General features: G+C 37.6%; 1 protein-coding gene across 1 annotated transcript; it reads right to left on the bottom strand.

Annotated features, from left to right (window-relative positions):
* Positions 1-36,870: 36,870 nt before the first annotated feature.
* On the bottom strand, positions 36,871-64,135 carry LOC109248739 (rho GTPase-activating protein 20-like). Its single transcript, XM_019418695.2, has 14 exons — positions 63,856-64,135; positions 62,774-62,941; positions 61,010-61,159; positions 58,518-58,559; positions 57,586-57,670; positions 53,354-53,431; positions 50,814-50,880; positions 48,055-48,243; positions 44,465-44,640; positions 42,943-43,104; positions 40,914-41,023; positions 40,199-40,388; positions 38,613-38,724; positions 36,871-37,300 (listed from the first exon to the last, which is right to left on the bottom strand). The coding sequence occupies exons 1-14, from the start codon at positions 63,918-63,920 to the stop codon at positions 37,155-37,157; spliced, it is 1,740 nt and encodes a 579-aa protein (XP_019274240.2). The 5' UTR covers positions 63,921-64,135; the 3' UTR covers positions 36,871-37,154.
* Between the last annotated feature and the right edge of the window lie 7,954 nt (positions 64,136-72,089).

The following is a 72,089-nucleotide window of genomic DNA, read 5'->3' as shown; positions in this document are numbered from 1 at the left end:
ACTTTGAGACAGTATGTATTTTCAAGGTGTGGGTGTAGTATTCCATACATGGCAATTAGATTAAATTGGTTGAGGGGCACCTTGGTGGCTCTGTCGGTTGAGCATCTGACCTCGGCTCAGGTCATGATCTCTCGGTCCATGGGTTCGAGCCCCATGGTGGGCTCTGTGCTGACAGCTCAGAGCCTGGAGCCTGCTTCACATTCTGTGTCTCCCTCTCTCTCTGCCTCTCCCCCGCTTGCTCTCTCTCTCTCTCTCTCTCTTTCTCTCAAAAATAAATAAACATTAAAAATTTTTTAGATTAAATTAGTTGATAATGTCGTTAAATTCTTCTATATTCTTTGTGATTTTTCAGTTTACTTATTCTATCAGTTAGTGAGCCAGAAGTGTTATGATATCTAACTATAATTGTGGATTTGTCAGTGTTTCCCTTTAATTTTGTCAATTTTTCTTCATGTAGTTTGAAACTCTGTTACTAGGTATATATAAAAGAGCATTATGATTTCTTGATGATTGACCCTTTACTCTTTTGATTTGTACATCTTTATCTCTTCATTTATTTATAATAACTCTTTTAAAGACCTTATTTTCCCAATTTCAAAATCGAGACCCTCTGTGAGATTGTATCTTTCATCTGGTGTTTTCATAGTTAGATTGTTATATTTTCTTGGGTCATCACACATCTAGTATTTTTTTATTGTCTGCAGGGAATTGTGGATGCCATGCTATTGAGAATCTAGATTTCTTGTCTTCCTGTAAAGATCATTGAGTTTTGTAGTACTGGGTAGTTAGTTTACTAGAGGATCAGCTTGATCCTATTGAGGCTTGGTTTAAGACTCTATTTAGTTGGGGGTGTCTGGGTGGCTCAGTTAAGTGTCTGACTTCTGTTCAGGTCATTATCTCACAGTTTGTGGGCTGGAGTCCTGCGTCAGGCTCTGTGCTGATAGCTCAGAGCCTGGAGCCTATTTCGGATTCTATGTCTCCCTCTCTTTGCACCGCCTCTCCTCAGAAATAAATAAACATTGAAAAAAAAAAAAGACTCTACTTAGTTGTATTGGAACAGTGTTAGTGTAACCTTCCTGAAGTATATCCTTCTAGGCTCTCGGCTGAATGCCCGAGATGTTCAGCAAGTTCTTTCCACTGTGAATAGTTGAAACTCCAGTTTCTCCCAGCGCCATGTTATCTCCAGAATCATTCCACTCACAGTCACCCAGTAACTGTTATGCTCTAGTCCTTGTAAAATGTTGCTCCATTTATACCATAAAATAGTATTTGGCCCAAACTGTCTCTAGTGGCTCTCTATGAAGATTTCTGATGTTCCTTCTCTGAACATATTTCTCCTCTCTGGTACCTTCCCAGAAAATTCCAGTTACCTTGGCAGCCCCAAACACTGATTTCTGCTTTCTTCATGATTGCTGCTTTCTTGTTGTACTCTGCTTCCCTCCACTTCATTTTGGGAATAGGACTTCCCAGGAGAGAATCAGAGTGAATGTGTAGCTTACTTCATGCTTTCTCTTCTCTGAAGGATTATTTCCAGTGTTTTTCTGTTGTCTAATGCCTGAAAACAATTGCTTTACATAGTTTTTCCAGTTCCACAGTTGTTTATGGCATTATTCTATCATGACCAGAACTTAAAATGCAGATAAACTTTAAAATGTTTTCCCCAGCACAAGTCTTAAGTCTTTTATCAAACATGTGGAGGGACTATCATAGAAAATTTTTTGGAGATGGTTTGTCAAAATAATGTACATCTATTAACTTTCCTGTAACATATCAAGTGTGAAATGTTTTACTTTAAAAAGCAAGCAACAAGTAACAACAAAAATCTCTTTAGGGGCTCCAGGTGGCTCAGTTGGTTATGCATCCAACTCTTGGTTTTGGCTCAGGTCATGATCTCATGGCTTCGTGGGTTCAAGACTCACATTGGGCTCTATGCTGACAGTGAAGAGCTGGCTTAGGATTCTGTCTCTCCCTCTTTCTTCCCCTCCCTACTCGTGCTCTGTCTCTGTCTCTCTCTCTCTCAAAATAAATAAATAAAAACTTAAAACAAAACATTTAAAGAAATCTAATGCATACGTAATTTACCATTTCTTATCATCAAATAATAGTTATCATTATCTTTCTCTCTCCCTCTTAATTTCTTTCCCAGAATTTTTAACTTGTTTATCATTCTACCTCTCAATTATTTTCTCAGGGTTTGTCCTATTTGTTTCTGTCCACACCCACTCAAAGACATTAACCCCTCCCTAAGGATTTGTATCATTAGGAGCCCTTTGCCATTATTTGCAAACTCTAACTTGCTTTTGAATTATTCTGGTCTAAATGGTCTAAATGATAAGTTTGTACATTATATCCAAAGTGAACATAATTGTATGGAAAATTAAGTTACTTTCATTGACTCTAAAAAGAGTCAATCTAAGACATACCAATATTTCATGTCACAATGAAAACAGTTTTTTCCAAAGCCTATATTAGAATGGGTAGATTGTCTTAAATAGTATTACAGTATGTTTATCCTGGATAAATATGGAAATCTTCAGTTATATGAAAGGATTCACAGTGAATATTAATAGTCAAAATAAATAGTAAAAATAATTTTTACTCAATAAAAATTAAGTAGAATTAATTTACTATTAACAAATTAATAGTAAAATAGTAAAAATACAAAAAATAAAATAAATTTTTTTATTTTAAAAATAAAAAATAAATTAATAGTAAAGATAAACCAAAAAAATTTAAATTGACATTAAAGACAGCACACAGCAAAACTACAAAATTTGAACGGAGAAATTCTAATTTGATAGAGATTTATTGCTGCAAAAACACATTCAAAAAGTCAAAAGCTATAAAGTGTAAAAGTGAGTATGAAAAACAAATCGATTAATCAAAGAAAAGCTTCATGTAAAATGTTTATAGAAAGTAATTTATACCTGAAGAATATTTTCTAACAAAATTCCAATGCAGATATAATTCTTGTTTAAATATTTACATCCATAAACACACTATCAAAGCATCTCTAGCATTAAAACAATGGTAAAAAAAAAAGGGGGGACAGGCAAAGCATCTCATGCATGTGCAAAATATACCTAAAGCAAGTTACATTTTTTATAGAATAGTGATAGTTTCTAACATTTTTATTATCAATAATCACTCAATCTTTAAAAAAACTTTTTTAATGTTTATTTATTTTTTGAGAGAGAGAGAGAGAGAGACAGAGTGCAAGAGGGGTAGGGGCAGGGAGAGAAGGAGACACAGAATCTGAAGCAGAATCTGTCAGCACAGAGCCCGACGCGGGGCTCAAACCCATGAACCACAAGATCATGACCTGAGCCAAAGTTGGATGCTCAACGGATTGAGCCACCCAGGAGCCCCAATAGTTACTCAATCTTCTTGGAAAGGTAAAAGCCATAGCTATTAAGATAAATTCTGTTAAAGTTGAAAAAGATGAAACCAACGTACAAACGTTATGGTAGTTATATCAAAATGTATTTCATCTCCTGCTGAAAAATTCCCTCCATATCTGGTATAACTTTACATTTTATGGAATCATTTACATTTGCAAATATTCACTTGCAAAATGTATTCGACTCCAAATCAAATTGACCTGATAGGTCCTCAACAGAGAAAATTGAGGTCACTTCATACAAGTAAGTTCCCAAGACTGGTAAGTTTCAAGATGCAGGTGAGCTTGAATCCAGTTTCGGAAAAGATGTTTGCCACTTCTCCTATCCCCTTCCCCATTCTACTACAGAGAATGTAAAGTAATTTTCTATGAAATTAACATCACATGCATACAAAGTACCAACATTCTCAAATTCAGATAAAAGTTAACCTGATGTAAGCATTTAGTGGGAGAGACATGGCGTGACTGGGATGGTGCTGACAGAAATGTGTAAGTATTTGTGTGTCTTAGAGTTAAGCTCTTTTAGAAGAGAAACCATATGTTGCATATGTATAACAACAGGACCATGAAACTAGAAAGACTCTAAAGGATATGATGTACAATTACTTCTTAATGTATATGTTGAAAAAGTAATTTAGTTCTGCCTTCAGTTTTTTTGTTTTTTTTTTATGTATTAAGAATTTATTACACCCACACTGTATTTGCATAGATTTGAAAACAGCAAAATAGCACCGTGTAAATCACATACAATATGGGTTTTGAAAACCTGGACAAAATGAAAACATTCAACTGTGAAATTTTAAATAGTAGGCCTGGACTTTGATGAGTCTTTTACTTCAAATGTACACAGTTGTTCTCTGCTGTAACTGCCCAAATTATGTTTTCTACTTGTTGGTATACCAACCAGTGTTTTAACCTTCATGTCAGCTGTGAGTTCATACAAAGAAGCAGTCACTCCAAATATACCAGGTGCTTCTGTGTGTCATCGAAATGATCGGTGTGATGATATTCTGTACTGATGTGGCTTTCTTCTGATCAGAGTGTGAGTAAGGATTATGCCTCTGCTGAACAAATTACATTTTTTTTTATTTTTATTTTTTAATGTATTTATTTTTTTAATATATGAAATTTACTGCCAAATTGGTTTCCATACAACACCCAGTGCTCATCCCAAAAGGTGCTGCCTTCAGTTTTGTACTCTCCTCTTAAAGCTAATAAGCAATAATGAGATGTTTGTTTGTTTATTTATTTATTTTTTTAATATATGAAATTTATTGTGGTTTCCATACAACACCCAGTGCTCATCCCAAAAGGTGCCCTCCTCAATACCCATCCGCCACCCTCCCCTCCCTCCCACCCCCCATCAACCCTCAGTTTGTTCTCAGGTTTTAATAGTCTCTTATGCTTTGGCTCTCTCCCACTCTAACCTCTTTTTTTTTTTTTTTTTTTCCTTTCCCTCCCCCATGGGTTTCTGTTAAGTTTCTCAGGATCCACATAACAGTGAAACCATATGGTATCTGTCTTTCTCTGTATGGCTTATTTCACTTAGCATCACACTCTCCAGTTCCATCCACGTTGCTACAAAAGGCCATATTTCATTCTTTCTCATTGCCACGTAGTATTCCATTGTGTATATAAACCACAATTTCTTTATCCATTCATCAGTTGATGGACATTTAGGCTCTTTCCATAATTTGGCTATTGTTGAGAGTGCTGCTATAAACATTGGGGTACAAGTGCCCCTATGTATCAGTACTCCTGTATCCCTTGGATAAATTCCTAGCAGTGCTATTGCTGGGTCATAGGGTAGGTCTATTTTTAATTTTCTGAGGAACCTCCACACTGCTTTCCAGAGCGGCTGCACCAATTTGCATTCCCACCAACAGTGCAAGAGGGTTCCTGTTTCTCCACATCCTCGCCAGCATCTATAGTCTCCTGATTTGTTCATTTTAGCCACTCGACTGGTGTGAGTGGTTTTGATTTGTATTTCCCTGATAAGGAGCGACGTTGAACATCTTTTCATGTGCCTGTTGGCCATGAGATGTTTGCTTAAAAAGGTATTTGTGGTCCCATCGACAGGATCACCTCAATGGAGTAATTAAATGGCTCATACCCCAGTGAACCAGAAGATAAATAAAATCGTGTCAGTACATTGAATAAAGTGTGCTTAATCTTTCTAAATTTCTAGTGCCAACTCTCTCATAAACAAATGAAATAAAAATTTTATTTAAAAGTTCTGTCAAAAAACAGCACGTTTTTAAAAAGATCAAATAAATCATTTTATTGTTACACTGACCTGCAGAAACTATTGACAGAGAAATAAACAAAATGTATATATGAAACTTTATGCCTATCAAAAAGAAAAAAAAGGGCATGAAAAGTGTGCAGAAGTCTTCTTTACAAGTGGGAACAATAAAATAGCCCATATAAAATTTGCACAATATTATCTTTGATGAGGGTATATAAGAGAAAATGGAACATAATATTTTGTTCAGTCCATTTACCATTTCACAATATGGGCTAACCCATTTGTGCTGTTAATATTTGAAATTTCTGTAGTTACTTTTTATACTTTTTATGTGTTTGTTCCCTATATCATAAATGATTATTTCTCCAAGAATAAAACTTTCTATGTTTAATTTGGTTTGTATCACTCTTACATTAGTAAAGAGCCTGATTTTGATTAGTTTGTCTACACTCCATGTTGTAGGAGGAAAATTACACCCTTTTTTAAATGCTCTGTAGATACAGTAAAAACTGTGTTTCTCAGCAACTACTGAGAAATAGCAGCTGAGAGGTCCTGAAAGTAAATCGAGTGAAATTAAAGCACCTGTGCGTCATTTGGCACAGGTAGGCAATTATTACATTGGCTTTTGCTTTCTTAGGTAATGGTGTTAGTTTCATAATGCTTTATAATTCCAAATGGAGAACTTTTTGGTCTTCTGAAATCTAAACTTACAAGATTTAAGACAGTGATGAAAGGCCAATGTAACTTGGCTGACTTCTTAGCTTTTCAGTGTAATGTATGGTGTTTTGTGATGAGATGAGAACACACTATTACAGAACTTTTATCAAGATTGGCTTTAACTGTTGGTGCCATTGGAAGATGTGAGATGGAGAGATGAGGGCCCAAGCTCCACATTTAGTGACACTCAGGTTCCTTTAGTGTATGTGGGATTAGGAAGTACTGGGATGAGCAAAGTACTGTTTATTTTACTTTTGGAATTTTTGCAAGTGAGGCCACTTGCTTCAGCCTCCAGTTTTATGAGAAGTCATAAAAAATGTCAATAATTGCTATTAAATATTATAAAATTAAGCCTGAAGCAAGGAATTAATAAAAACAATGGTGAGCACCCAAAGTGGCTGAAGGGTGATTCACTTGGTAAGAAGATATGGGATTTAATATTAATTTTTACTCTTTGAAAATTGGAGAATTTTATTCTCCTTTTCTGAATCAGGAAATTCTCATTGTTGTGACTGTTACTACTAAAATATGAAACAATGGAGAGTCAGTCTTCTGTGGAGGCTGAACATTCTTCATGGCTAAACATGGCCTATCATTACAGATTAGGAGTGGGGATAATTATAAAGGATAAAGGATAAAGGATAGTATTATGAAATCCTAAACACCTGCACCCCCAAAGTAAGCATTTATTCTGGGCTACACTCAGCCCATTTCCCAGACTCCTGAGCAGAAAATGGCATCACTGGTCTAAAGGAAATAAATATTCATTTGACCAGTACAGGAGCAGAACAAGACCAGGAGCACATACGATCCAATAGAAGTTCATGCAAAGACAACTTCTGCAAAATCTTTTGAAAACTTTAGATGAGAAGCTGAAACTTTTTGCACTGGATTCATGCTAAGTTCATTTAGTCTTGGGGCACAAATATTTGCACGTGTGCCATCATTCCCATGTCCTACAGACACGGCAGATACTGCGGTGCAGACTTTATCCACACAACTCTTCAGGTAGCCAACTCCAACACATTGTGTAAATTAAAATCTCCTGCCTTTTTCTGATCCAGTCCAATGAATTTGTTGAAATTGGATGACCATAGGATCAACTTAATGTAAACTTGAGTGTTTAATTATCAAAATACTTTGTAGGGTTACATGGGATCCCAATGAGGCATAAAAGACAGTGTATGCCCTCGAGGAACTTTCAATCTAGGAGAGACAAGATACAGACTATCATTCTGAGATGTAAGTGACATTTGGACAAGATGCCCAAGAAGATTTAATAGGGAATCTGGTTGGGAGAAGAGAGTTTTATGTAAAAAGTTTAAGGAGACAAAGAGTAACCTTCAGGAAACTTGGCTGAAGTGAGGGAGGAGTAAAGAAGCCCAGATGCAGAGTGGAAGGGGTCAGAGAATTGCTAGGAAGGGCTCCCGGGCTAGTGAGTGCTAATCCTGAAGAGCAGGTGTTTACTTTCCACTCCACCTTACATTGTCTACTGGATATAGGTATCTACTGGTCCATGGTGATTGCCTCCAGTTAGAAAGCAGGATTGTTGAACCCACGGATGCTTCAGTGACTCTGTAATGCCTAATAATATAAAGAACATGTTTGGATTATTTCCAACTATCTGTGTTTCCTGTTTTTATGAATAACAAACAGTGAGATCAAACCCACTCTTGAATATTAAATTTTATAAGATTGCAGGACAGTAAGGCATCTTTATAATATTGAATTAGATACTGGACATAAAAATGTACCTCTGTAAACTATGCCTTATAATTAATTCAATATTTAATGGATAGCCTTTGTGTGAGTATGTCTTTCACAGCTTAAACCAACTAAATATTCTTACTGTATATTTATGAGAGGAGACTAATAGTTCTTTCTATAATTTGTAGAAATGACTTTTGCCATGGAACGCTTCATGAAGTCATCTTCTAATTTTGTTCTATAGCACATCCTGCTTGTGTTAGATGTATATTTAATAATGCAGCATAGACAGCCTTATTTCAGCTCTGGGACTAAATTTATTAAAAGTAACTCTGATGGGACACCTGGGTGGCTCAGTCAGTTAAGCCTCTGACTTCAGCTCAGGTCATGATCTCATGGTTTGTGGGTTTGAACGCCACATCAGGCTCTGTGCTGACAGCTCAGAGCCTGGAGCCTGCTTCAGATTCTGTGTCTCCCTCTCTCTGCCCTTCCCCCACTTATGCTCTCTCTCTCTTTCTCTCTCTCAAAAATAAATGAACCTTAATTTTTGTTTAATTTACTGAAGTAACTATGTTAACTTATGTTAATTCTAAAGAATTATAATTGTCTAATATTATATCCAAAATTGTATTAATTCTAGGAATGTACCAAAGTCAACTTCTATATTTATTGAACATAACTTTTTATAATCCCTATTTATGGATTGATATCTTCAACTAACTTCATATTTTTCCAGAAATCACAATGTCAAATTGTATGCATTTGGATATAATCTTCGCAAGTGCTTTCTTGGATCATTCTGCTTGAAAAGGAAATTTCTCCCAGTATAACCAAAGTTTCCTTTTTATTTACTTTTAAAATATTTGAAAACATAAAGCACTGGATGACCTGAGGAAGCACATTTGGACAGATTTCCTACTGGGATCTCATAGCTTAAATACTGTTACCAGGATTGCAGATGGTTAGTCTATGTGACAAAGCCTATCAAATTACTGATTTCTTCTACAGACAGATGGCAAAGAGGCCTAACAGAAGCTCAGTTTTCAAGTTGTGGATGTGTGTGTGTGTGTGTGTGTGTGTGTGTGTGTGTGTTTCTGCTGAAGAACAAAGGTCTTTTACTCTGAAAGCCAAAAATAATTGTATATTGGGGCGCCTGGGTGGCTCAGTCGGTTAAGCGTCCGACTTCAGCTCAGGTCACGATCTCACGGTCTGTGAGTCCGTGAGTTCGAGCCCCGTGTCGGGCTCTGGGCTGATGGCTCAGAGCCTGGAGCCTGCTTCCGATTCTGTGTCTCCCTCTCTCTCTGCCCCTCCCCCGTTCATGCTCTGTCTCTCTCTGTCTCAAAAATAAATAAACGTTAAAAAAAAATTTAAAAAAAAAAAAAAAAAAAAAAAAAAAAAAAAAATAATTGTATATGTTACCTAAGCCGTATTTGTCAGTACAGTACTGAAGACTAATTCTTGAGTTTTAAGGAAAGAATACTTTACCTAACCAAAGCAAAACAAAACAAAAAATTGTAAGCTATTGCTTACCTAAAGTGTTGCCTAAATTTTCCTGTGAAAACCAAACATAAAAAATGATGAACACCTAAAATAGCTGAAGGGTAATTCAATTGATAAGTAAATTTGGAATTTACTATTAATGTTTACTCTTTGAAAATTGGAGAACTTTATATATCATTAGTAAAAGGATAGTTTAAAATTAAAAAGTAATTATTTACATATTTCCATTCATTAATAAGAATCTAAAATATTCCTTTTTATAATCTCTCATTATATCTTAAAAAATACAATTATTTATTCAACTTGAGATTATCATTTCTGAGAAATAAATGGAAGACTTTGAAGGAATTGTTGGCTGCAGAGCAGAACTTGAATTCATTGTGCTCCTTTGGTGTATCTGTGCAGGACACAATCATTTCATTAGTTCCTGGAGCTAGTGAACCTTCTGGAAAGCCTCCATGTCAAAAATAACTGTTTAACTTTTAAAATTATTCTGTCATCTGATATATCTCAATCATTTATCAAGATGAGGTATTTTTCCTATGTTTCTTCTGACCTCAGATGTGGTGAGTAAGCAAGCAAATTTCCAGCCTAATTTCTGATGGAACCTGTCCCAGGGAACAAGATATTTTGGGAAGAAAATGAGTTGGCTCTGACCTGGAGGTTAGATGTGGGTAAACCATCCATCTCCTCCAGAGATGGAAGACAGTCACACATTTGGCAGGGAATGCTCAGTCAACTGACAGATCAGGCAATTGACAAAACAAGAAAAGTGCATCTGGTGCATTATTAAGTATCAAGATGGTGAACAGAGGTCATAATTAAGCTTGTCCTTAACAGCTCATTGACTTGAGTAATAAGAACAATGACTTTATAAAAGCACCCTCCTATCTTTTCTCTCATTGTTCTCACAAAGAAGTTTAACAATGTCTATGTTGTCATAGCCAGTAAAATATATCAGACTTCTCCTTAATTAAAACCTTCCCTCTCGTCTTCATATTAAAATGTTTATGTTTTCCATTTTAAAAAATTACTTCAATTGCTCTTTGGAGATAAATCAGTGTATAAATCCCCACATACAAATAAATAAGTCAGCCCAATTACATGTTGCAAGGCAGTTACTTCATTTTGTATATGTCTGTTCATAGGGAGCAAAAAAATTATTAGAGAAACTTTACATGAATGCTGTATTTTGATGGATGCAAACAATAAGATGAATTTTGCAATAGAAACAACATATAGAGTATTCTATATGTGTATCATCACATATCTTTACATAAAGATTGAGTTATTATATGATTCACTTGTCAGATGAAGGAAGGGAGAGGAATGTACTAGCAGATAATCAGAAATAATATTTTTACAAACTAGTGTGTTCTAATTTATATTAAAAAAAGTAAGGCTTGAGTTAAGGTTAAATATTGAGTTAGAATTTCATATTCAAGGAAAATGAAATGTATAAGTTTGATTAAATAAGAAACCAGCGTACATTTTTTTTAAAAGTAGCTGACAGAGGGTGATTTTAATATAGCAATTAGTCCCTGACCAAATGGACAATAAAAAACTGGGTTCTGTGAATCTCATTGTATATAAATTTCAGATGGATTTTCAGGGAAGAGTTTTTGATCTATATATACCATAGACCAAGCATTGGACAACAGACACATCAGAGCTGTGGACCTCACATTTCTGGACAAGTTAGTAAGCAAATAACTCCATAGTTGTTAATATTACTAATTTTTGCTATTATTATTGTTATTATTTAGTTGAAATCCCATTATAACTGTTCCTTCTATAGTCAAGTAATTTATTTGCTCTGGAACAATGCCAGTCTAGTGAAGCATGTGATGCAGCTTGAGTTGGATCTCCTTCCCTGATCATCCTTAGTTCTCATACAGTGGGAGCAGGTGTTGGAAAGAGCACTAGTTTTACTGGCTCAGGGTCTCTTTCTTTTACCCAAGATTCAAGAGAGCTGTAAAAAGAAATGCGTTTGCCTAGACATGGAAGGGGGATGGGGGAAACTATTCTCTATCATGCTCTTTTATTAAAAAAAATCACCATTGTAGGGAAAGGTTTCTAGTAGGTAAAAGAATCCCCAGAAGACCCCCACAGATCTAAAATGGAAGATTTTTTAAGTATAATGGTCTTGGATGAACATGTGAGTGAAAGGTGGAAGCTATAATATTCTTCTGTCTCTCATAGTTTATACTGGTCTCCTCTTTCTATCCACAGCATACTCTTGCCTATGCATATGATAAAGGTTAAGAGCAAGGACTTAGGAAAAAGTTCTGGATTTGAATATTGGCCCTTACCATAATGGGCCAAGTGGCTGTGGGTGGATTAGTTATATTTTCTGGGCTTCAGTTACCTCATGTGTAAAAAAAAAATAGGGTCATGACCATACCTACTTTATAGGTATATTGAGATGAATAAATGAAATAATATATGTAAGGAATCTAATATAGTCTGACATATGTAAACACTAGTAAGTGATAATTATTATGCTTGGGTAACATGAAAAGAGTTTCTCATTACCAAGAAAAGGAAAATTATTTTTTTTTACAAAATCATTTACTCTGCCAAGTAACAAGGTGTTTGAAAAAGATAAGGTATTAATAATGGATCCTCCTGGACAAATGATAGGAAAAAGAACTGCTTTTTTGGTACTCCTAGAAACAATGTTTGTCACTCAGTCAAATATGCAGCTATGGGAACACTTATCCCAGCTTTGAGGACACACTGGCCAACCCAGATATTTTGGAAATTCCGCTCCTATTAAGCTGGTCCTTAATCTACTATGAAAACTTAAAGCTGTCCTGTAAGCCAGGAGAAGAGAACTGAGTTCAAGATTCTTCTTCTTTGGGACTGGGCTCTTCATGTCTTGGCCTCTTTATGGCTAGAATGGACCATTCTAGGTCTATATTCAAAATGCATTTTTAATATAATTACTTTTCATCATCTACTCAGCTGACACTCTGGCTCAGTTCATAATCATTTTTTATTTAGACTACCTAACTTGTCTCCCTGTTTCTACTCTTGGTTTTTCTGCAGTATGTTCTCCACATAACAGCCTGGATGATGTTATTAAAATTTATATTGCATCATGTTACTCCTTTGTTTAAATCTTGCTTAGTAAAATTAGAATACAATTCTAATTTCTTACCATGGTAAACAGGGCCCTATATGATCTCATCCTTACCTCCTTAATGAACTTAACCTGCTACTTACTCCTTTTTGTTACTCTGCCTCAGCCATAACAGATTTCTTGCTCTTCCCTCAACGTGTTGCTGCTTCAGAGATATTTGCTATTCCTTCTGCTTAGAATATACTTTGCCCAGGTCTTCACATAGAATATCATCTCTCATTCTTTAAATATGTATTCAAAAGTTGCCTCCTCAGAAGGTTTTGCTTAATGAGACCAGGAGCTGGTTTTTTTGTTTGTTTGTTCGTTTGTTTTTAAAGATCAACAAAATTGATAAACATTTAGCCATCAAAACCTGAGGGGACTGAATGAGAAAAAAAATGGAAATTTTGAATAGACTGATTATCATGAAATGGAATCAGTAATCAAAAAACTCCCAACAAACAAAAGTCCAAGGCCAGATGGCTTTCACAGGCGAATTCTACCAAACATTTAAAGAGTTCATACCTATTCTTCTCAAACTATTCCAAAAAATAGAAGAGGAAGAAAAATTCCAAATTCATTGTATGAGACCAGTATTACCCTGATACCAAAACCAGATAAAGAAACTACAAAAAAAAAAAAAAAAAAAAGAGAGAGAGAGAGAGAGAGAGAGAGAGAGAAAGAAAAGAAAAGAAAAAAAAAGAGACAGAGAGAGAACTACTACAGGCCAATATCTCTGAGGAACATAGATGCAAAAATCCTCAACAAAATATTAGCAAACAGAATCCAACAATACATTTTAAAAAATCATTCACCACAATCAAGTAGGATTTATTCCTGGGATGCAATGGTGGTTTAATATTTGCAAATCAATCAATGTCATACATGACAAAAATAAAAGAAAGGATAAAATCCATATAATAATTTTAATAGATTCAGAAAAAGCATTTGACAAAGTATATCCGTTCATGATAAATATCGCCAACAAAGTAGGTCTAGAGGGAACATATCTCCTCTCTCTCATAGTTTGCTGGCTTTCTTTAGTGATATAATTGGATTCCTTTCTCTTTATTTTTTGCATATCTATTACCAGTTTTTTGATTTATGGTTACTATTACGTTTACCTATAACATCTTATACATATAGCAGTCTCTATTAAATTGATGGTCCCCTTAAGTTTGAACCCATTCTTTTTTAAATTTTTTTTTTTTTTTAACGTTTATTTATTTTTGAGACAGAGAGAGACAGAGCATGAACGGGGGAGGGGCAGAGAGAGAGGGAGACACAGAATCGGAAACAGGCTCCAGGCTCTGAGCCATCAGCCCAGAGCCTGACGCGGGGCTCGAACTCACGGACTGTGAGATCGTGACCTGAGCCGAGGTCGGACGCTTAACCGACTGAGCCACCCAGGCGCCCCGAGTTTGAACCCATTCTAAAAGTGCTAAATTTTTCTCCTCTCTCCCCCCACATTTAAGGTATATGGTGACATACTTAGCATCTTTTTATTTTGTGAATCCCTTGAGTGGTTTTTGTAGATATACTTGATTTTACTGCTTTTGTGCTTTCTACTTTTCTTGCTCCTGCTTATGGTTTTTCCTTTTCACTCAACGAATCCCCTTTAACATTTCTTATAAGGCAGGTTTAGTTGTGATAAATTCTTTAACTTTTGTTTGTCTGGCAAACTCTTTATCTTTCCTTTTATTCTGAATGATAGCCTTGCTGGATAGAGTATTCTTGGTCGCAGGTTTCTTTCTTTCAGTACTTTGAATATACATCATGCCACTCCCTTCTGGCCTGCAAAGTTTTTGCTGACCATCAGCTTATAGTTTAGGGGTTTTCCCTTGTATGTAACTGTCTTTCTTTTCTCTTACTGCTTTTAAAATTCTCTTTATCACTATTTTTTTGCCATCTTAATTGTTGTGTGTCTTGGTGTAGACCTCCTTGGGTTGATTTTGTTGGGGATTCTCTTATGCCTCTTAAATCTGGATTTCAGATTTGGGAGCTTTTCAGTTATTATTTCTTCAAATGCACTTTCTTCCCCTTTTTCTCTCTTTTCTTCTTTTGGGATCCCTATTTTGCAAATGTTATTACAGTTGATGGTGTGTTATTGAGCTACCTAAGTCTATTTTAATTTTGTGTTATTATTTTTCCTCTCACCTATTCAGCTTGATTGTCTTCTCTTACTCTGTCCTTCAGGTCACTGATCCATTCCTCTGCCTCCTCTAGTTTACTATTTATTTCATCTAGTGTATTTTTTTTTAATTTTTTTTTTTTAACGTTTATTTATTTTTGAGACAGAGAGAGACAGAGCATGAATGGGGGAGGGTCAGAGAGAGAGGGAGACACAGAATCTGAAACAGGCTCCAGGCTCTGAGCTGTCAGCACAGAGCCTGACGCGGGGCTCGAACTCACGGACCGCGAGATCATGACCTGAGCCGAAGTCGGACGCTTAACCGACCGAGCCACCCAGGCGCCCCATCATCTAGTGTATTTTTTAAAAGTTTATTTATGAGAGAGAAAGAGAGAAAGAGAGAGAGAGAGAGAGGAAAATGTGGGGAAGGGACAGAGAGAGAGAGAGGGAGAGAGAGAGAATCCCAAGCCAACTCTATCCACACTGGCAGCACAGAGCCCAACGCAGTGCTTGATCCCATGAACTGTGAGATCATGACCTGAGCCGAAACCAAGAGTTGGATGCTTAACCGACTGAGCCACCCAGGCACCCCTCATCTAGTGTAATTTTAATTTCAGTTATTGAGTTCTTTATCTTGGATTAGTTCTTTTTTATTTTCTATCTGTTGAGGGTCTCACGGAGTTCTTCCACACTTTCCTCAAGTTTAGTAAGTATCTGTATGAACATTACTATAAATTCTCTATCAGGCATATTAGTTATCCTCATTTCATTTAGCTCTCTTGGTGTGATTTTGTACTATCATTTGGGGCATATTCCTCTATCTCTTCATTTTGTCTAATTCTCTGTGTCTACTTCTACGTGTTAGGAATGTCAGCTACATCTCTTGCTCTTGAAAGTAGTGGTCTTTTAGGCTCTTTCCATAATTTGGCTATTGTTGAGAGTGCTGCTATAAACATTGGGGTACAAGTGCCCCTATGCATCAGTTGATGAATGGATAAAGAAATTGTGGTTTATATACATAATGGAATACTACATGGCAATGAGAAAGAATGAAATATGGCCCTTTGTAGCAACGTGGATGGAACTGGAGAGTGTGATGCTAAGTGAAATAAGCCATACAGAGAAAGACAGATACCATATGGTTTCACTCTTATGTGGATCCTGAGAAACTTAACAGAAACCCATGGGGGAGGGGAAGGAAAAAAAAAAAAAGAGGTTAGAGTGGGAGAGAGCCAAAGCATAAGAGACTGTTAAAAACTGAGAACAAACTGAGGGTTGATGGGGGGTGGGAGGGAGGGGAGGGTGGGTGATGGGTATTGAGGAGGGCACCTTTTGGGATGAGCACTGGGTGTTGTATGGAAACCAATTTGACAATAAATTTCATATATTGGAAAAAATAAATAAATAAATAAATAAATAAATAAATAAATAAATAAAGTAGTGGTCTTATGAAGAAAAGTTTCTGTAGTGCCCTGTAGTCATTATCCCCTATTCATCAGAACCTGATGCTTCAGAGGTGTCTTCTCTGTGTGTTGTATGTGCCCTACTGTTGTGGCTGAGCCATGTTTGCCTTTAGTCCAGTCATCTGCAGTGGCTCTCTCTGCCTGTTTTGGGCAGGTTTTGGTCCCTGTGTTGTTAATGGGCCACCATAGGCTTAAGTTTACTCAGACCAACAGTGTGCCAGAACTTAGTCTCATGAAATTCAAGGGACTTTCCTTGTGTTGTCCCGAGAAGCTTTCATTGGTGGAGGGGACCTGCACTCAGACCAGATGTCCACCCCCAGTCTGCTGTTGGGGCCATAGTCAAACTGGTGTGTGTGGTTTTCTTCTCCTCTCCCCCGGAACAAGAGTCATTTTGGAGTGGTGCTGGCCCCTGTTGGGGCTGCTTGCATGCTGCCAGACTTGTGACACAGCTTTGGATTGACCTCTGCTGAGGGTATGTTGAAGCAGGCAGGTCTGCAAGAGAATGTGGGGGTGGGGTGATCATGCCATGCTAGCAAGCTAAGTAGAAAGTATTCGTGCTGCATCCTGCAGGTGTCCAAGTTTCTAGGCTGTGGCGGGGGGTGGGGGTAGCGATGAGGGGACGGAAATTGCACTTTTGTTCTTTTGTTCTTGGAGAAGCTCTTTTGTTCTTGGAGAAGTCTCCTAAAGATCCTACACCCCCAGCACAAGTTGGGAGATCAGGAAATCAATCTCTTTCCAGGTGTCTTTTTGAACTGCTGCTTTTGTGCTGTATTATGAGTCCATTTTGTGAAGCATCATTAGAGTTCCTGGTACAATCCCTTTCATGAGGCTCTGAAAATGTTCTACCTTGTAGAGGACTCAAAGTCTGGCCTCTGCCTCATGTCAGAGCTTTTGGACAAACAGGAAAGGAAGTCAGAATTATAAGTTAAGGATAAGGATGAATGACTGTGTTTAATTATATCAGTAACCAACAATATCAGAATGGAGGAAAGTAAAATCCTCTTCTTGGTTATAATATACACATGTTACATAAGGATTAAATCAGTTTCTGTTTTGGGTACTAAGATATTATGTATGATATGTGAGTACTTTCCTAAAAAGTATATGATCTTTGGAATATATTTAGAATAATAACATTTTTACCAGAATGTGACAACCAATACAGGTGAAATGACTCTGATTTCACAATTCTTCCCTTGCAGCTTTTATGATGGTATTGAGCTAATTATGAAATATGGAATATTCTTAAAAAATTACTTTCAGTAGTGTTTCCTTTGTAAGGCAAGGAAAAAAAGAAAACAAAATGGTTTAAAAAGACATCTTGAATTTGTTTATTAATTTACCTTTGATTTTGCTGAATTTTGTGGCTGACTTTGAGATGACAAATTCAAAAGCATTAGCAGAGGAGATTGGTCACTTGATTTTTTAAAAAAAAATTTTAATGTTTATTTATTTTTTGAGAGAGAGAGAGACAGAGTGTGAGTGGGGAAGGGGCAGAGAGAGGGAGGGAGACACAGAATCCAAAGCAGGCTCCAGGCTCCAGGTTCCAGGCTCTGAGCTGTCAGCACAGCGCCCGATGCGGGGCTGGAACTCACAAGCTGTGAGATCATGACCTGAGCCTAAGTCAGATGCTTCACTAACTGAGCCACGCAGGCACCCTGGTCATTTGATTTTTAACTTGGATGCATAGGTACCTGAGAACAATGAACAGTCGTAGCTTGGTTTCTTGCTAATTGAAATGACAGCACAATATTTATAAATGAACATAAGCAGAAGTTAGGATAACTGTAAACAATCTTAGCTCTCTCAGAAGTAAGGAACTTCTGGGGTTTTTTTTTTGTTGTTGTTGTTGTTTGTTTTAAGCAATCAGGGCATAACACAGTAGCATAAGCAAAATTAATCTGGTGAGAAAAAAAATCTCACCTATCTGGGCAGATTACACAGATGGTAACAAATAACTTTTACTAATTCTTTTTTTTTCTTAAAAAGACTTCTTTTTTTAATGTTAATTTTATTTTATTTTATTTAAAATTTTTTAAAAAATTTATGTTGAGAGAGAGAGAGAGAGGAGAGCATGAGCAGAGGAGGGGCAGAGAGAGAGTGAGAGAGAGAATCTGAAGTAGGCTCTGTGCTCTCAGCACAGAGCCCAATGATGGGCTCAAACCCACCAACCGTGAGATCATGACCTGGTCTGAGATGGAGAGTCAGATGCTTAACCAACTGAGCCACCTAGGTAGGCTTACTACCTTACTACCTATTTTTAAGATCAGACTGAATACTCTTATGCCAGTTTGTTATCTTAACAAAGAAAAACTATGTCTAGTGTTCTATTAATGTAATATTTTTGCAGTAAAGAATTCATGAGTTTTTTTTTAATTTTATAAATTAAGAAAGCTGAGCCTACTTTGCCAACATTTTCATGGCTTTCATTTCTTCTCTTCAGACTCATTATATGCTGTTATTATAAACTAAGACAAAATTTATTTTCTGCAACTCTTCTAAACTTTCTCTGTCTATACATGTTTTTTTCTTCCACCGTCTCCTTTAACTTTCTGTACAGAATCTTTGCTTTAAGACAAAACTATCTTCTTTTCTTACTGATAAATAAGAACACAGTCCGTTGCTTTGCATACACATTTAGTCTTTTTTTGAAACCATTGTTTCCAGGGTAGCATCAACACTCACCTTTAATCAAAATATCAACTTACTTTTCAGAGAAAATCGAGAGGTAAGTGAGAACTGTTTCCCACATAGTCATGTTTACATACCAGCAAATTTCATGAGTACACATAAAATGACAACCGATATCTATACACACCATTTACCCTTTAATAAAGTGGTAAAAATGTAAATGTTCAATAATATAATCCAAAAGAAAATCATTTCATAATATATGTAAATAATAAGCAAAAATTAGTGATCAATATTTCAGTATTCTATTTTATGTGGAAATTATCCAAATAGTCAAAAATTATGCATTAATTAATCTAATATAATATTAGTACCAGGTCCTAAGGTTATAATATATATCAATTATACATTATACATGTATGTTATATAATAAATTGTATATAAATATATATAAAATGTATAGTCTTCTATTTTTCACATATATAAGCCTAATATGTATTTATGTGTGTATTAGATATATATCATTAGATCTAAAACTTCTTATATATTATATACTTATATAATCAATATACATATATTAGATGCATATTATACATAATAAGTTTTATGATATATTTTGTTATTATATACTATACATGTGTAGTATATGTATACGATATGTCTTTATATACTATATTATATGATATATATCATAGGTGATATATAATATATATCATAGATATCATATAAATACATAATGTGTATAATAATATTGTGTCATATAATATATAGTATATATCTTGTAAAACATATTATATAACATAAATATAATTATATTAATACTGTAACATATTACATGACATATAATATATGTCATATAATATATATTATATATAACATTATATATTATAGCATACCTTATATATTATATACATATAATATATAGTATATTATATACATGTAAGTTATGTATGACATACATTATATAATATATATTATATGACATATATAAAATTATAGTTATACTGATTATATAAATAATTATATATAATATATATGTAAATATATAATGCAGATAATATTATATGTCATATAATATATAATATATAACATTATATATGTTACATAATATTGTATATTAGATTATATATGATATATATCATATATTAGATATATATTATATATTCATATATTAAATATATATCACTAGGTCTTAAACTTCATCAGAAAATAATTCTACCTTAAGATATATTTTGCCTGATATTAATATAGCCAATATTAATATACTAATTATATAATATATTAATATACACAATACAGAAAAAGTAGATATTAATAAGAATATATAAAAGATTGATACTATATAATAAGAATGCTATTAATATACTAAGATATACATCTAATGGTATATAATATATAAATATATGTATACATATATACATATGCACACATGTATATATACAAATACAGAAAGTATTAAATCTGTATGAACCTAAGCATTCAGTATAAGAAATTAGAAAAAAGCAAGAGTGTACACAAAGAAAGTAGAATGAAGAAGATGATCAAATTAAGAACAGAAATGAATTAATATAATCCAGCTTCACTTATACATATTAGAAACACAATGCTAAATAAGATGTCAAATCAAATTAAGCAATATGTGTGTGTGTGTGTGTATGTGTGTGTGTATGTAAATATAATATGAAAACACTAAATGTTGGTAAGGTATGGAACAACTGGAACTCTCATACACTTGCTTAAAATAGAAATCGATAAAACTACTTTGAAAAACTCTTAGCAAACCTTAATAAAATCATAAATTGAAAAAAATACATTGAAACCATAAAGGGCCCTAATACTGTATTTAAGAACATTTTAATAACTCTCACCCCCATTACTCTAGGACCACCTGAAATTTTCCTCACATTTTTCTGAACTGAAATTTCTTGTTTACAATAACAAACATGTATTAAATGTCAGTTATCAATGAGAAATGGTCCAATGTGCTAGCAAAACACAATTATGAACAAGATCAAGTTTGTTGCTATAAAGGGATTCACAGGTAACTTGGGGTGACAGACCTGAAATTACTAATAAAGCAGCAGATCATAAAACACTGGATGTTTTTACACAGTGATATGATAAAAAATAAATGGAAGTAAAAAATTGGTTCTGCCCAAAGAGGTATAGACAGAAAGCTCACAGAGAATGCTTGCCACAGGTGGTGATGTTTAAATAGGGCCCTGAAGGATAAATACAAGTTTTCCTTGCAAATTAGCTTTGAGGGGAGACGTGGAGATAGAATTTTAAATAGCATCAACATCATAGAAAAAGTGCAGAGATAAGAAAGTGTGTGGTATGTTAGAAGGGTACGTGTAAAAGTCGAAGAAGAATCTGAGGAAGTATAGTGGGAATGAATTTCCTAACATCTATATTACAAAAAGAAGTAAAACAGCTACTGTGACTTCCTAGTAAAACTTTGCTTAAAATCTGCTGCCAAAATAAATGATACACATTTGCAAAAGTACATCGTATCACCACTTAAAATTCTAGCGCTAACATATATTACTAATATCACAAGAATATTGAATATTGAGTATGATAAGAAACTCCTCTTAAAAACTGAGAACAAACTGAGGGTTGATGGGGGGTGGGAGGGAGGGGAGGGTGGGTGATGGGTATTGAGGAGGGCACCTATTGGGATGAGCACTGGGTGTTGTATGGAAACCAATTTGACAATAAATTTCATATATTGAAAAAAAAAGAATTCCTGAAAAAGAAAAAAAAAGAAACTCCTATTATTTTAATTCAAAAGATTAAGGTCATTTTAATAAGAAGATAATTGTGGTGAGGCTATAATGAAAACATCTGAAATGCCGTGTGTGTGTGTTTTATAGGTCTCATTACTTTGAGAAATTTACTGAATAAGAGAGTTTTTCTTTACTGATATTTTTAGAGGTAGTTAACTTTACCTGTTGGCTGTTGAAACAAGTAGTGAGTTTTATAGTAAAAAAAAAAAAATATGTACTAAGTCATACAAAACTCTAATATATTGCTGACAAGCTTAATTAATATCCTTAAAATTTTTTTAATTTCAGTTTTAAATTTGGATTTTTTGGGTTATATGTAGCAGATCTCCACTTGTGCTTGCTTAAGCCAAAAGAGGTAATTTATAATAAGGGTACTGCGGTGTGTTGAGAATCCAAGGAGATTTGAACAATCGAGCCTCAGGATAAGTAAACGCCAAGGTAACGAGTAAGAGTTCTGTGGTCTCTCAGTTCCAGTTGGCTCTCAGGAAGCCAATTGGCTGTTGAATCAGTCAGCTTCAGCCAGACTGGCAGGGCCACAGAAAAGAACATTCATACTCAGCATACACAACTGTGAATGAAAACATAACATTTGGGAATGATTCTTCCTCTGAATAGATAATCTAAAGAATTAAAACATTTTGTCCTATACATAGGTGAATGAGTCCAAGGGCCTTATATACTCTATCTCACTGAACTCATACATCAGCTTTATCATAGCACTTGACTATGAAGAAATGGTATGCAAAAATAGCACAGGCTGAGTTCAAACATTTTCTTTATGTTTTGTTTGGGCAAATGTTTGTCAGAAACAAAATGTAAAAGTTTCCAGGGAGCAGCAATTAGTGGCTATAAAAAGATTAGGACAAGCTTATTAAATGTTACTCTTAGCCAGCTGAAGAAAAGAATGGCAAATGAGAAGGATGTTCGGGACTGACTGCAGAAGACATGGTGAAGGTCACCTCTCTGGAGAAATCAAAAAGTCCCTGTTTTGAGTTTTAACACAGGCTTTCTCTTTGGTTGTAGAGCAGAAGGAAAGAGATTTGAGTCACTGAGGGAAGTAGCGCTTCAAGATTCACTCTTCTGGCAAGGGAGGCAGAGGGGGGAGAGAGAGAGAGAGAGAGAACTTGTAGGAGCTGAGGAAACAGCCCAAAATCACGCGTGGGAAGCTTGCCTGAAGCCCTGAAGTAGGTACAAGCACAAGACAGTAAGATTAAAAGGCTCATGTTTGCTGGAGGGCTCTGGAAAGCCCAGAGGAAACATTGTATACTTCCTAACACAGGCTGATAGTAGTTGATGGTAATTGAGGTCTTATGTGCCAGATACCCGGCTGAATATTCTTTTGCTTTATTTCATTTCATTTTCAAAATCACCTAATGAGATTCTTTCACCCAATTTGCAGGTGGAGAAATTGAGGCCTAGAGAAATGAAGCCACTTGCTTAAATAAATGGGAAAAATCAGAATTGGAATGTTGTGTCTGTGCTGTCAGGTCCTGGTTCTCCACGTTACCAGATAGCCTCTTCTGAAGAAGAGAGCAGCAGATGTCCTGTGAAGCTTATACATTTGAAAGCTGTTTGCAGAAAGTAGCAAGCAACTGACAGGTGGCCTCCCAGAAAGCCCAAGCTTTTGAAACACGTGAATTTACTCTAATACTCCCAATAAACAGATGTCAGCATAAAGAATATAAGAGGAAAACCAGTCCCTTCATTGTTAAAGGTTTATGTGAGATCATATTCAGTGATGACAGTTTCTTGAGCAGCACCCTATCTTAATGAAGCACAAACGTGGTGCCATATTAAAGACGTGGAAGATTTACCAGGGTTATGAGTTTGATTACTTTTAAATGGCTAGCAATTTAGCAGGTCGTGTTTGCCAAACCCACTGAGGCTTTTCTTGAAATAATAAGACAGAGTGCCCAGCAATTTTGAAAGTGGGAATATTTCTTATTTGTATACCCATCTAAAATGAGATTACAAGCTATCAGTTCTTATTTCTCTTTTTATATATTAGAATCGGCAAGGATATTCATTATTATTCTGAGCACACACATTATTAAGTAAATTAATTTATAATATTTATATAAGATATATTATAACTTTAAACAAAATGTATAATTAATATAACTCTTAACTATAATGAACAAATTTAATGATAACGGGAGGTCATCAACACTGTAGAACTATGATTTCTCACATCACCTGTGTTTTTTTCTTCTTTTGGACATTATTTCCTAACTTGTATTCTGATTACTTTCATATGTCTACCACCGTATTTTTGGCACCAGTAGTCAGGGGCTATAACTTAATTGTACACCCAGCAATTATATGTGATATTTTCCCCAGTTATGTCAAGTTAGTTTTTTGTATTTTAAGCACATCACTTTTTTTTAATGTTTATTATTATTATTATTATTATTTTTGAGAGAGAGAGACAGAGCATGAGCAGGGGAGGGGCAGAGAGAGAGGGAGACACAGAATCCAAAGCAGGCTCCAGGCTCCCAGCGGTCAGCACAGAGTCCAACACGGGGCTCGAGCCCACGAACCATGAGGTCAAGACCTGAGCCGAAGTCGGGCGCTTAACGGACTGAGCCACCCAGGCGCCCCTAAGCGCATCACTTTTAAAAACATTTTGGAGATAATTATGTTATGTGTCTTGAGTTTCTCTATCACAGCAATGCTTTCTATTGCTAGTTTCTATTTCAGGGCCTTGTAAATTTGCTTTAGAGCAGGGTTTTCTAAACCAGACATCGTGTGCCACCTCCACAATTTTTGCCAAATATATCGCCTGTGCTGTTAAAATATTACTGAATATTTTCCTTAAATAAATTCAGGATTCTTATCTAAAATTTTATTGATGAAGGCACTATATAACTATTGCAAATGGGCAAGGAGAACCACTTGCCTTAAATAAGTTGTGAAAACATTGATACACTGCAAATGACACTCTGCTTTATATTCTTACCTGCCCTTCAGTGAAATAAAGAGGGAGAGTAACAATTACTGAGAAACCATTAAATACGTCACTGGCACCAATCTGAGATTTTGCCCTTAATGTAATAAAATTATTGCAAAGAAGTTTTAAAGGGACTAATTTTTATGGTCTAATGCTATTGTTACTTAATGCCACTTTGTTTACTTCCCATAATCATTTTGCTTACAGCCAAGGCCCACTTTGGGAAACATTCCTTAGAACATGGTCCCTAAACCATGAACACATATCAGACCTAAATTCGTAACTGTTTGATTTTTGACGTGTTACTTGATTCCTCCTTGTGCAAGAGGGATAACGATATTTACCTTTCAAGATGACTTTGAGAACTATAGGAGGTAATGTCCACAGTGTGTCTAGTTTAGGCCTGGAGTTTATTAAAAAACATAAACACCTACTGTGTGCCAAGCACACCTCTTGGTGCTCAGGATCTAGAAGAGCAAATGACAGAGAAGGTCTTTGCTTTCATGGAACTTACATTCTGTTCAGGGAAAATCAACCATGAACAACTCAACAAAAGAGCAAGGTCATTCCAGGCAATATTGATAGAAGCTCTGAAATAAATAAAATGTGGCACTATAAAAGAAAGTGACTGGTGTTCAGGGAATGCTAATTTCCTTCCTGATTTTCACCTGTATATGGTTGGTATTTCATATATGTAGAAAAAGATGAAGACTATTGAGAATATGCTTGTCAGCTGAGATAAGCAAAGGGTGAAAGACCGAGAATGAGTAACAATTGCAATTTAAAGCACAATTAAATACATGGCCCAAATTTTAAACGTCTGTACTGCTCTAAGTAGTAGAGACTCCTCTAAGATTTGCCTTCTTGTTACGTTCCATAGAACTTATGATCCTCTCAGAAACAGAGACTGTTTCATGGTTCATGTCATGGAAATTAAATACAGTTGAGGCTTTATCACTTACTTTTGTCATGGTTGTGCTTTTTTTAAAAAAATTTTAAATATTTATTTATTTTTGAGAGAGAGAGAGAGAGAGAGAGAGGGAGCATGAGCAGGAAGGAGCAGAGAGAGAGGGAGACACAGCATCCGAAGCAGGCTCCAAACTCCGAGCTGTCAGTACAGAGCCCGATGCAGGGCTCAAACCTACAAACTGCAATCTCATAACCTGGGCCGAAGTCAGACACTTAACTGGCTGAGCCACGCAGGCGCACCATGGTTTTTCTTTCTTTTAAAAAAGTTTATGAATTTTGGGAGAGAGAGAGCGTGCATGTGAGGGAGGGGCAGAGAGAGAAGGAGGAAGAAAATCCCAAGTAGGCTGCATGCTCAGTGAGCAGAGCCTGACCCAGGGCTCTATCTCATGACTGTGAGATTGTAACCTGAGCCAAATCAAGAGTCGGATGGATATTCAACATACTGAGCCACCCAGACACCCCAGTTGTGCTTTTTTATAAAAGAATAAAAGCCAACAACTTTAGAAGTTACTGTATTATGCATGAGTTTGATTTTGGGAAAGTTAAGAATATTTTCCACACAATTCAGGCTCTTAAATATATTTTCAATCAGCAAATTTCCTGAGCTGGGCAGGGCCCAGAAGTCACAGTGCTGCTGATGACAGAATGGGAATAATTAGGTTTTGTGCCTAAAATGAAGGATGGATTTATATGGAGAGAACAAGTTCTGAAATTTCTGAGACCTATTGTCTGGCCTGTGAAGGATAAATGAACTCATGTGAGGCATTGCAGATTAACCTTGGAGGGTCAGGAAAAAAGTTGCCTCTTTTACAGTTCCTTCGTCAATTCTGATTCCTCTTTGCCACTGTAGTCATTTGCAGTGACTTTGAATCCTGTTGCTCTTATTGGACTCTGTTAACATCCTTCCGATGTCTGAATAGCTTAATTATTGGAATTAAGATTTTGAAGAATCAATTAAAATAATATCTAGTTGGAGACAGGATACCCAATTAGGAAGTATTGAAAAGGCAGCTACTTTGTTTCCAGCGTCCTTCTCATGTGTAATTGAATTCTGCTTTTCCTTCTCAAGTAACAATAAATCTTTTGATCTCTGTGGAAGAAGGAAAGATCAAACTGGTCCTCAGAATCCACAAATGAATCTCCTCCTTCCTCCACTTCTTCAAAGATCCAGTTAAATTCGAATTGCAGGTTTTTTTTGTTGTTGTTGTTGTTTTCCAGTGTAATTAAGAGGCACAAAAGAAAATTACTTCCCTTATTATCATAACTAGAAAACACCATTTCTTTTTACTTCCAGTTTTTTTAAATGTTACATTTTAAATCAACGATATTCATGTAAATTTAACTTTTTTCTCTGACATTTCACAGTGAGAGGCTTTCATAGTAATGCTTCAAATAGTTGCTTTTTTTTTCTGTAAGAACCCCTACCTCTAAAACAAGTAGTCAGTGCTGTTGGTTCATAATTTACTCTAGAAACATAATAATTTTTATTTCCCAGAACAGCAATTAAGAATGCTTAACAGACTCGATGATGTAGTGGAAAAAGCTGTGATCTAGTTCTGACCCCAGTATTTATTATTTATCCTTCATGTCCTTCATGTGTGTGGAACAACAATATTTTGGCCATAGTGCTATTGGGAGGGAGAATCAAATGTGGAAATGCATGCATGCTGCTTTTAAACCACCAAGAACTCTATAAATAAGTTTTATTATTACCATGGTGCTAGAAGAAAAACATGCAAGCGCTCATAAGGCAGAGCACTGGTTAATCTCATTTTTTAGCGCTTACTGTATACAGCCATTTGCGCTCATTTGAATGCATTCAAATGTCATTTCGAAAGCTTGAAATGTGCTGTATACCCCAGTTCTGCTGTAAACAAATCTGGGAGATGACCAATGCAATTCCAAATGTAGGATTAAAGAGCAGTTCAGATCCACCCTTACTTTCCCACACCCCATCAGTCTTGACATAACGTATCTGGCCAAAGGACTGCTTTAAAGACTTCACGAAAATTTACTTCTGGCAATAATGACACAAATGGTACACCATCCATAATGTCAACTCATTGACAAATCTGTATTAACATTTTGAGATCAACCTGCCTCACAGATTCCACTTCTCTCACTCATTGTGTCTTCTACCAAACCTACCATGCAGGAAAGCCTCCGACACACAAAGATGCTGGCGATTTGGTGTTTGTGGTTGTGTTATCTAGAGAGCTCTCCGAAGTCTTGATTAGTTCAGGGATTTCAGGTCTGCACCAAACTGTAGACCCTTACAAAGCTGAAGTCATTTGCATTTTATTTGGTGGAGTGACGTGAAACTGAATAGAGGTGACTGAGGAAAAGATGTGAGAGAGCAGAGTGGTTAATTTTATGTGTCAACTTGCCTGGGCCATGGTATCCAGTAGTTCCGTCAAACACTAGTCTAGATGTTGTTGTGAAGATAATTTTCAAATGTGATTAAGACTTAAATTAGTAGGCTTTGAATAAAGCAGATTACCCTCCTTAGTGTGGGTGAGCCTTATCTAATGAGTTGAAGGCCTTAAGAGCAAAGACTGGTTTCCCAGAGAAGGAGTTCAGCCTCAAGACTGCAACACAGAAATCTTGCCTGGATTCCTCATCTTCCTGACCAGCCTGTGGAATTTAGGCTCAAGACTGTACCTGATTTCTAGTCTGCCAGCTTGCCCCGCCAGCCTCCATGATTGCATGAGCCAATTTCTTACAATAAAATGTATGCTGTTCTCTCTCTCCCTGGCCTCCCCAGTAAAGGGGGAAGTAGATAACAGTGTAAACTCACTCACCGTGTAGTCTTTTTAAACCTCACCTACTTCCAGTTTTCCAACATTTACTTCTTGCATCCAAACTAGATGTATAACTTGAAATTCTACAGGAACAGAATTTTATGTTCAAGATAAAAAGTTTCTAAATAAAGGTTGTGTTTTTCTCCTTCCAAGTTCTAATCTTATCTTAAGGAGAATACCTTCTGATCTTAAATTATAGCCATTTAAAATCTATGCATGTGCTCTGGAAAGAAATTTAAAACTTGCCGTCTATAAAGACATACTAGAGCTATAATTCATGTTTATTCTGGGAGACTTAAGGCAACATTTTTTAAGAAAATGAGGGCACAGACAGGAACTAACATTTAGGAGATTGGCACAGGGTTGTTTGAAAAGATTAAGAGGAATGATCACTGTGGATGTAGTCTGCATGTTTGCACACAAACCAATCAAGAACAAGCTGACCCAATTATCTAGCCATAACTGTGCCTGTCCCTTTGGGTGCAGAATCCTGTGGTCTAAGTGAGAGAGACAAAGCTAAAATGTACTTCGCGTTTATGCTAATATTTTCAGGTTCGCAAAACTTTTTGTTCAGATCCATAAATAAAATAATAAAGCAAAATTTACCAAAAAAAAAAAAAAAAAAGAGTTGGGCTGCTCGTTCAAAGTTGTAGGAGTGACTACAGCAGGTCTCCTCTGGTTTACTTACATATCCCACCACGTCAGCCATCTTTTGGTAGCTCCAGAAGTGCCATGGAGGTCCATCTGAGAAGCATTGAGAAGTCAAGATTTCCTACTTCCTCATTTTCTATAACCCATGGATTATACATGTGGTATCCATTTAAAAGCATTTAGGAGTGGACAGAGAATCACTGAAGAACATATACATATATACATAAAGAAAGGGGCACTTCAATTTCAGAAAGTGTAAAATTAAAAAAAAAGACATGCCTTAAGGACTACATTTTATAAAAGTTATGTGAAAATGATTACAAGGCTATAGATATTCACAAGAGAAAATGGCAACAAGACTGAACAAATCAAGACAGACTTTGTTGGGAAGCAGACACTCAATAGGTTGGATTTGGACAGGGAAGAGGACAAGAAGGGAGCCATCTCAGAGCAGCCACAGCATGAGCACAATGCTGGAGTGGAAATGACAAACTGGTTTGGGGGAAATGAGAATTTTCCACATCTTCAAGTTCTGATTTCTTTTTGTTTAATACCTTCTTCAACTCATTTCTCTCTTCTTGCAGTTTATTATAAGCAGTCAGGAAGAACCGATCTTCTTTAAAACTCTCCTGAGAAATCTCCTGAGGTAAATACCTGATTTTATTGCTTACAAGTTTGACCTTCCAGAAAACACCAGAACACTAGTCAGCCAAGTTCTTTGCCACTTTATAACAAGGATCTTCTTTCTTCCAGTTTCCAATAACACGTTCCTCATTTGCATCGGAGATCTCTCCGAAAGACCTTCGACACCCATATTTCTAACAGTTTCTGATTAGTTATGTATTCTCCAAGAAAATATAGTCTATCACTGAAGCTCTCCACTTTTATTTCTGAACACTTACCAGAATCACCTTCACCATCTATATTTCTACCAATAGTCCCTTCATAGCAATGCAGGCTTTTTTCAGCACACCCATCCAAACTCCACCAGCCTCTACCCACTACCCACTTTTAAAGTTGCTTTGACCTTTTTTAGGTATTTATCACAGTGGCACCCCACTTCTTGGTACCAAAATCCGAGAGGAAAATGAATGAATGATATGTATTGAAAAAAATATAAAACTATATGAAATAGGAAAAAGATCTAATTAGTAATCCCAGAAAACATATAGGCATAAAAAAAAAGAAGGAAAAGACATGAAACTGAAAGTATAAACTCTAGAATGACCAAAGATAAAGAATCAATAAAATGGAAGACAAAACTGAGAATTTTACCCAGGATGCAGCGTAAGAAGAAAAATGGAAAGAGTTGCTTATATGGAGTATTCTTTGAGAATCATTTTTTCATAAAATTTTAATAGAATTCTGGAAAAGATAATAGAGGAATATTGGAGCAACATAGTCAAAGAGAAAATGGCTGATAAATTTTAATATATATAAATAAAAATTGATAGAGAAAACACTAAACTATAATTTACCAATCCAACAAAAATTAGGAAAAGAAGAAAAAAGAAACCAAGAGAAATCTCTGAGGAAACAAAAATATGAAATAAGGTGGTTACTGGGGTACCTGAGTGGCTCAGTCATTTAAGTAAGTATCCAACTCTTGATTTTGGCTCAGGTCATGATTTCACGGTTTGTGAGATTGAGCCCTGGGTCGGGCTCTGAACTGACAGTGTGGGGCCTGCTTGGGATTCTCTCTCTCCGTCTCTTTCTCTGACCCTTCCCCAGTTGTACTCTCTCTCTCTCAAAATAAATAAACTTAAAAACAAAATAAGGTGGTCAGTGTAACTCTAAGCACGTTATAATGACAATAAATGTAAATAGGTTAAATGAATATTAAAAATCAGAAATTATCAGCATGAATATAAAAAATCAGTTATATACTGCTTATAAGAAACACTGCTACACACGCACATATGCACACACACACACACACACACACCCTAAAACAGAAAATATAAAAAGGAAAAAAATGAAATATACTAAGAATATGAACCTTAAAAGAGCTGGTACAACAATATCTGTCAAAATAGAATATGAAGTCAAAGCATTAGTATAAATAAATCAAATAAGCTACAATTTATGAAAAGGCTATAGAAATTATAAATTTATATGTGTCTAACAATATAGACTTAAACTATAAAACACCAAAAGCCAACAACTACAAAATCTCAGAATTACAAAATAAAATCAAGAAGTTCATATAAACATAATAGCCAGATTTAACACCTCTCTCAGAAACTATATATTTGGAGAATATATAGAGAATTTGAATAACACATATAACATAATTGTGAATTTACATATCTCTGCACTCAAAGAGAACCCAACAGAGAATACACATTCTCCTAGAGTGTCCATGCAACATTTTGAATATTTATAAAATTAACTGTATAATTCAGTCGCAAAGAGTCAAAATTATTCAAGCCATGTTATTTGATTACTATGCAATTGAATTAGAAATTAATTATTACAAATAGTAATATCCTACAGGTAGAAAATCTGAAAAAAAAAACCAAAAGCTTAAACAATGAATGGGTTCAAAAATACTTCACAAGGAAAGTCATAAACTAATAGTTTTATCAAAAAACTAAAATACTAAAAATAAATTTGTGAGATATAGCTAAAGCAGTCAGTACTTAGAAGTTATGAAGTCTTAAATACATTTACTACAAGTAAATATAGCATTTAATCCAAGAAGCTAGACGAAGAAATCAAAACAGTAAGAAAGTCGAAGCAACAGAACTATAAAAACAAAATACAAATTAATGACTTAGGAAAAACATCAGTGGAGATAATTTTTAAAATCTATTTACTTGAAAGCTAATAAACTAGGCAAGCCTCTAGAAAGTTTGATAAAGATAGATGTGTACATACATAAGTGCATTATCACATAATGGAATACTATCCAGTGACTAGATTGGGTGAACCAGGTCAACATGTATCAGTATAGTGGAATCACAAAAACATGTTAAAAAGAAAATTGTCGAATGATAAAAATTTCTGTAGTTTGCTTCATTTCAAAATGTTTTGTATGATTATATATACAAATTGTGTGTGTGTGTGTGTGTGTGTGTGTGTGTGTGTGTGTGTGTATGCATGGGTATGTATGGATATTTACATAATAAAGTTACCTATAACATTTTCTTAAGATCCTAAGAAATGTGAAACACATGGCAAAATGTTAGCATTTTCAAATCTCTCAAGAAATTGTATGTTAGCCAGTTTGACAATAAATTATATTTAAAAATAAATTAATATTATGTGTGCTTGAAGTTTGTCACCTTTCCTCTATCCCATTCTTTCCCTTCGTTCCACAGAGGTAACCATTATCCTGAAGACAGTGTTGTTTTTGTTTTGTTTTTTCTTTCCCAACTAGTTTTATACCTTTACATTTTGGAAAAACTCCCATTCTTAGAAAGCAGTTTCTCTTTTTCCATTTTAGGAAGTTATAACTTTCCATTTACAATTTGGTTTTCTAGTCATTTCTTTTACTTGACAAAAGAATGATTTCATTCTTTAAAAAACTAAGCCAATTAAATTAATACTGATATTTAGGCCCAAGACCATAAAGAAACCAATTTTTTTTCTTAGCACCAATTATGCTATGGATAAGCAAAACAAAACAAAACTGGAAAGTAGAGTCACCATCCACTGTAAATCTTTCGAGTATTTACTGGATGATTCAGCTAGCATGGAAACAATTATAGAAAAATATAAAAGGTATTGCTTGGTGCTCACTGAAAAAAGGTGGCTTCTTGTACTTATACTCCATTTACTGAACTCTTACATGTTGCTTTTTTGGAATAAAAATTGAGTGATTTTATATATATTCCATTTATTTTATCATGATAATTAACCCTGACCATCCATGAGAATTCGTTTTCTGATATTGGTAGCCTGTGAGTAGCTTTCTTTCTGGAATAAGATAGTCATCCTAAGTCCCTTTATTTTACTTTTGGAGATGTTTAACCTTAATTACATCACTAAGTGCAGACTGACTGATGATGACACAGATCTTACTTCCAGGTAGGGTAAAGGCCAATATCAGAAGTCTAATTGCCTTGTACTCATTCTAGATTAGGCAGGTAAGTCCTTTTACAGTTTATTGGCGTTTCTAGGGTCTTTCCTCAAAATTAAGAAATAAATTGCTGTGGGGTGCCTGGGTGGCTCAGTTGGTTGGGCGACCGACTTCAACTCAGGTCATGATCTCACAGTTTGTGAGTTTGAGCCCCGCATAGGGCTCTGTGCTGACAGCTCGGAGCCTGGAACCTGCTTCAGATTCTGTGTCTCCCCCTCTCTCTACCCCTCCCCTGCTCACGCTCTGTCTCTCTCTGTCTCTCAATGATAAATAAATGTTTAAAAAAAAATAAAAAAATTAAAAAAAGAAAGAAATTGCTGTTCTCAGGGACAACTGAGGGAACAACTCAGGGAAAAACTAACATTTATGAACTATTTCCCCATGTCAAGAATCTCCTCTACGAGTTGCATTTGACAAATCAGTTAAATTTCAGCTTTTCTTTATTTCCTGTTGTTTGTATCTCTTCTTTTCAATGTTTTTTTATATCTTCCTGGGCTTAAAAACTCACAGATACATTACCTATTCATGTTTTTTTTGCCCCTTTTATTCTGGATTATTGGTGTTTAAAAGAGATTTCATACAAACATGCAATTATTCTCAAACATATTACATCAATATCACATTTTTGCATAATGAGTAAAAATAGTATATCTCAGAACTTGTGAATAAGGCTGTGAAGTCATGGCTAAAAAAAAGTTAGTCAAACTGATGTCTTATTGCCACCCACTGAAATTTCATATGTGCTGTGTTCTACCTCTTCAGTTTAAAAATCTGCAGTTGTTACCAATCTATGTAAAATCTCTACACTTAGAGAATTCAACATATTCATTCATTCATTTTTTGCGTAGATATAAACCCAGGCATTAAAAGTTATATAACATTGGGGCACCTGGGTGGCTCAGTCGGCTAAGCATCTGACTTGGGATTTCAGCTCAGGTAATGATCTCAGGGTTCATGAGTTTAAGCCCTGCACTGGACTCTGCATTGACAGGGCAGAGCCTGCTTGGGATTCTCTCTCTCCCTTTCTCTCTGCCCTTACCCCATTCACGTGAGCCTGCATGTGTTCTCACCCCCTCAACATAAATAAACTTCTTAAAAAAGTAATATTTATTTTTATTTTTGAGAGAAAGAACATGAGTGGGAAAGGGACAGAGAGAGAAAGGGAGAGAGAGAACCCCAAGCAGGCTCCACACTCGGTGCAGTCTGACGTGGGGCTCAGTCTCACGAACCATAAGAGAGCCGAAATCAAGAGTCGATACTTAACCGACTGAGCCACCCAGGTGTCCCTAAAAGTAATACAAAACTAACACAAAATACAGTTGTTTACCACAGGAATTTGGATTGGCTGGATGATATATGAACCTACCAGCATAAATCCTGATGGTGCAAAGCAGCATATGAGCCAATGTAGTGGGGTCAAGTGCTCATGTGTTATAAAAGAGCAATTAATTTGAAATCAGGAAGGCTTTGTGAAATTTCTGGGAGTGGAGAACCCAAATGGCTACCTAGCTAGTGTGTGGAAATGTAGAGATGAGGGAGAGGTGAGAATTATAGTTAGAAAAATGAGTGTGACTTGCTCAGGGACCAGTGAAGTGTCTGACCTAGCTAAAGCAAAGGATTTACAGAGGGAAAGAGTAAAGACAAAATTGATCACTAGAGCAGGTTGCGTTGTGGAGGCTTTTTGAAAGGACATTTTTCTGAAAAAAAGAAAAAATCCAAAGATTATTTGAAGTCCATTGATGGTTTCTTAGTAGATGAGTGAAATGATAAAATCTGTGACTTAAGGAGAAATAAATTTAGAGCAATTTTTATTTATTTTTTAATGTTTATTTTGAGAGAAAGAGAGAGTGGCGGCAGGGGGAGGAGCAGAGAGAGAGAGGGAGAAAGAGAATTCCAAGCAAGCTCCACGCTTAGTGCAGAGCCTGATGCAGGGCTCTATGTCACAACCTTGCGATCATGACCTGAGCTGAAATCACGAGTTGACACTCAACCAAGCCACCCAGCTGACCCTAGCGCAATGTTTATTAATGTATGTTCCCAGCATCATTAATTAATGGAGTTACTCCAAAAGGGTCAAGTACTATCAAATAAATGTGGAAAATGCTGTTTTTTGTTTTTGTTTTTGCTTTTACTTTTACTGTGGGTCTTCTCTAAGACTTTAATATGTTAATGGCCATTTGACTGCCAAAAGGAAAATCCAGCATTTCCCAACCGTATTTGACCAGAGAACCCTTTCTGGGAAAACAATGCATGCATCAATTATTCTATATGTGTTGGTACTAATCTCGGTCTATACATTGACATATGTTAAGAAGTGTACAGTTTTGTATTTTTAAGTAACTCACTTCGTATCTAGTTTGGTCCTTTGCTCCCAGATTGGTAGAAAGTCAGGATCTCTTAATTTCCTCTGTGAGTGTCTGTGTTTTGGGGTCTTCCAGCGCCAAGGTTTTAGGAGGCTGTGAAATGGTGGGGTGGCGTGTATCTGGTGCTCAGTGTCATTGATATATGCTAGTATCTGCTGTGATGTCCTAAATGCTATCTGGTCCTGGGGAGTTGATTTGTACTATTGTTGCTGAGACATGTCTTTCAAATCCAGTAGTTCTCTTTCTCTCATAGTATTCTGAGATTGATGGGAATACCACTTACTGATCTGTTCCATGTTTATATACAAGAAACTGTGTGAATATACAGGGCCCCATCTTTCTTATCATGAAATTTAGCTATTCTATGAGTGCTTCCTGCTTTCTTTAGGTTTCTAGGAAATTGGGCTGATGTCCATGTATCTAATGGTTTGGGGCTTTTCCCATGAGATTTCCACACAAATCTTTTACTCTATGCTATGAATCGTTTCTGTTTCCTAAAAAGCTAAATTTTTTAAATTTCAGAAGAAACAAAGAGCTCCCTTTTCCTCATATTCTGCTAGGGTTCTATTCCCTAAGGAAATGTCTCTTAAGACAGCTTGGGACGGGGGAAGGATATACTCGAGGAATACTTGAGGTAAAAATCAGTTATTTCAAAGATACTTCCTACTACACTTGGAATACCCTTTAGGAAATTCCAGTGTACAGAATTGATTAAAAGCTGATGGATAGGGGTGCCTGAGTGGCTCAGTCGGTTAAGCATCCAACTTCAGCTCAGGTCATGATCTCGCGGTCCGGGAGTTCAAACCCCGCATCATGCTCTGTGCTGACAGCTCAGAGCCTGGAGCCCACTTCAGATTCTGTGTCTGCCTGTCTGTCCCTCCCCTGTTCACGCTCTCTCTCTCTCTCTCAAAAATAAATAAAGATTAAAAAAAAAAAAGTTGACGGATAAAAGGATGTGAGTGGTAGTGGTGCTGCCTTGAGTTTTGATGCTCATGTGTGATCTCAATAAATAATGCCTCTTTGTCTTGAAAATCATTGCCTTCTGCATGATCCTTTGCATAGTCCTCTCCCACATTAGCTTCTTGCTTCTGGAAGCTCGTTTTCTATCATATGCAGGCCAGGCTAGCTTGTTGAAGACATGGGGACCACATGAGAGTCAACACCAATATACAGACAGATAAGTTAACTCCAGATGAACTGCAAGCTTAGTTCAAGTGTACAAATGACCTTAGAGGAGACAGAACTGCTCAGATGGCCTCCACTGAAGTGTTAATATGAATCCATTAGATACATGGAATTCATAATATGAATCATAAGTAAATAAAATGGTCATTTGATCCACTGAGTTAGGGAGTGATTTTTATTGTATTAATATAAAACTATACAATGCAAAACAATACAATAAATATATAATATGATGTGGTAGGCATTGAAGACAGAAGAGATATTTTGTGGGAAGCTTACCTCAATAGGGATAAATGGGATCAAGGAAAAGAAAAACTCAAATGGGATAAACTGGGGCCTTGGAAGGGGCTCATTTTTCATTCACTGGAAAAAGAGTTCTTTATATTTCCTATTTTATATGAAATAAAGGAAAAGGAAGGATCAAGTGTCATTATGGAGATTCTAGTCTTCAGTGACTTTGAGAACTGTAGACAGGTGGCTATGTGGATCCATGCCAGATGAAGTCTTGGTATTATCCTGCAGTTGTGCCTTTTTGTAAATCACTATCACCGTCACTGGCTTGGATTCAAGAGGTTGTTGTGCTGTCACTGATGAAATAAAAAACACACAGTTGTCTTATATAAGTACATTCTCAGACCTGACACTAGACTCATCGTAATTCCTGAAGACATGTATTTTCCTAAAGAAATATAAGAAATATATACATAAAATTATATATAAAAATTAAAATTAAGCAGTCTTATAAAATTAAGCAGTCTTATAAAATGGACTGCCGCCAGGTAGCTGTGACTCACTAGGCTCAAAATAATACTAGCTCTAGTCTCAGGGGAACTTCTAGCCCTGTTAATTCCTTGTTTACAAATTTATTTTACATCCATTATCTTACTTAATCTTTAGAACAGTTCTAGGATTTAGACATTATTTTCATACACACTTTACTTATTTATTTTTTAAATATTTATTTTATTTTGGGGAGAGCCAAGGGGGGCAGGGGCAGAGAGAGGGGGACAGAGGATCCGAATTGGGCTCCGTGCTGACAGGCTGACAGTAGCAAGCCCGAAGTGGGGCTCGAACTCACGAACCATAAGATCATGACCTGAGCCAAAGTCGGATGCTCAACCGAGTCACCAGGTGCCCCCATCCACATTTTAGAGATGAATAAACTGATACTGAGCTAGTATAATTGGCCAAAGGTAACATAGTTGGTAAACAGAGGCACAGGAATTTACATTTTGGAAAGCTGTTTAGCATCAAGTCAAGTCCTTTTTTCTCAATGATGCCAGTTATTTTCAACCTGTTTCAAAGAGCACTGGAATCCTGTGTTGCCTCAGGGATCACTGGGCAGAAAAAGGAAAGAGGAGGGAATAAAACAGGCAGTGCTCCGTGCCCCTCACTCTGGTTTTGACCAAATCACATCTATTTTATATCTACATATATGTTACACACACACACACATATATATATATATATACACATGTATATATGTGTAAAATATATAAATATTTTTATATTTTATATATTATAAATATAAATACATAATTATGTATTATACATAACTACATATATAAAAATATAATATATATATACGAGACCCATTTAAAATTTTGTTTGAAAAAATTCCCAAACACTATATCATACCATCATGTCTCCTAATGCTATCATGATCCACACTAGAAACTTCTTGAAGCCAGAGACCTCATCTTATCCTTTCTTTAGTCTCGCAACAGGGTGAGACCTCCCTTGACCTGTGAACCAGACTTCGGAAGAAGGCGCAGATGGAAATCATTGCCCTGGGGATGTGCTCTGGGCTCCAGAACAGCACTGGCTAAGCATCTCCCATGAACCCTGACAACCTTGCTGTCTGTTTCTCACCAAAGCCAATTAAATTATTCACGGTACCTGCAGCATTCTCGCTGTTATCACAGCTCGTTGAGCTCTCTCCCAAGAGGGAAGTGATGTCTTCCCCAAATATCTTGAGGCAGTTTTCAATGAGAAGTTGTACAAGAGAAACCTGTAACACAAAAAGACAAAAATGAGGCACTTTTTTTTCATATGGCATAGTTACAAATCACATTTTGTATGTGAATCTTGGATCTAACAAAAAATGTGAAAGAATTCTGAGGAAAAATTCAGACTTGATAAAAATATATAGAAAGCAGAGTTCTCTAAGTAATAACTGTGATACTTTCCAATATAATTTGGGTACAGATTTTAAAATGCTGTTCAAAAGTGGGCTAAAGTTATAATTTGTGACCTTGTTTAATAGCTAACATTTTGATATCAATGGTTACATCTTGAAAACTAGGATAATTTTCGAAGTATAACCTACCTTATTAAATTTTTCTTTTCAAAAAAATTTGTTTCCAGTTTTATTGAGCTGTAACTGACGTATATAACATCTTATTAAAATTTATAAAACATAGATAGGGGTGCCTGGGTGGCTCAGTCGGTTAAACGTCTGACTCTTGATTTTGACTCAGGTCATGATCTCATGGTTCAGTTTGTGGGCTTGAGCCCCAGTCAGGCTCTGCACTGCTAGTGAGGAGCCTGCTAGGGTATCTCTCTCTCCCTCTCTCTCTTTGCCCCTGCCTTGCTCTCTTTCTCTCTCTTTCTCTCAAAATAAATAAATAAGCCTTAAAAAAATAAAACAATAAAGCATTGACAAAAACTTATGAAATTCACTTCTTAAATGAAGAAGTATCTTAAACTTAGGAAGCAGTGACTTCTGTTTTTTTGTTTTTTTGTTTTTTTGTTTTTTTGTTTGTTTTTTTTTGTGAAGGAAAACTCATGCAGCTGGAGAGAAAACATGGCTGTCTGTCTAACTGCAGTACTTCCTCATGTATCACCTTGCTTCATGCTCGCTTTCTGGGTGAGCTTGGGGAAGAGCTGTGATCTTATTAAGCATGTTGTGGCTCCATTAGGATATTCTGGAATCTTTTACCAGTTTCCTTATGACATAGCAGAGGCAAAATAGTAGCCATGTATTTTTCTAAATGAACCACAACTGGCAGAGGAAGGCCGATGTATTTGGAGCCATGGGTGCTCATGTTGCCCAAGCCACCTAAGATGTGCCAGTAATGACCAGAGGAACTGGATGTGGTCACCATTGTGTAGTGAGGAAACCATGGCTTTGCCCAAGGTTACATGTCCCTCAAGGATTAGGCTAAAAGTTGAACCTTGACTTGTCAAACTCCAAAGCCCAGGCTCTCTTCTGTTGTATCATGGCACTCCTCTCTGGTTTGTTCAGGCAATCTAGTGTTTAGTCTCCTGGATGGGGACAAAGCCACTCAACTTCTCTGAGTTCCCCACTTAACAACACCCCTTGCCATACCCCACCAGAGCAAGACAATGGACCCTGCCTCTTCAGGGCAGCATGACAAAAATGTGCACTTTACGAAACTGATCCATCAGAGTTGCTACTGCAAATTTCAGGTTCAAAGTAGGGATTCTACCCAGCAGAGGAGAAAAATGAAAGCTCTCATTACCTTTTTTATGAAGTTGCTTTCTAATCCCAAGCTGCAGGAATTAGATGAACAAAGAATGCTTGGGGCTATACACACTGATAAATTGTAAGCTGTCATCTGATTGGATGAGGAATGCTGCTCAATGTTGTGTAACACTCCAAAAAGGTATTGCAAGAGAACAACATTCACTCTTGGCAGCTGGTCTAACAGCCTAAAGTTAGAAAAATGCACTTTTAAATAAGGCAAGTCATTTCACTTAGGAAGTTGGAAATATAAAGACAGGGAGCAGAGTACTTCATTGTGTATCTAGAACACAACCCACTGTAACGGAGTGCCAGGCATGAACGTATACAATAATGTTTCACTGAATTCAGTTCCTGAACCAGATAAAACTTCTCTGGTTAAATGTTTGACAAACTGAAGTTCGTATCACTGGCAGTTGATGCTGGAGCAGCCCTTTTAGCTCAGTGGATTTTGTCTACCAGTTTCATATATTCAGAAGGTATAACATGGTCAGGGATTCCACATTAATAAGATCAGGAGAAACATAAGAATCCAATAATAGCATTAAGGCATGCCTCTGTTTTTAAGTTGGCCTCCATGGGTGTGAAGAATTGAAACTCTTTGGCATTATTTTAGTGGACAAAGCTATAAACTATAAGCCAATATTTTTCTAATAGTACGTTGGTTGTATTTTTGAGACATGCCCAGAGTAGAGTAATTACTACATCATTACCTCTGGGCTGCAGTTACTTTCTCCTTCTCATTCTCTTGATCAGCAACAGCAAGCCATTTGTCATAGAGATCGGATGAAAATATGCTTCCTGGGATATTTCGAAGAAAATCCTTATGTAGATAAAAATAAATAAGTAAATAAATATAATTCTTATAGAAAATATATACTGGAAAACATTTAGTTGAAAAATAGAGCTCAGTCCCCATTCCTTCACAGATACCCAAACTGTGACCCACACAGAGCTTGGTTCTCACTCTCCGTTGACTTGCACACACACAAGCAGTGCTTGGATTTTTTCCCAACTAAAACTTAAGAGCATAAAAGCAGAGCCGAGGCTTTGGTAGAAATGAAGATAAAGCTCCCTTCTATCATCTGTAATTTACTCTTTTGTGTACATTTTAACAAACTACTACAAAGTGACAGGTCCAGAGATAGACCATCTTAAATTCTATTTGCTTCTTGGACAGAAATACACATACCCATTTTTGCAAATAGCAAATAGCACAGTGCTAGCTCTTTAGACACAGTGCTAGCTCCTAATTCTAGCAAGAAAAGTACTGAAACAAACAAAAAAAACACACATGTGTGCTCTTGCATACATATCAGGAAAGAACTAAGTCTTCTGACTTGAGGTGTATGTGCTCCTTGGGAGAATGCTACTCTCATACTTGCATCATTTTTCCTTTTCTTAACTGTATAAAAGTAGACAGTCTAATGGCAAACTCATTGTCATCCTTGTGATATATTCCTTTCTAGTTTAGGCCAATTCTCCAGTTAGTTTGACGTGATATTATGAAGGTCGAGGTTGCAAAGCCTGATTCTCCACCAAGATCAGTCAACTTTATGAAGAAAATACCTTAGAAATGTCTATGAACCATATCCATAAGTGGCCACCCCCTTCCTAGTCTGTGCTTATAACATGGAAATAGGAAAGAATCTACAAACTCTTGGTAGAAAAGCAAGGCAACACTCATCTTACTATTTGCATACCTGGTGTATCATCATTCTTTCCCCTGTTTCTTGATGCCTCTATGCATATTACTGGTATATATTACTATGGCCCCAGTGTAGTTGTGGTAGCTAAGTCATTTCTGGACTATTTCTATTTATCATATGGTCAAACATTAATGGGAGATCAGGAAAGACCAAACGTGACTGAGATTCTAAGATAATTTTAGTAACTTGTTTGTAGTCATTACTACATTAACATATTTTTGTTCAGAGCTGTTAACAAGTGTCAAGATGGATTAAGTTCTTTCTCTGTTCTATTATTCCTCTTATAGAAATGTAACTGGATACTTGTGATTTAGCTGTACCATTTCAAAATTAATCTATTTTTTGTGTAAATCCATTGAATTTTCAGAATTCCAAACTAATTTTGTCTATTGCACCCAGTTTAAAAGTTAGATTTATAAGAAGAGGCATGTGGCAGGAAATGGTTACCATGTGGTTTTAACCTTGGGATGGTGGATAAAACATGACAAATATTAACAAAGGATGCCAAGGATGGTAAAGGTGAAAGGTACAATTGGTAAAGTCGTTCCTATGCTTTTAAAGTACAACACATTAAAAAACATGGGAAAGAGTGATTAAGTGGACAGACATTTTGGTGGCCTCATTGAGCCTTTTTTGATTCATCATAAACTTATTTTCAAATGTTTAATATGAATTTTCTTTTGGAAACTTTGCCTTCATTGTTATGAGGGTGGTGAGAAAGTCATCAAAAGCAGGACATTTGTTTTGGTAAATATTCTGTGTGTGTAAGCATATATTTTTGAAATTTATTATTACTAGTATTAGTATTTTGCATGGTGTCTTCAGGAGTGAAGGTGGGGAGGGTGGAGTGTGATGAAATATGGGGTTTTTAACTCCTAAAGTAGCTTCTTTAAATTTTGACTTTGTGACGTGTATTTCAGTTTGTCAGATACTTAATCTATTATGCCTATTATGGTTCTTGGGCAATCATGATGAAGGACACCAATAATAGCTTCAGTTACTCATGTGTAGATAATGCTAGAACTTTCCCTACCTTTAAGACAGATGCTACCACAAGAACAGATTCACTGTCCAAGTTCACTTTGTCCCCAGAATTTAGTTTCTCCTTCAGGATTCTGCATGATTTCATATTGGCTGATTTTCTGAAGATGCCTTCTGTGAATGGCCCTTTTTGATTGATAAAGCAAAGCATATCCTATAGAAAGAAATGAAAAGTACATGACATTTCATACCCATAAGTTCAGAACACAAGCTTGCCTCCTTTTTGAAAGAGCTAGGGAATGTGACCATACTGTGTTTTAGAGCTGGAAGGACTAAAGTAAATTTGGATTTGTTTTTTCAGCGTCTTTAAATATATTGTCTACCCAAAAATACACTTTACAGTCATACACTAAACCATTTTAAACACTTGTTTTAATCAGATTTTTTCCTTTTCAGTGAATTAATACTTTTAAAAAGTTAGTCTCTGTGTCAAGGCCTTTGTAGAATCACCCTTCTCTCTCCTACCCCACCATTCTTCTTTCATTGTTCCCTTACATACATGCTATTCCCCAAGTGTGGGAATCTCTTTGCCACGCTCATTTTCCATTTGCTTATTCCTCTTTAAGTGACTGTATACTCCATTCCTACTTCTCCTTCTTTCCCTCTTTTAAAATCAGGCTCAAAAACTCTCTCCTCCTTCTCTGATTACATTCCCTTCCCATGAGTCTTTCATTGCCTTTAGTTGTACCTTCATGTCCTCTGTCTGCAGTGTAGAAAGATAATAGGGGTTGGAGCCAGGTAATCCAAAGGATCTGAACTCTGTTATGCTACTTATCTGGTGTGTGACCCAGGGCACATACATTTTTACTGAGGCTTTTCTAATTCATTTGTGAGTTGGGATGATGATATTCATAGCTACCCCCTAAATTTGCTGTAGTGCAGGGACTGGGGTAGTAGCTAGCATGTAAGTAACATCATAAATTTCTTCATATGTAGCATAACATTCCCTACATCTAGTATAGTGCTCAGAGAAACCCTGGATACTCAATAAATGTTAACATTGACAATTCAGTACACCAATTTGAGATAGGACAGGCCAAAGTCTGTGGCTTTCATTTGACATATTCTGTTAGTATTAACAGATTCATATTTGCCAGAAGATGAGTCACTATGCTTCATGAGATATTTTGAGTTGTACGATTGAGTAGACTCAGCTGAAGGAGACTAATATGAGCTCAGGAAGGCAATGAAAAGAGAATGTAAAGATGAGATAGACTCTCAGAGATTCATGCACACAGAGTCCATATTTTGGCTGGTCTGAACAGGCTTATGTGGGTCTTTGTGGAAACAAGGAGAATGGACAAGAATTATCTTTTCCTGTTGTATTTGCCTCATGACTCCGCAGTACCTAAATCAGATTTTATTCTTTGAAATAATAGAAACAAAGCTTCTCAGCCAAATCCAGGAACTGGCTAATTATTTTTCCATTTGGTTGTAGATTTGGATGAGAACACTTGGCCTCTCGGGGCTCCCCCTCCTCAGGAGGGCTAACAAGAGACCAAAATGAGACCTACCAGAATGGGGGAGGGCAGGTGGTCATTATCACACACATCCATGAGGGAAACTCCGAAGAGCTGTGCTGGCTTTGCAGAAGGTGGAGCTGTGCACTGGCTGTCCTGGCAAGCTCTGGGGCCCCACCTAAGGGCCCAGTTTATGAAAGGATTCCTTTTAACTGTCTTCTGGCCTGAACCTAAGGAAGAAATGAGAGGAGTAGTAGTAGTAGAAGTTAATTAACCTTAATTTTTTCCATTTATGTTTTACTGCATGTTCATTGCTATGGCTAGAAGAGGGAAATTGAGTCATTTGTGTAGTATTCTCCACATTCTGAAATTGGCTAATACTATCCTTATGGTGCTACTGTGTTCTTCCCCATATCCAGCAAACTGATAGTTAAAACTGGAGACTTGATCAGACTCAGGGTCAATACTTCTGGTGCCATTTACAACCTATTATACTGCATCATGAGGCACTTAGCCTGTAGTTGTTAGTGTCCTCTTGTTAAGTATGATCAGTGGATTCAAGTGTCAGATCCAGTTTTAAAAGCTAAAAAGATTGAGTATTCAAATCAAGCAGAGTTTGGTAATCAAATCATCTGCTTTCACAGTGAGTCTTCTCCCAGACTTAGATTTCCTCTTTGGTTTTCTGAATGTTCCACTGTCTCTGATCAAAAGGATCTGCCTTTCATGACACAATCTGCCTGACCCCACTTCTCAGCCAGCCTGAGGCTCCTCTACTCTGAGCCATCTCCATGGATGACTTTATGCGGGGGCGGGGGGTAGGAGAGGGGGTCCATGGGAAGTAGTCTTTACACGCTGGCTATGTGGGAAGATTATCCAGGTGGCTGTGTTTGTTTGTTTGTTTGTTTGTTTCTTTCTTTCTTTCTTTCTTTCTTTCTTTCAAGTTTATTTATTTTGTGAAAGAGAGAGAGAAAGAGTATGTGTATGCAAGTGCATGTGAGCAGGGGGAGCTGCAGGGAGAGAGAAGAGAAAGAAATCCAAGCAGGCTCCACGCTGCCTGCACAGAGCCCAGCTTGGGGTTCGATCTTCCGAACTGTAAGATCATGACCCTGAGCGGAAATCAAGAGTCAGCCACTTAGTCAACTGAGCCACCCAGGCGCCCCCAGGTGGCTGTGTTTCTTGTGACACCCCACCAAGCTACCTGGAGATGGTTTTTAATTATCCAACACTCCCTATCAAAGGCATGCAGAAGAAGAGCTTTACAAAGAAAAGGTGATCAGCAATGGAAAAGCTGAGTTCAAAGTTTCTACTGCTCAGCTATCAATGTTTTCCTTATAAGGTACCTTAACATTTGTTTAAATAATCTGCTTAAATAACTGAGTTCTTTAAAAGTCCAGAGAAGGGGCGCCTGGGTGGCGCAGTCGGTTAAGCGTCCGACTTCAGCCAGGTCACGATCTCGCGGTCCGTGAGTTCGAGCCCCGCGTCAGGCTCTGGGCTGATGGCTCGGAGCCTGGAGCCTGTTTCCGATTCTGTGTCTCCCTCTCTCTCTGACCCTCCCCCGTTCATGCTCTGTCTCTCTCTGTCCAAAAATAAATAAAAAACGTTGAAAAAAAAAATTAAAAGTCCAGAGAAAAGTCAAGTTACAACTTGGATAAACAGATGAGCAACATTTCACCAAATACCCTTAAACACCCATCCACTGGCTTCTCTGGGATGTAGTGAGGGCATCACTTATGTGGGTGGCAACACTCCTGGTGCTTGATCAGAGAGACCACATCTAAGAACCAGAAGTGTCCTGGCTCTGCCACTTAGACAAGTTGCTCAAAAATCTTTAAGCTTCGGGTTGCTCAAATTTAACGTAAATGATGCTACCTACAACTCATTGAACTAAATATAATGTACTACTCAGCACAAGGCTTGGCTCATGGCAGCCTTGATAAAAGTAATTTCCTTGCTGAGAGGGCCTAGGGCAGTCTAGATATCAGTCTCTTCCCCCCAAAGGAGACCTCACTCCCATTCTCGGTTTCATTTTGCAACCTCTAGAAGGTATGCAAACATGAAGGAATGCCACCACTTTGCCTAACTAAGGCTCTTTCTTCCCATCTTGAAGTCCATACCCCTGACATTTTAAAAGGAGTGAAGGAAGAAAGCAAATACATTCTTAAATCTAGAAGGAGATTCCTGTACATCAAAACGTACAAATGTTTGCTTAAGATACAAGTTAATATATAAATTGAGTTGTATGCAACCTGGTTTCCCTACTTTTACCCTAGTTTTATTATTTCGAAACTATCCAAATATATTCCATTATTGAGCTTTAATTAAGAATGCTTTTAAGAAGAGTGTCGTATCCCTTGATACAAAGCCATAAATCTAGCTACTCCATGAGTATATACAGAAAGCAAATACATGGGGAGTCTGAGTGGCTAAGCGTCTGACTCTTGATTTTGGCTCAGGTCATTTCATGGTTCATGGGACTGAGCTCCATGTGGGGTTCTGCACTGACAGCGTGGAGCCTGCTTGTGATTCTCTCTCTCCCTTTCCACTTGCCCCTCCCCCATTCATGTGCACTTTCTGTCTGTCTCTTTCTCTCTCTCTCTCTCAAAATAAACAAACATTTAAAAACAAAAAAGCAAGTATATCTGAAGTCTTATACTTTCTCAAAGACATTTTTGGGCTTAGCTGGACCTTTTGTAATGTACATTATTTGGTGTTAGAGTTCACGTTGCCTCTGTGACTAATAAAAATATATGCCATAGACATGAAAAATATGGGAATGACTAAACAAGCTAACTCGATAGAAATCTATCCTTTCTCAAGGATACTGGCAAGATTTGGGTTAGCACTTCCTAATGATCGAGTTAGAGTATGAATATTAAAAAATAAAATTTTTGAAACTTTGAGCTTATAGAATAACAATAATAACAATAAAAATACTTCCTTTTTTGACCCCCAATGCTTCTCAGGTTAATATCACATTTTCATCAGAGAATGAAATATCAATGAGGGAATATTGGCATGGTAGGGAAAAATAGTAAGACGGAAGATTAAAAAGCCCTAACCATAAAGATCATCTAGTTCCAGTCTTGACATGGGTCTGAAACAGATGTGGAAAGTGGGGGTAGAATTAAGAGTTCAGTTCTAACTAGAACCCAAGGCCACTTCAGCCTAAGCCCAGAATAAATGCAAGTCAATTCTGTAACTCTTTACTCCACTGAAGTTCTTCTGTTCCAGGTGTGTTTAAGCCACATAGACTAGACATCACACCTCCTGTGATGGCCTGAGATACTAGACAAAACCCTGGAATAGGGAAGACAAGTTTCTAGACCATAAAACTCTTGTGCTCTAAGAAGACACACAGATGTGTACACACATAATACTATGTAGAAAGTGCTCTGGGGATACAGAGAAAAGAGTAAGGGTCTACCTAGAAGAATTAAAACAAATGACCTTCCAAGAAGTGAGTCAGGTCTTGATTTCAGACCTTTGGGAGTTTCTCTAAGCCTCATTCTGGGTGGGTATTGGGTTCTTGCCTATACTGTCCCTCCTCACCCCCACACGGAGAATAGGCCCTGTGTCATGAATTTGTGTTCAAGAGTGGAGATATGAGCTAAAAGAAGGCACTTGAAGGAAGGGAAGGGGCTCACCTTTCCCTTGCTGGTTCTGCACTGGGTGTCTGGGCTTCAGGATGAACTGGCCTTGCATCTCTGGGAACCCCTCCTTTGGAAGGAGGGGCTCCTGGAGGGTGGAAGGAGAGATGGAGGCCTCTGGTCCCTGTGGCAGCCGTGGAGTAGATGGAAGATGGCTCATTTTAATTCCATAGGGATGTTCATGTCCTAAATGGAGAAAAGTCTAAATGTAAATTCAGGCTGGTGCTGATGGCTGTCATCAAACCTACCTTAACATGAGTGTGTGCATCGCATTGGTATATGCTGCTATTCTCCTGGGGATTCCTCTCCCATATACCCATATACACCATATACCCTCTTATGGGGGACACGCTGCAGAAATCAGGTGCTCAAGGAGAAGATTTTAAAAAGAGAAGAGAAAAGTTAAGTCATGTTCCTTTGCTTGGAATACATAGATACATCAGTGCATTGCTCTGCACAATGTTGGCTTTTGCTGTTTCCATCTGAGAATATTTAAGGCCTTCTAGTTTCTGCCTTGACACTAACTAGATCTGTACATCTTAGGCAAACTACTTGACCCCTCTGAGTCTTACATTCATCCTTTGAAATGCTTACCCACAAACTTATAAGGATATGAGTAAATATATTAATAAAAATTGGTGATTAATATTTTTCAACAATTGAACATAGTATTTAAATTTTTTTTTAACATTTATTCATTTCCTGAGAGAGAGAGAGAGAGAGAGAGAGTAGGAGCGGGGAGGGGTAGAGAGAGAGGGAGACACAGAATCCAAAGCAGGCTCCAGGCTCTGAGCTGTCAGCACAGAGCCCGACGCGGGGCTCGAACTCATAAACCATGAGATCATGACCTGAGCTGAAGTCTGACACTTAACCCACTGAGCTACCCAGGCACCCCAGTTGGCCACAGTATTAAGACTTGCTATGGTCACTATTCTCTCACACATGATATCAGTCAAACAGATTTTTCATTTCCTTTTGTCAGTTCTAGAGCCAGAGCTACTCAAGGGTGATGGGATGGGATGGGTTGCCTTTATGCTTTGTGCTTCCCTCCCACTGCCACCCTCCCTACCAGGGCTATCCTGCAAGCAAGGATCAGAGGGAAGGCTGTACTGTGTTGGAAACTCAGCAGCAAAGTGCAAAACGGTGTTTACAAAGTGGAAAACCACACCCCAAATCATGAACAGTTGCCTGCCAAGTGATTAGTTTTGCTCTTTCATGTTTTAAATTGTTTCCTCTCCATAGAACTTTCAAAAGACCCTGTGCTGTGATACGGATTTCAGTTTTTAAGAATAGAATGAAAGTTCTCTTTCTGTCATTTTTGATTTATTATTGTATGTAACTTGGGGAGCTTTTGCTGCTCCTTTTCATCTGGCACAGATGAAACGTCAATGCTCGGTTCACGAGAACCACAGTGACTTCCCTCCTTTAAGGCAAAAGAAGCTCCTATGACAGCAGTACAACCAAATCACCAAGATAGCCAGGAGCCAATCCACAATTGAGAATTGAGAGCACGTTAAGAAACACATTTCGAATGCTGCTAAAGGATCATCATGAATGACAGGCTCTTCGGATTCCTTAGAGCTGCCTTCATGCGTGAAGCTGTTCCAAGTCTCAAAAGTTATCATCTACATTGCTTTATCTAAATCAATGCACTTTATTAAGATAAATATATTTAAGTATTTAATTTTTTCCCCTTTTATTGCTGAACGACTTTTGCAAGATGTCAGCGTTAACACAAAAACTTTAAATGGTGGAGTCAGCTATGTGGTTGGTGATTCTCTGAGAATATATGTTTCATAGAAAAAATGTGTTTGTTTAGATTTCCAGGTCAGTTGAAGATATTCTTTAGATCACTTGAAAAAGAGTAATAGCCTCACAGGATTATTAAAAGGATAAAAAATGCATGTAAGAGGGAATGCTCTAAGATTTCGAGCAGAAATCATTGTCACTATTACTATACATTACTGTACTTCAAGGTCTGCTACAGATCCTGTCTTCTTGTTTTAATTTTTCTATTTCTGGTAAACACTGAATAAATTTGCTAATCCAAAGATTTTTTTTCCTTTTCTTTTTTTCTTTTTTAGATCACTCATGCTAATCACTATTTTAGGAGAGGTGCAATGTGTTTATCAACAACCTTAAGAACCATGCTGGAAAAAGCTTGAGAAACAGCAAAGTATGGGTGGTTTAGTCAGTGAAGACTGGATGAGTTTAAATGTGATTATCTCATTTTCTTTATTATGCTGAAAAACTTATGGGCACAGGACAAGTGTTCGGTACATATTTATACCTGGATTCAGAGACATGACTGGATTTTAGAGGATTCTCAAAATAGAGGCTACTTAGTAGTTAGGAAATGGAATTCAAGACTGAAATATGAAAAATAAATGTATGAGAAAAAGAAATTCCAATCCATTTTGATTTCATACCTAAGTAAGTGGGTAAATAAGTGAGTAAATAATAAATAAACAAAAACTTTCAATACAGGTCTATTTGTCAGGTAAAAAAACGATAGAGAAGAAAAATTTACATTTCTCTCCCCAACTAGACCATAAGCTGCTGAATGAAGAGATGTTATCAGTGCCTGGTAAAGAGTAAGTACCCAGGAATTATTTGATAAATGTACGAGTGAATACTGCATGTGATTTTCACTTTTAAGGGTATTTAAGCTAAAGACAGAACAATCATTACCTTGAGACTTAGAGTTACAATTCTGAACCTACTCAATCCCATCTTAGATTGTCCCTGACACTTACCAATTAGTGGTTGTGGGGCTTCTCCTTTGCCAGAACTGACCCACAGCTGATAGTCTTTCTCAGAGCCCTTGGAAACAAAAAGATTATGCATCACAACAAATCTTTCACAGTACTTGAAGAACACATTTTCTTAGCATTTCTATGTTTTGAAAAAGAAAGAATTAGGGCCAGTATAAATGCTATTTGGTCTATGGAGGTAGCTGCAATTTTTGAGTTAACAACACTTGTTAACTTGCTCCCCTCACAGCCTCCAGTAGACCTTCTCAGATTCTTGTCATTTCTTGATAAAGGCTGGAGAACCACAGTACAATCCAGCCCTCACTTTGTGGGTGGCCCTTGGCATAAGGAACCACAGTTGTGCCCCTTCACCAAGGAGGACAAGTCTAATCTCAGAAGTCCTGCCTTCTGCTGTCTCTAGACTCCTTGGATAATGTTGGTTTTTGCCTCCAAATGTCCCTGCACAGACAAGCATATTGTCCAGAGCCACACACCCTGCCATGACGATTCCCGAGCAAAGTAACTTGAAAGGCCATAATAGCTCAACAGCCCTGAGCAGACAAATGCCCAAGAAGCTTTGAGGAGATAGGAAGTGAAGTCAAGCCCCACTACAGGGAGAGAAGGGACAAGAACTCTAACCTAGAGAACAAATCAGATGCAGAAAACAATTACTCTGTGAAGAATTATTGCCCAATAATATTGGAAATCCCACTTGAAACTAACAAGTCTAAATTATAAAGATTGCTGAACTATTTTAAACAGTCTTCTAGGAGGATAAAGTAAAATATGTTTGAAATGGAGTTGTTGATGATAGGTACTATGCTTGTCCTTGACTTCTGATTAAAAATCATGGCCTTGCCTTGAGGAGGGTCAGAGGTATGGAAAGAATCACAAGCACACACACACACACACACACACACACACACACACACAGCTAAATCAGCTCAAAATTGTATTGCAAATAGGAAGTAAGAGCTAATAAGAATCTTTTCTCTTAAGGTAGGGTTCAGAAACACTATGTTGGAATCCCTTAAATCAGACATACATGAGCAAATAACCCGAGTTCTTCATTAAAATGGAAATTGTTGTCTAGTGAGATGGGTCACTTCAAGCAAAGGAAAATCATAAACATGAAATAAAATGAACAATATCATTAATCAGTCTTCCCAACTTCATCTCTAAAACCACTCACTCTCTTTCCAAGATTTAATTCTTACGCAGGGTGTATATATCATACAGAGATGTGTATGATATACAATCGTAAGCATTGTTAGAAATCAATGTAGAGATGTGTTTTACTCACTACATATCAATTCAATTTTATTTCAAATGTATTATTAAATTTTGTTTTTACAGAAATAATTGAGTTCTTATGCCAAATTCTGGTTGCCCTGAATTTTTAAGGGCCTTTATTATACCATTGGTTCAGATAGAATTTCAATACAAATCTTATAATTATGTCATGTCACAATAACAAGACACTTTCACATTTACAGAGGATTTTATATAAGAAGCTGTGCTTTATAAGTGCTCCCTCAGTTTTGTCAACCTGACTGTCACCCTCTCTTTTCCCTTACAAAGCATCCCCTCAAATATACCCTAGGGTGCCTGGGTGACTCAGTCGGTTAAGCATCCCACTTCAACTTAGGTCACGATCTTGTGGTTTATGAGTTCGAGCCCATGTCGAGCTCTGTGCTGACAGCTCAGAGCCTGGAGCCTGCTTCAGAGTCTGTGTCTCCCTCTCTCTGCCCCTCCCCTGCTCATGTTTTCTCTCTCTCTCTCTCTCTCTCTCTCTCTCTCTTTCTCTCAAAAATAAACATTACAAAAATTAAAAAATACATATCTACCCATTTCTTTCATCAAAAAAAAAAAAATTCAGCAACTCATACTAGCCCTATCAAAACGTAAGGAGCTGAAACCAAAACTGGATGAAAGTGATGTGTACACAGATGCCCCCAGATCCATGTTCTCAGTCAGAACTTGTCTTCTTTACCAGTTCCGAAGGGGCATTAGCAGTCTCATCCTTAGGACCTGTATCAAGGGGATGTAGCTTCTAGCCATGTGGTCTTCATGTCAACATTTACAGCAAAACATGTAATTTAAGACTCATTAAATTGAGATTGAGTCCTTGGGTGATGACCAGGGTAAATAGTGATGGGGAGGAATCAGGAAAGATGACACAGAAAGAAGAGTCCACTAGAGAAGGAAATATTTAGAAATTTTGAAATATTTTACTGTCTATGTATAGAATGTATACAGTGAACTGCATGTTGTTATTAGCACTCTAAAATTATAGCCCAATTTTTTGCTCTGATTTTGAATTTGCACAAAATTGAAAATGGAAATACCAGAAGGGCGCCCATGTATATAGCTTCACTGCCTTCAATTTCTCAATTTGGGGTGGGGGGCAAAATATGGCTATGATATCTTTAATAATCAGCTGCTTTATAATGGGAGATGCACAACACACACTCACATACACACACACAAATCTCAAAGGTCAAGTTTGGTTTTTCACTAAAAATAGTTTGCAGGCAACTTACAGTTATTCCTAGCATTGGTAGTGACATGTTGATAATGTCATTCGCTGTGTCTGAATTTGCCACTGTTACAGTTATAGACTATAGAAAAGAAATAAAGAAAAATTGCTATAAATTGAAAAAAATTGAAACCATGTGACTAATTATTGTCAAATTATTACCCATATTCTAAAGGCAAAGCTTGCTTTCAGGTAATGACAAAATAAAGCACATGAAGAGCATACACTCTTAATTATATTTTCGTTTCTTTATATAATATGAAGCCAGTGGGAAGCAGTAAAACATATATTTCTCTTAAAGGATTTGAGGCACACAAAATACAGAAGCTTAAGCAACAAAACAAACAAACAAAAGAATCCCAAGAAGATGCATGGGCTGATCCTCAGCTCCATAAAGCTAGTTCCAAAATGGAGCAGAGGGGATAGTTTAAAAAAGAGGAGCTGGATGTTTTTCTCTTTTCCTGAGTTGTGTTTTTATAGTATGGCTTTATTCATTTGCAATTACACACTCAGTTTCAGCAAAATCAGAATAAGAACTAGCTATAAAAGACATTTTTAAAAAATTACTATTTGGTCAGTACTTTCTTTGTGTCAGGCATCATAGTTACTAAGGTTTTCATTGTTGAAATCTGTTGAGACAAATAAAACCAAGGAGTCTAGGAGGTGAGATTGAAAAGTTTAGAAATTTACGTTCCATTCCCAACTCTGCCAGTGAGTGGCTTATTATTTATAATAGCTCTCTACCATACCTTACATTGAGAAACTGCTCCACAAAAGTAGGAAAACAGTTTACAGAAAATTACCTGAAAGGGATTAATAGGATTCTGAGATATTATCTATAAGACTATCTGAATTCCAAAAGACATTTTAAAATAAGACAATATGAGGGGTGCCTGGGTGGCTCAGTCGGTTAGGCCGCCAACTTCCGCTCAGGTCATGATCTCATGGTTCATGGGTTCGAGCCCTGCATCAGGCTCTGTGCTGACAGCTTGGAGCCTGGAGCCTGCTTCGGAATCTGTGATTCCCCCTCTCTCTCTGTCCCCTTCCCAGCTCATGCTCTGTCTCTCAAAAAAAATAAAATAAAATAAAATAAATAAATGTTAAAAAAAAATTCTTTTTAAAATAAGACAATATGTAACCAATAAGACAATATATAACATTATTAGGCAATGAGGCCTATGTCCTTTGATAAAGAGTGCTTAAAGAAGGCAAACAGCAAAAGTGGACACTCATAGGCCTTAAAAATACTAAGAACAGAGTTAAAAGAAACACTTTCATAATTCACTACTTGGCCTTTCATTGTATTTTTCTTCTTATGAATGGAATGGAATTATTTGATATGTCAGATGGCTATGAAAGTTGATAATCAGACTTTTATAAACAAAAGCATTCATTGATTTCAAACTACCTGTAGCTTTAAGGAGTATAAAAAAATGTTTAGAACCCAGCAGCAGAGATCAGAGCACTCAAAGTGAGGGATGTAAGGGGCTTCCTATGCTAAATTATCTAGGAGGATTCAAAAGTCTGACTGGGTCTTAGCTTGAGATTTAATTAAAAGTAATGGTTCTGCTATTTTTTAAGATGTCTGAAAACCTTTCAATACAACTTAACAAGTCTCCCATGAAATCTTTTTAATGTAAAAAAAAAAAAAAGATCTCTTTTGAAATGCTAATATCACTCCTTAATTTATTTGGCCTGCCAGATAATGGTTTTCATGGCATAAGGAACATACTGTGTTCAAAATAGTAATTCCAAGGATGTATGTAAATTTTCCTGCATGTCGTATGTTCTCCAAAACACAAATTTCAGTAGATAGAGCTCTTTATAAACAAATAACTCTTAAAGAAATAAACTGTTTTTTGAAATTATTTAAAAGAAAGGGAAATGTTGCCTTTTTTTCTCATATGAAAAACCAGGAAAATGTGATCAATTCTCAAGAGCTAAAGCCAACTCTGAGGTGATCTAGATATTCAGATTGTTAGGCAAAAACAGCAATTACAATAATGCTCAATGATCCAAATGAAAATATGTTCACAATAAACAAAAAGGGATGCATCTTAGCACAGAAATTAAATATATTTAAAAATAGAATTTTTTTTATCTGAAAAATATCTTAAAGAAAAAATTTACTGGCTAGGGAACATTGTATAATGGGGACGACAAATGGCAGTCAGTGATTTTGGAAAATAGATAAGAGAAATTATCCAGTCTGAGGAAGAAAAGGGGAAAGAAAGATTGAAAAAAATTAACAGAGTCTGAGGGAACTGTGAACAGTATGAAAGGGTCTAATACACATATAATTGTAATCTCAGGAGAGAAGAAAGAAAATGGGGAAGAAAATATTTGAGGTAATAATGACTAAAAGTCCCCAAGTTTGATGAAAGACAAGTTTATAAATTCAAGAAGTTCAGAATATGCCAAATAGGACAGATTCAAGAAAACCATGCTTTGATACTTCGTAGCCACACTACGAAAAACCAAAAATAAAGAGAAAATCTTGAAAGTGGCTAAAGAAAAATGACTAATCACTTTCAGAGGATTGGTGTTTGAATGACCCCAGACTACTCATCAGAAAGCACAGAAACGAAAAGAGAGTGCAAAACCTTGAAAGGGCTGAAAGGAAACAATTTGCAAACAATTTGTATCCCCAAAACTATCTTTCAAGAGTACAGGTGAAATAAAGCCATTTTCAGATAAAAGAAGGAAATCTGCCTACACCACATCTGCACAACAAGAAATGCTGAGGATCGTTTCTCTAGGATGAAATGAAACTGTGTTGGGGGAAACTTGGATCTTAGGAATGAATGAAGACCATTAGAAATGTTTCTTTTGTGTAAATTATACATAAGTTGATTTTTAAAAAATTTCAAAGTAATTTTCCATGAAGCATTCTGAGTGTAACCCACTCCCACAGTTGAAATCAAAGCGGGCAGAGATGAGAATGTGCTCTGCTGTGGAGAAGTCTCTGCTCTCGTCTCCATTCAGTGCATCTATCTGGTGCTTGGAAACAGATCAAAATATTTGCGTGGCCTTTCCTTTGTCCAGGAAGTAACTGTCTTCAACTACGTCTTTTTCCACCTTCAAATACTATTTTGTGTGATCTCGAGCTACTGTAAAGTGTTACAGAAAAAAAAGTGTCATTTAAAAATACCCAAAAATATCATTGTAAATGTCTTGGCTACTGCACTACAATTTCAGAAATCAAACTTTATACAAATAACCGGGGCAATTGGTTTGATTTTTTTTTCTCCAGTAGCATAAAGAAAGTGAGATAGAAATATGCTGATCCCTTAAAAGTGTCATCCCTCTGAGCTCAAGTCAATCCTGATATTCCTTGGAACGAAAGACCTTTCAAAGCTCCTCTGCATTGGACATAAGGACTGAATGTAATACCTGACCCTTGAGTGGATCCTGTACTAGAAAGGAGACGTTATCAAGGTCAACTGACAAAATGGGAACACTAATGGCGTGGTAACGCATTATACCAATGTTACATTTACTAAAGGTGATAACTACAGGGTGGTAATAGAAGAGAATACCCTTATTCTTAGGAAATACTTAGGTTTAAGGATAAAGGGCCATGGTGTTGTATGAGCCTCAAAAATAAGTGTATACATACACATAATAGAGACAGAGAAAGAAAAGAAATGGTAAAGCAAATGGAGTCAAGTGTTGCAGATAGGTGAATCCAGGTAAAGAGTACAGGGAGTGTTTTTTGTACTATTTTTATTTTTGCAACTTTTCTGTAAGTTTACAATTATACCAAATAAAACATCATGGGGAAAAAAGAACTGTGGAAACAATCCAAACCATTCTGTACATAAGTAGTGACCATTGGAACAAAATGTTTTAATTCTAGTAAGATATACCTGCGTGTGAAAATCACTTTACTAGAAGCCACTGTAATTGCTATTAGAAGGATTCAGAGAAATATTATGGGCATTTAACATGCAATATTTTTCCATGCTTACGCACTGTAGCTAGCTTGGATTCCTCTTGCTTCATATTACCTAAGTCACTTTTTATGTATACAAAGACATACGTGTAGACAGGGAAATCCATTTTCCAACATGGCACTTTTTTAAATACTCTCTCTTCCTCTTTTTTCTTTTCTCCTTTCTACCTCCTTATTTCTTTTTCCTTCCCTCCCTCCCTATCTACCCCTCCATCTCCATCTCTTTCATTCCGTCTGAATCAGGAACTTGGAATTTAATTTTTAGTCTTAAAAACACTTACACCGCCACAGTTCTCGATGTCTCCAGTGAAGATTTGGAGGGGAATGCTTTTTGGCTGGTCCTTCTCTTTGGCTAGATTGATGTACCTAATCAAATTCAATAATAACCCAAATTGAGTAGGATGAATTAGCTATTAGCTTACTTTCAAATCAATCTATGTTGCTAATATTTTCAACATACTGTGTCATTTTTTAAAAGCATGTAGGGGCACCTGGGTGGCTCAGTTGGTTAAGTATCCGATTCTTGATTTTGGCTCAGGTCATGATCTCATGGTTCGTGAGATCAAGCCCTGCATTGGGCTCTGTGATGACAGCATGGAACCTGCTCAGGGGATGCTCTCTCTCCCTCCCTCTCGGCCCCTCCCCACTCACTCTCTCTCTCTCTCTCTCTCAAAATAAATAAACATTTAAAAAAAAAAGCATATAAATAAATAGCCAAATCAAATTATGGGCTGGAAGAAAACATGCAAAAATATTTCAGGAAAATGAGACATGACTCAAAAAACAACAGATCGCTGTCATGATGTGAGATCTGAGCGGCAGATCCAGTGGTCAAAGCTTTCCTACCTAGACTGGAGGGCCCAGCCCCTTCCTGGGCTCCAGGGCAGGAATTAGCAGTTGCTTTGACAATCAGTGAGTAATCTGCATTTAAGGAAATGTATGTTTTGAGAATAATGTTAGCTCCAATCATTAGGTTGGAAAGAAGGGGAAGATGAGAATGATAAACAGAACTTCATCAAAAATAAGCAAAATATACGTAGAAATGAGAGCACATTATCTGCAGTGGCAGCCAGGGTAAATCTAAATAAGAAATTATTTGGAATAGTCTAATAATACTAAGGAGAAGGAGAAGAGTTTGAGGGCATGGTTTTGAGGAAATTTGCATTCTCTTATCATGGGTTAAAGAATTAAAATATGTATACTGACAAAATACCTTTGAAGGAAAGAGCACCATTTTTCCTTTAGTTCGGAAGACCTGCAATTTAAGAAATGGGAATAAAAATCAAACTCAAACTATTAAGATCATCATTCAGACAAAAATAGCAGCAGCCAGTTATTATTGATGTGGTTGCATGTGTAAGTTGTACTCTCCTCACAATCGAGCTTTTGATGGACCCTGCTCATTTACGAGCAGTATTACAATAATGGGAAATAGACCCTAAAGGGGAAGAAAGGTTGGTTTCTAATCTAAACGCTTAATTGTAACTATGTGATGCAAGCTATGCGATCATGGGCATGTTGCTTAACCACTCTGAGTTTCAGTTTCCAGAACTGGAAAAAGTTAATTTTACCTTAGAGTGTTCCTGCCCCTGCAAGTGCTATCAAATATAAAGAAACATTATCATTCAAATTAAATCGTACTTAAGAAATTTGGCATTTGGATGGAACTATCTTGGCCTAGAAATAAGAATATCTTTTTAGGAAAAAACAGCCATAATATTTTATTTCTTTATACATATTAGCATATTGTAATATGTTAAATTAGTTCCTAGAAAACTTACTCTTCATTACTATGATCCTCTGAGCAAAATCAGTCCATCTACGGCTAAATTACTAAAGGTTATTTTCCGTGCTAAAGTTTCCCTAGGATTTAGTAGCAAAAAATGCGAATGTTTTAAACCCCATTCATATGTGGACTTATCACTTACTAGCATTTTTTTTTATTGTGGTAAATTACACATAACATTGAACATTAGTGACCTTTAGTACCTTCTCACTATTGTGCAACCATCATGACTATCTAGTTCTGGAACATTTTAATCACCCAAAAGCAAACCCAGTGTCCATTAAGTAGTTGCTCTCTATTTCCCACTGTCTCCAGCTCTTATACCACACTTTGTTTATTTGCTGATACACACTTGGGTTGTTTCCATTTATTATTATTATTATTATTATTATTTGCTTATTATCGACAATGCTGCTATGAACGTTTGTGTATCAATTTTTGTATGAACATGTTTTTAATTTCTCTTGGGTATATATCTGGAAGTGGCATTGCTGGGTCATATGATAATTCTGTTTAACTTATTGAGGAACCATCAAACTATCCACAGTGGCTGCCACATTTTATACTCCTACCAGCAACACTGCTCCCCACTCCCTCCATCACCATTTTCAAGACCTGTTTCATCAGAAAAATGGAACACCCATTTAGCATCCCAACCTGCATGGACATAGCTTCTAAATATGTATGCCAATCTGCAGAACAGTAATAATAACAAGTAACAAAAGCACTAGGTGCCAGGCATTCTTATAAATGCCGTATATATATTTATACAGCTTTTTAACTAACCTAACGTGCAAACCTGGGTTCCGCATTTTCTCTCTCATTAGGAAAAAAAAGTTTCTTGGAAATTCCCTAATCAAAGACTTTATATATTATCAACTGAAACTATTTCCTTCCATTTGCAACATGGAGAGGCCATTAAGCAATAGGAACTGATAATCTTTTCAGAAATATGTCGTGGAAAAGAAGACATGCAGAGATGATATACATCCATATTTCTTCCCAGTAAGTTTTGAAAATTTTTCATTATGTCAACAGCTGCATTACAGAATTTAATAAATTAACAACTTGTAAACATTTTCGTTGTCTCATCTTTATGACGACACGTGAGATTTTGGTGGAGTGGGGCGAGGAGAAGAAAGAAGGGTGATGTGTTCATGTGATGAACACTCACTCATTATGTAAAGCAAGAATGAGACTTGGGGTGTGGTTGTTTCAAACAACAGATGTAAATGTTGCATGACCCCTGTAAAACCAGGAATGTCTCTCAGGATGCCACATTCCCCATCCTCATGTCAGCCTGAAAATGTGTCTTGCACAACTAATCTTTACTCCATGAAATCAAACTTTTGCTTTAGACTGTCACCTCTCTATAGATACCAACTAAGATAATCTGTACATGGCAATTCAGGCAATCTCATATTCGATGGCACAATTAATTTATTTGTAGTAATTACATCTTATTTTTAAATGAATTAACTTGGGAATATACAAGCAATTTTTCAAATTTAATTGGACTATTTAATAGTACTTGCTCAAGAGAAACATTCCTGTGATTTACAAACACAGAGAACTCCCTGGGAATTAGGGGGCAGGATATTGGAGTGAGGCCCTAGAACCACACTCTCTTGATTCTCTTTCCACATACCCAGAACACCCAACTCCTCAAGTGGCTCCTAGAGCCCACTTGAAAAACCACTGATCAAAACCAAAGGAAGTGACTCCAGTAGTCCAGTAGTCCCCACTCTATGTTATCTTATTCCTTACATTTGCACATAAAAACCTTTTTGGAGAAAGTACAAGGCAAACAAGTGTCATTGATGGAGGTTCAAAAGTGAGTCACTGGCTTGATATACAATCAGGTTAAAATGTTTTCCTTTCTAACCCATGTAAATACAAGACCAAGCTGTAAGTCTTACCCGAAGGTGGCCACAAAGTTCACCGTGGGCCAGCCCAAGACGAAGGACCTCTCAGCATTGATGCTGGTATCTCCCACTTTGTCCGTACAGTTGGTTATCCACATGGTGCTCAGTGGTATTTTATTTTTTATCTTAAAGGTGTTTTTATAACTAGAAAGAAAGATACCCAAACAAGACGTCCGTTAGTTTGTTTCGTAAATGTGATGGGGGCAGCTGTGCTCGTGAGACACCAGGGCTCGTTGCTCCAGGGCACAGTGTGCCTCCCTCATCTCTACTACCCTCTGTGCACAGCCCAGCAAAAGGTTACATGGGCTTTTACAAAGCGCGTGTTGAGCAAAGTCTGGCCTAGGAAGACCCTCAAAACACTTTCCCTAGCCATTTTTCTGAATGTTGAGTATTAAGTAGAGAGTACGTATTTTAAAGCATTTAAAGAAAACCATTAATTCATTTATTGTTGTTAGATTTGTTACTTATTATTACATATAATTTTATGGTTATTGTTACAGTTAATTATTCATTTATGTCTTGCTTACTTCAAAAAGTATTTGAGGGCTGAACAAAAATACACAATACATTATTTTTTTTTTTTTGAGAGAGAGAGAGAGAGAGTGCACAAACACAAGTGGGGCAGAAAGAGAGGGAAAGAGAGAATCTTAAGGAGGCTCCATGCCCAGCACAGAGCCTGGCTCAGGGCTTGATCTCATGACTGTGAGATCATGACCTGAGCTGAAATCAAGAGTCGGATGCTTAACCAACTGGGCCACTGAGGCGCCCCAGATAAAAATAGTTATACAGTTTTTTCCTACAAGAGACAAACCAAAAGCAAAACATAAGCTTGCATCAGAAAGATTTAAAAGTTATTTTCAACCTTAAATAAAAATATATACTGTCAGGGTGCCTGGGTAGCTCAGATGGTTAAGCACCAGACTTTGGCTCAGGCCATGATCTTGCAGTTCGTGACTTCGAGCCCTGCATTGGGCTCTCTACTGTCATCACAGAGCCTGCATAGGATCCTCTGTCCCCTTCTCTCACTCTGCCCCTCCCCTGCTTGCTCTCTCTTTCTCTCTCACACACGCACACACACACACACACACACACACACAGACACATGCACGCACACACATGCATGTGCTCTCTCTCTCTCTCTCTCTCTCAAAAAATAAATAAAAACATTAAACAAAAAATCTTTTGGGATAATATTTCTACCCTTTGCCATGGCCTGTATAGACCCTGTGTGACTGGATCCCTGAATACATCTGATCTCATGCTCCATACTTTAGGCTCCAGTCAAATCCACCTTCCCTGAGCCGCTCCCCCCAAGGGACCAGGTGGCACCCACTTAGGCCCGCTTAGTCCCTCATCCTAGAAGTTTCAGTCATCTTGTCTAGGAATGTGACTGCTTCTCATCTTATCTAGTTTAAATGCTGCCATCTTGGAGAGGCCCTCCTAGACAACCCCTGATACCTTTTCCCATCTTCTCCACGTGGCACCCTTCTGCTGGAAGCACTAATCACAATCTATACATCCCCCCCTCTTATTTTTATCATTTATCTGTAGGTCCCAGGCAAGAGAGACACCACCTGTCACGTTCTCAACTGTCTTATCTACAGGGGCACGGTACAAAACAAGACTTCCATAATTGAATGAATGAAGGATCAAAACACTTGCAAAAACAAAAGAAAAACACAGTGTTTTCTTACAGTAAAGGCTAATGGAAATGTAACTTTATGATAATCAGAAAGGTGTATAGCATAGTATACATACTCGGTATTAGTCATCAGCAACAAATCATTGAACAAGAAGAGGTGCCGTTTCTGCCTCCTCCAGCCTTGCTTGAGTTCAACAGGGCCATGGATAAGCAGGGTACGGGTGGCACCCTCAGATGATGTAGTGTTTTCGCTGTGGGCGTCCATGTCAACAGAAGAGCTTTCCCTGCAAATACATCAAACACCATGGAGCAGCTAGTTACTGAGTCAAATATATACAATATAGTTTTATGCTAAATGTCAGGGTTCACACAACACTAAAAATTAGTCTCAACCTCCAAAGCAAGACTCCAGAGCTCAAACTCAGGAATCACCAAGTTATAGGAAGCTATCAAAAGAGTTAAGATCACTTGGGGAGTTGATACAGATGGAGACAGTTTCAAGGACAAAGCCCTTGGGGCATGCCAACTTTTAGAGGTGGGGAGGAGAAAGCCACAGAGCTAATCACGAGCTGTTATTTGGGAGGGGAGAACCAAGAGGCCAAAGGTAGAAAGTATTATAAGAAGGTAGACCACTACCAAAAAACAAGACAATTTGTGGCCTAATATAAAATAAAATGATGTTTGTGAAGAATTAAGTACAACTTGGCTTCATGTTAACATAAAATGTAGATAACTGAAGATCCTGGAAAATTGACCCCAGTCTTATCTAAATCAACATTCAAACTTTGGGGGAAATTCTCAAAGACCAGCAAAAATCATGGAAACATCAAAAAGTTTCTAAACATAAGAGTTTAGCTACTACTTGGCTGAGCTATGACTCTGACAGGACTTTCTGGTCATCATGGGTAAAACAGCTAAATTGTACAGAACGCAAAAATTCTTTCATAAATAGGATAGATTATTTCACAGACCAGAAAATTTTCTCTCATGGAGCCAAGAAAGTGTCTTCCCCCCAGAATGTAAAGCTGCCTCCCTTCTGCTCAGCAGCACTGAATCTTATGAACATGAGTAGCTTTTCATGAAATCAGTGCTGAAGTTACGAATTAGTCCATATGCGTTAGAAGAAACAAAAGAGAACAACACTTCCAGTTACTGTCAGTCTGTTTTGATGATCAAAAATAGTATATTAAAAGACTACCTTATAAGGTGAAGCCTTGAATGACCACCTAAAAGTTCAGCATACTTTCTGATTGACGTGAACATCCTTTTTTCTTCAGTTCTTGGCACTGAAAATCGAAGTGAGTCTACAGCACGTGGCAGAGTACTGTAAAATGCTTGAAGCCTGAGGATTCCACAGTAGTCAAGATCACTGCCATTATGATGTCACGGTTCTAAGGCTTAGTTCATAACTGACAAACTGACATACTTGTTTCCCTGATTTGGTCTCTATCTTTTGGTTTTTTATTTTGAGCTAACTGTGGATTCATATCCAGCTGTAAGAAATAATACAGACAGATTGCATCAGTTTTTTACTCATTTCCCCCTAATGGTAATATCTCTCTAAACTATAGTACAGTATCATAACTAGGATATTAACATTGATACAATCAAGGTACAGAACACTTCCATCACCATAAGGGTCCTTCGTGTCACCTTTTTACGGCCACACAGACTTCCTTCCATGCCCACCACCTCTTTAATCCCTGGCAATCACAAACCCATTCTCCATTTCTGTAACTGTGCCAGTCCAAGAATGTTATAAAAATGGGATCATATAGTGTGTAACATTTTTGGATTTGCTTCCTTCCATTCAACGTAATTGGAGATTCATCCAGATGGCTGGAGGCATAGTTCATTTCTTTGTGTCTCTTAGTAGTATGCCATGATATGGATGTATCACAGTTTACTTAGCCAATTGGTGAAGGAGTTCTGGATCGTTTCCAGGTTTTGCCTATCACTAATTCAGCTGCTTCACTGGGACAACGGGGTACTCAAGGGCACAGCTAAGGTCTGTGGGGCACAGGGTAAGTGTCCCACGTCACGACTGGTATTACAACTGGTTGCTGGAGTCATAGCTATAGCAAACCTCCACCTGCCATGAGACCCCTCCCCAGCTGCTGGGGGCTGCTCAGGTCTCTGGGTTCTTTGAACCCTGTATCCCCTCCCCCTGCCCTCTCTAATGATGCTAATGATGCTAAACATCTTTTCATGTGTGTATTTGCCATCTGGACATCTTGAGTGCCATAAGAACCTGTAGTTTTAAATTTCAAAAACATTTTATGAAAGATGGTGTTCCCTTTCCACTAGAAAACTGACCATTTTACAGGTGAGGAGGCTGCTGCACAGACAGGTTAGATACTTTAAATCCAGGCAGCCATGATGTAACATGAGGCATTCAAATCCAGCCGACTCAGGAGGTTCCGGAAGATGGCGGCGTAGGAGGACGCGGGGCTCACAGCGCGTCCTGCCGATCACTTAGATTCCACCTACACCTGCCTAAAGAACCCAGAAAACCGCCAGAGGATTAGCAGAAGGGAGTCTCCGGAGTCAAGCGCAGACTAGAGGCCCACGGAAGAGGTTAGGAAGGGCGGCGAGGCGGTGCGCGCTCCACGGACTGGCGGGAGGGAGCCGGGGCGGAGGGGCGGCTCGCCGGCCAAGCAGAGCCCCCGAGTCTGGCTGGCAAAAGCGGAGGGGCCGGACGGACTGTGTTCCGACAGCAAGCGCGACTTAGCGTCTGGGAGGTCATAAGTTAACAGCTCTGCTCGGAAAGCGGGAAGGCTGGAGGACAAAGGGAGGGAGAGCTGCTGAGCCCCCGGACGGCAGAGCTCAGCTTGGCGGGGAACAAAGGCGCCAGCGCCATCTCCCCCGCCCATCCCCCAGCCAAAATCCCAAAGGGAACCAGTTCCTGCCAGGGAACTTGCTCGCTCCGCGCAAACACCCAACTCTGTGCTTCTGCGGAGCCAAACCTCCGGCAGCGGATCTGACTCCCTCCCGCTGCCACAGGGCTCCTCCTGAAGTGGATCACCTAAGGAGAAGCGAGCTAAGCCTGCCCCTCCACCCCCCGTGCACCTTGCCTACCCACCCCAGCTAATACGCCAGATCCCCAGCAACACAAGCCTGGCAGTGTGCAAGTAGCCCAGACGGGACACGCCACCCCACAGTGAATCCCGCCCCTAGGAGAGGGGAAGAGAAGGCACACACCAGTCTGACTGTGGCCCCAGCAGTGGGCTGGGGGCAGACATCGGGTCGGACTGCGGCCCCGCCCACTAACTCCAGTTATACACCACAGCACAGGGGAAGTGCACTGCAGGTCCTCACCACGCAAGGGACTCTCCAAAATGACCAAACGGAAGAATTCCCCTCAGAAGAATCTCCAGGAAATAACAACAGCTAATGAACTGATCAAAAAGGATTTAAATAATATAACAGAAAGTGAATTTAGAATAATAGTCATAAAATTAATCGCTGGGCTTGAAAACAGTATACAGGACAGCAGAGAATCTCTTGCCACAAAGATCGAGGGACTAAGGAACAGTCACGAGGAGTTGAAAAACGCTTTAAACGAAATGCAAAACAAAATGGAATCCACGATGGCTCGGCTTGAAGAGGCAGAGGAGAGAATAGGTGAACTAGAAGATAAAGTTATGGAGAAAGAGGAAGCTGAAAGAAAGAGAGATAAAAAAATCCAGGAGTATGAGGGGAAAATTAGAGAACTAAGTGATACACTAAAAAAAAATAATATACGCATAATTGGTATCCCAGAGGAGGAAGAGAGAGGGAAGGGTGCTGAAGGGGTACTTGAACAAATTATAGCTGAGAACTTCCCTGAACTGGGGAAGGAAAAAGGCATTGAGATCCAAGAGGCACAGAGAACTCCCTTCAGACGTAACTTGAATCGATCTTCTGCACGACATATCATAGTGAAACTGGCAAAATACAAGGATAAAGAGAAAATTCTGAAAGCAGCAAGGGATAAACGTGCCCTCACATATAAAGGGAGACCTATAAGACTCGTGACTGATCTCTCCTTTGAAACTTGGCAGGCCAGAAAGGCTTGGCACGATATCTACAGTGTGCTAAACAGAAAAAATATGCAGCCGAGAATCCTTTATCCAGCAAGTCTGTCATTTAGAATAGAAGGAGAGATAAAGGTCTTCCGAAACAAACAAAAACTGAAGGAATTTGTCACCACGAAACCAGCCCTACAAGAGATCCTAAGGGGGATCCTGTGAGACAAAGTACCAGAGACATCACTACAAGCATAAAACATACAGACATCACAATGACTCTAAACCCATATCTTTCTATAATAACACTGAATGTAAATGGATTAAATGCGCCAACTAAAAGACATAGGGTATCAGAATGGATAAAAAAACAAGACCCATCTATTTGCTGTCTACAAGAGACTCATTTTAGATCTGAGGACACCTTTAGATTGAGAGTGAGGGGATGGAGAACTATTTATCATGCTCCTGGAAGCCAAAAGAAAGCTGGAGTAGCCATACTTATATCAGACAAACTAGACTTTAAATTAAAGGCTGTAACAAGAGATGAAGAAGGGCATTATATAATAATCACAGGGTCTATCCACCAGGAAGAGCTAACTATTATAAATGTCTATGCGCCAAATACCCGAGCCCCCAGATATATAAAACAATTACTCATAAACATAAGCAACCTTATTGATAAGAATGTGGTCATTGCAGGGGACTTTAACACCCCACTTACAGAAATGGATAGATCATCTAGACACACAGTCAATAAAGAAACAAGGGCCCTGAATGATACATTGGATCAGATGGACTTGACAGATATATTTAGAACTCTGCATCCCAAAGCAACAGAATATACTTTCTTCTCGAGTGCACATGGAACATTCTCCAAGATAGATCATATACTGGGTCACAAAACAGCCCTTCATAAGTTTACAAGAATTGAAATTATACCATGCATACTTTCAGACCACAATGCTATGAAGCTTGAAATCAACCACAGGAAAAAGTCTGGAAAACCTCCAAAAGCATGGAGGTTAAAGAACACCCTACTAACGAATGAGTGGGTCAACCAGGCAATTAGAGAAGAAATTAAAACATATATGGAAACAAACGAAAATGAAAATACAACAATCCAAACGCTTTGGGATGCAGCGAAGGCAGTCCTGAGAGGAAAATACATTGCAATCCAGGCCTATCTCAAGAAACAAGAAAAATCCCAAATACAAAATCTAACAGCACACCTAAAGGAAATAGAAGCAGAACAGCAAAGGCAGCCTAAACCCAGCAGAAGAAGAGAAATAATAAAGATCAGAGCAGAAATAAACAATATAGAATCTAAAAAAACTGTAGAGCAGATCAACGAAACCAAGAGTTGGTTTTTTGAAAAAATAAACAAAATTGACAAACCTCTAGCCAGGCTTCTCAAAAAGAAAAGGGAGATGACCCAAATAGATAAAATCATGAATGAAAATGGAATGATTACAACCAATCCCTCAGAGATACAAACAATTATCAGGGAATACTATGAAAAATTATATGCCAGCAAATTGGACAACCTGGAAGAAATGGACAAATTTCTAAACACCCACACTCTTCCAAAACTCAATCAGGAGGAAATAGAAAGCTTGAACAGACCCATAACCAGCGAAGAAATTGAATCGGTTATCAAAAATCTCCCAACAAATAAGAGTCCAGGACCAGATGGCTTCCCAGGGGAGTTCTACCAGACATTTAAAGCAGAGATAATACCTATCCTTCTCAAGCTATTCCAAGAAATAGAAAGGGAAGGAAAACTTCCAGACTCATTCTATGAAGCCAGTATTACTTTGATTCCTAAACCAGACAGAGACCCAGTAAAAAAAGAGAACTACAGGCCAATATCCCTGATGAATATGGATGCAAAAATTCTTAATAAGATACTAGCAAATCGAATTCAACAGCATATAAAAAGAATTATTCACCATGATCAAGTGGGATTCATTCCTGGGATGCAGGGCTGGTTCAACATTCGCAAATCGATCAACGTGATACATCACATTAACAAAAAAAAAGAGAAGAACCATATGATCCTGTCAATCGATGCAGAAAAGGCCTTTGACAAAATCCAGCACCCTTTCTTAATAAAAACCCTTGAGAAAGTCGGGATAGAAGGAACATACTTAAAGATCATAAAGGCCATTTATGAAAAGCCCACAGCTAACATCATCCTCAACGGGGAAAAACTGAGAGCTTTTTCCCTGAGATCAGGAACACGACAGGGATGCCCACTGTCACCGCTGTTGTTTAATATAGTACTGGAAGTTCTAGCATCAGCAATCAGACAACAAAAGGAAATCAAAGGCATCAAAATTGGCAAAGATGAAGTCAAGCTTTCGCTTTTTGCAGATGACATGATATTATACATGGAAAATCCGATAGACTCCACCAAAAGTCTGCTAGAACTGATACATGAATTCAGCAAAGTTGCAGGATACAAAATCAATGTGCAGAAATCAGTTGCATTCTTATACACTAACAATGAAGCAACAGAAAGACAAATGAAGAAACTGATCCCATTCACAATTGCACCAAGAAGCATAAAATACCTAGGAATAAATCTAACCAAAGATGTAAAAGATCTCTATGCTGAAAACTATAGAAAGCTTATGCAGGTAATTGAAGAAGATATAAAGAAATGGAAAGACATTCCCTGCTCATGGATTGGAAGAATAAATATTGTCAAAATGTCAATACTACCCAAAGCTATCTACACATTCAATGCAATCCCAATCAAAATTGCACCAGCATTCTTCTCGAAACTAGAACAAGCAATCCTAAAATTCATATGGAACCACAAAAGGCCCCGAATAGCCAAAGTAATTTTGAAGAAGAAGGCCAAAGCAGGAGGCATCACAATCCCAGACTTTAGCCTCTACTACAAAGCTGTCATCATCAAGACAGCATGGTATTGGCATAAAAACAGACACATAGACCAATGGAATAGAATAGAAACCCCAGAACTAGACCCACAAACGTATGGCCAACTCATCTTTGACAAAGCAGGAAAGAACATCCAATGGAAAAAAGACAGTCTCTTTAACAAATGGTGCTGGGAGAACTGGACAGCAACATGCAGAAGGTTGAAACTAGACCACTTTCTCACACCATTCACAAAAATAAACTCAAAATGGATAAAGGACCTGAATGTGAGACAGGAAACCATCAAAACCTTAGAGGAGAAAGCAGGAAAAGACCTCTCTGACCTCAGCCGTAGCAATCTCTTACTCGGCACATCCCCAAAGGCAAGGGAATTAAAAGCAAAAGTGAATTACTGGGACCTTATGAAGATAAAAAGCTTCTGCACAGCAAAGGAAACAACCAACAAAACTAAAAGGCAACCAACGGAATGGGAAAAGATATTTGCAAATGACACATCGGACAAAGGGCTAGTATCCAAAATCTATAAAGAGCTCATCAAACTCCACACCCGAAAAACAAATAACCCAGTGAAGAAATGGGCAGAAAACATGAATAGACACTTCTCTAAAGAAGACATCCGGATGGCCAACAGGCACATGAAAAGATGTTCAACGTCGCTCCTTATCAGGGAAATACAAATCAAAACCACACTCAGATACCACCTCACGCCAGTCAGAGTGGCCAAAATGAAGAAATCAGGAGACTATAGATGCTGGAGAGGATGTGGAGAAACAGGAACCCTCTTGCACTGTTGGTGGGAATGCAAATTGGTGCAGCCGCTCTGGAAAGCAGTGTGGAGGTTCCTCAGAAAATTAAAAATAGACCTACCCTATGACCCAGCAATAGCACTGCTAGGAATTTATCCAAGGGATACAGGAGTACTGATGCATAGGGGCACCTGTACCCCAATGTTTATAGCGGCACTCTCAACAATAGCCAAATTATGGAAAGAGCCTAAATGTCCATCAACTGATGAATGGATAAAGAAACTGTGGTTTATATACACAATGGAATACTACGTGGCAATGAGAAAAAATGAAATATGGCCTTTTGTAGCAACATGGATGGAACTGGAGAGTGTGATGCTAAGTGAAATAAGCCATACAGAGAAAGACAGATACCATATGGTTTCACTCTTATGTGGATCCTGAGAAACATAACAGAAACCCATGGGGGAGGGGGAAGGAAAAAAAAAAAAAAAAAAAAAAAAAGAGGTTAGAGTGGGAGAGAGCCAAAGCATATGAGACTGTTAAAAACTGAGAACAAACTGAGGGTTGATGGGGGGTGGGAGGGAGGGCAGGGTGGGTGATGGGTATTGAGGAGGGCACCTTTTGGGATGAGCACTGGGTGTTGTATGGAAACCAATTTGACAGTAAATTTCATATATTAAAAAATAAAAAATAAAAAAAAATAAAAAATAAAAAAAAAACAAATCCAGCCGACTCAGGAGGTCACACAGTTTCCTGTAAACTCCTCCTCCCCCAATCTCTTCTCACAGCAACAGTCTCTTTCCTTTGACAACTGTGGAAGACTGCAATTTGATCCTACTGACAAAGTTTATGGTTTCCCTTACAGGGTCTTATAACAGGTATTTGAATACATGTCTTTTATTCCCCACTAGACTCTATGGACCCCAAGGGAAAAGTCTATATCTGATTTATCATTTACTTCTCACAAGCATTGGTACATTGGAGCAATGCAAACATTTTACTGAATGAGTGAATGAAATAGTTTTCTGGCACCGATGGAGGGGGAGAAAGCATGACCTAAAATAGTCTCTCATTTACTTCATTCATTCAACAGCTAGTGTTTGTGTACTAGGAGAAAGGCACTTGATAGGTCTGGGCAATAGGGACCCAGGCCCAACTTTCACAAAACCTGGATTTAAATGAGGGGGCAGGGGAGCAGAAATTAAACAGAGTCCCAACAATAACGGTGTAACACCAGACTCTGGAAAGTACCACAGAGAAAAAGAGTGAAATGAGAACTTAAAAGAGGGACTCGACCCACCTGATTTCAATTGTGGAGAGGGCAAGCAAGAGCTCTTTGGAATGGAGCTTTAAAGAACAATTTGGAATTACTCAGTGAGAGGACAGGGAAGGGGAAGGAAGGGGGAAGGGAAGAGGAGACAAGAGAAGTATGTTGGAGGGTAAGGTTCGTTTTTCAGCTGAAGGGACAGAATGCAAATATATGACGTTTCAGAGACACGAAAGAGTTTGCTAGATTGGAGACACAGGCAGAAGGTACAGGAGAGTGAGACATGCCTGCAGAGGTAGCTCGAGGCCAGAGCACAGGTCCTTGTGGTCCTTTTAGACTGTGGTAAGGCCTCTTATCTTAAAACCAAACTAGCAGAGAACTGGCACGTAGATAGTGGCATCCAGACTTCTCACCACTTTTACAGGCACAAGTGCTAGTCTGGGCATGCTTGGCTGTATTTAGACCCATGGAGGCTCATTGGGCAACACTTTTTGGCCTT

This window comes from Panthera pardus, unplaced genomic scaffold, assembly GCF_024362965.1.
Source record: "Panthera pardus isolate Hobbes unplaced genomic scaffold, ASM2436296v1 HiC_scaffold_13, whole genome shotgun sequence".
Taxonomy (NCBI): domain Eukaryota; kingdom Metazoa; phylum Chordata; class Mammalia; order Carnivora; family Felidae; genus Panthera; species Panthera pardus.
The sequence above is the reverse complement of the archived record's forward strand: the minus strand, read 5'-3'. Positions and strand labels throughout refer to the sequence as shown.

Excerpts from the sequence above, each read along its gene's own strand:
- LOC109248739 (XM_019418695.2), bottom strand. The coding sequence starts at position 63,920 with ATGTTCACGTCAATCAGAAAGTATGCTGAACTTTTAGGTGGTCATTCA. Across the intron at positions 57,671-58,517 it reads TGGTGCTCTTTCCTTCAAAG|GTACATCAATCTAGCCAAAG; the intron begins GTATTTTGTCAG and ends GAATTTGATTAG. Across the intron at positions 40,389-40,913 it reads AAAGTAACTGCAGCCCAGAG|GCTGTTAGACCAGCTGCCAA; the intron begins GTAATGATGTAG and ends TTCTAACTTTAG.